Genomic DNA, 72,089 nt, shown 5'->3' on the forward strand with positions numbered 1-72,089 from the left:
CACCATCTATATAAACATGGAAATATCTACACCGCCATCTGTAAACATGGAAATATCTACAATGCCATCTGTAGAAAGATGGAAATACCTACACCGCAATCTGTGTAAAGATGGAAATATCTACAACAATATCTGTAAAAACATGGAAGTATCTACACCGCTATCTGTATAAACATGGAAATATCTACACCGCGATCTGCATAAACATGGAAATATCTACACCGCGATCTGTATAAACATGGAATTATCTACACCACGATCTGTATATACATGGAAATATCTACACAGCTATCTCTATAAACATGGAAATATCTTCACCGCCATCTGTATAAACATGGAAATACCTACAAGTCATCTGTATAAACATGGAAATATCTACACAGCCATCTGTATAAACATGGAAATATCTACACAGCCTTCTGTATATACATGGAAATATCTACACCGCTATCTGTATAAACATGGAAATAACTACACTGCTATTTGTATAAACAAGGAAATATCTACACCGTGATCTGTATAAACATGGAAATATCTACAGTGCTATTTGTATAAACAACGAAATATCTACACCGCTATCTGTATAAACATGGAAATAACTACACTGCTATTTGTATAAACAAGGAAATATCTACAACGTGATCTGTATAAACATGGAAGTATCTACACCGCCATCTCTATAAACATGGAAATATCTACACCCCTATCTGTATATACATGGAAATATCCACACTGCTATCTCTATAAACATGGAAAAATCTACACCGTGATTGGTATAAACGTGGAAATATCTACACCGCTATCTCTATAAACATGGAAATATCTCCACAGCTATCTCTATAAACATGGAAATATCTACACCGCCATATGTATAGACATGGAAATACTTACAACGTTATCGGTATAAACATGGAAATATCTACACTGCCATCTGTATAAACATGGAAATATCTACACGGTCATCTGCGTATAGATGGAGTTATCAACACCGCCATCTGTACAAACATGGAAATATCTGCAACGCTATCTGTATAAACATGGAAATATCTACACCGCGGTCTGTATAAACATGGAAATATCTACACCGCTATCTGTATCAACATGGAAATATATACACCGCTATCTCTATAAACATGGAAATACCTACACCGTGATCTGTATAAACATGGAAATATTTACACCGATATCTGTAAAAACATGGAAATTTCTACACCGTTGTCTGTATAAATATGGACATATCTACACCGCTGTCTCTATAAACATGGAAATATCTATACCGCCATCTGTATAAACATGGAAATACCTAGACAATCATCTGTGTAAACATGGAAATATATACACCACCATCTGTGTAAACATGGAAATATCTTCAATGCCATCTGTATACACATGGAAATACCTACACGGCAATCTGTGTATAGATGGAAACATCAACACCGACATCTGTACAAACATGGAATTATCTACACAGCCATGTGTATATACATGGAAATATCTACACCGCTATCTATTTAAACATGGAAATAACTACACCGTTATCTGTATAAATATGGAAATATCTACACCGCCTTCTACATATCCATGGAAATATCTGCACCGCCATCTGTATAAACATGGAAATATCTACACGGTCATCTGTGTATAGATGGAAATTTCAACACCGCCATCTGTACAACTTGAAAATAACTGCAGCGCTATCTGTATAAACATGGAAATATCTACACCGCTCTCTGTGTAAAAATGGAAATAGCTAAACCGCTATCTGTATAAACATGGAAATATCTACACCGCTATCTGTATAAACATGGAAATATCTACAATGCCATCTCTAAAAACTTGGAAATACCTATACAGTCATCTGTGTAAACATGGAAATATCTACACCACCATCTGCATAAACATGGAAATATCTACAATGCCATCTGTATACACTTAGAAATACCTACATGGCAATCTGTGTAAAGATGGAAACACCAACACCGCCATCTGTACAACATGAAAATATCTACACTGCTATCTCTATAAACATGGAATTATCTACACTGCGGTCTGTATAAACATGGAAGTATCTACACCAGTATCTGTATAAACATGGAAATATCTACACCACGATCTGTATAAACATGGAAATATATACACCGCTATCTGTATAAACATGGAAATATCTGCACCACTATCTCTATAAACATGGAAATATCTACAAAGCCATCTGAATAAACATGGAAATGCCTCCACAGTCATTTGTGGGAACATGGAAATATCTACACTGCCATCTGTATAAACATAGAAATATCTACACAGTCCTCTGTATAAATTTGGAAATATCTGCATAGGAATCTGTATAAACATGGAAATATCTGAACCGCTATCTGTATAAATATGAAATATCAAAACCCCTATCTCTATAAAAATGGAAATATCTACACTGCTATCTGTATAAACATGGAAATATCTACACAGCTATCTCTATAAACATGGAAATATCTTCACCGCCATCTGTATAAACATGGAAATACCTACAAGTCATCTGTAGAAACATGGAAATATCTACACAGCCATCTGTATAAACATGGAAATATCTACACAGCCATCTGTATATACATGGAAATATCTACACCGCTATCTGTATAAACATGGAAATAACTACACTGCTATTTGTATAAACAATGAAATATATACACCGTGATATGTATAAACATGGAAATATCTACAGTGCTATTTGTATAAACAAGGAAATATCTGCACCGCTATCTGTATAAATATGGAAATAACTACACCGCTATTTGTATAAACAAGGAAATAATTACAACGAGATCTGTATAAACATGGAAATATCTACTCCGCCATCTCTATAAACATGGAAATATCTACACCCCTATCTGTATAAACATGGAAATATCCACACCGCTATCTCTATAAACATGGAAAAATCTACATCGCAATCAGTATAAACGTGGAAATATCTACACCGCTATCTCTATAAACATGGAAATATCTCCACTGCTATCTCTATAAACATCGAAATATCTACACCGCCATCAGTATAAACATGGAAATACTTACAAAGTTATCGGTATAAACATGGAAATATCTACACCGCCATCTGTATAAACATGGAAATATCTACACAGCCATGTGTATATACATGGAAATATCTACACCGCTATCTATATAAACATGGAAATAACTACACCGTTATCTGTATAAACAAGGAAATATCTACACCGCCATCTACATATCCATGGAAATATCTGCGCCGCCATCTGTATAAACATGGAAATATCTACACGGTCATCTGTGTATAGATGGAAATATCAACACCGCCATCTGTACAAACATGGAATTATCTGCACCGCTATCTGTATAAACATGGAAATATCTACACCACGATCTGTATAAACATGGAAATATTTACAACGCTATATGTATAAACCTGGAAATATCTACACTGCTATCTCTATAAATATGGAAATATCTACACCGCCATCTGTATAAACATGGAAATAACTACACAGCCACCTGTATAAACATGGAAATATCTACACCGCTATCTGTATAAACATGGAAATATCTACACCGCTATGTGTATTAACGTGGAAATATCTCCATTGGTATCTGTATAAACATGCACATATCTCCACCGCAATTTGTATAAACACGAAAATATCTACACCGCTATCTCTATAAACATGGAAATATCTACACTGCCATCTGTACAAACATGGAAATATCTACACTGCCATCTGTACAAACATGGAAATATCTACACAGTCATCTGTAGAAATATGGAAATATCTACACCACTATCTCTTTAAACATGGAAATAACTTCACCGCTATCTCTATAAACATGGAAATATCTACACTGCTATCTCCATCAACATGGAAATATATACACCGCTATCTATTTAAACATGAAGATATCTACAACGCCATCTACATAAACAACAAAATATCCACATTGCCATCTATATAAACATGGAAATATCTACACCGCCATCTCTATAAACATGGAAATATCAACACGGCCATTTGTAGAAAGATGGAAATATCTACACCGCCATCTGTATAAATGTGGAAATATCTACACCGCTATCTGAATAAACATGGAAATACCTACACCGTGATCTTTATAAACGTGGAAATATTTACACGGCTATCTGTATGAACATGGAAATATCTACACCGTTATCTGTATAAACATGGAAATATCTACACCGCTATCTGTATAAACATGGAAATATCTGCACCGCAATCTGTATAAACATGGAAATATCTACAGCGCTATAAGTATAAATATGAAATATCAAAACCGCTATCTCTTTAAAAATGGAAATATCTACACTGCTATCTGTATAAACATGGTAATATCCTCACTGCTATCTCTAGGAACATGGATATATCTACACCGATATCTCAATGAACATGGAAATATCTACACCGCCATCTCTATAAACATGGAAATATCAACATCGCCATCTGTATAAACATGGCAATATATACACCGCTATCTGTATAAACATGGAAATATCTACACCGCTATCTGAATAAACATGGAAATATCTACACCGCAATCTGTGTAAACATGGAAATATCAACAACAATATCTGTAAAAACATGGAAGTATCTACACCGCCATCTGTTCAAACCTGGAAATATCTACACCGCTATCTCTATAAACATGGAAATATCTACACTGCGGTCTGTAAAAACATGGAAATATCTACACCGGTGTCTGTATAAACATGGAAATATCTACACCACGATCTGTATATACATGGAAATATTTACACCGCCATCTGTACAAACATGGAAATATCTAAACCGCTATCTGTATAAACATAGAAATACCTACACTGCAGTCTGTATAAACATGGAAATATCTACACCGGTATCTGTATAAACATGAAAATATCTACACCACGATCTGTATAAACATGGAAATATTTACATCGCCAACTTTATAAACCTGGAAATATCTACACTGCTATCTCTATAAATATGGAAATATCTACACCGCCATCTGTATAAACATGGAAATAACTACACAGTCATGTGTAGGAACATGGAAATTTCTACACCACCGTTTGTATAAAGATGGAAATATCTACAACGTTATCTGTATAAACATGGATATATCTACACTGCGATCTGTATAAACATGGAAATATCTACACTGCCATCTGTAGAAAGATGGAAATACCTGCACCGCCATCTGTATAAACGTGGAAATATCTACACCGCTATCTGTATAAACATGGAAATATCTGCACCGCAATCTTTATAAACATGGAAATATCTACAGCGCTATCAGTATAAATATGAAATATCAAAACCGCTATCTCTATAAAAATGGAAATATCTACAATGCTATCTGTATAAACATGGTAATATCCTCACTGCTATCTCTAGGAACATGGATATATCTACACCGCTATCTCAATGAACATGGAAATATCTACACCGCCATCTCTATAAACATGGAAATATCAACACCGGCATCTGTATAAAAATGGCAATATCTACACCGCTATCTGTATAAACATGGAAATATCTACACCGCTAACTGTATAAACATGGAAATATCTACACCGCTATCTGTATAAACATGGAAATATCTACACCGCGATCTGTATAAACATGGAAATATCTACACCGCGATCTGTATAAACATGGAAATATCTTCACCACGATCTATATAAACATGGAAATATCTACAAAGCTACCTGTATAAACATGGTAATATCTACACCACCATCTATATAAACATGGAAATATCTACACCGCCATCTGTAAACATGGAAATATCTACAATGCCATCTGTAGAAAGATGGAAATACCTACACCGCAATCTGTGTAAAGATGGAAATATCTACAACAATATCTGTAAAAACATGGAAGTATCTACACCGCTATCTGTATAAACATGGAAATATCTACACCGCGATCTGCATAAACATGGAAATATCTACACCGCGATCTGTATAAACATGGAATTATCTACACCACGATCTGTATATACATGGAAATATCTACACAGCTATCTCTATAAACATGGAAATATCTTCACCGCCATCTGTATAAACATGGAAATACCTACAAGTCATCTGTATAAACATGGAAATATCTACACAGCCATCTGTATAAACATGGAAATATCTACACAGCCTTCTGTATATACATGGAAATATCTACACCGCTATCTGTATAAACATGGAAATAACTACACTGCTATTTGTATAAACAAGGAAATATCTACACCGTGATCTGTATAAACATGGAAATATCTACAGTGCTATTTGTATAAACAACGAAATATCTACACCGCTATCTGTATAAACATGGAAATAACTACACTGCTATTTGTATAAACAAGGAAATATCTACAACGTGATCTGTATAAACATGGAAGTATCTACACCGCCATCTCTATAAACATGGAAATATCTACACCCCTATCTGTATATACATGGAAATATCCACACTGCTATCTCTATAAACATGGAAAAATCTACACCGTGATTGGTATAAACGTGGAAATATCTACACCGCTATCTCTATAAACATGGAAATATCTCCACAGCTATCTCTATAAACATGGAAATATCTACACCGCCATATGTATAGACATGGAAATACTTACAACGTTATCGGTATAAACATGGAAATATCTACACTGCCATCTGTATAAACATGGAAATATCTACACGGTCATCTGCGTATAGATGGAGTTATCAACACCGCCATCTGTACAAACATGGAAATATCTGCAACGCTATCTGTATAAACATGGAAATATCTACACCGCGGTCTGTATAAACATGGAAATATCTACACCGCTATCTGTATCAACATGGAAATATATACACCGCTATCTCTATAAACATGGAAATACCTACACCGTGATCTGTATAAACATGGAAATATTTACACCGATATCTGTAAAAACATGGAAATTTCTACACCGTTGTCTGTATAAATATGGACATATCTACACCGCTGTCTCTATAAACATGGAAATATCTATACCGCCATCTGTATAAACATGGAAATACCTAGACAATCATCTGTGTAAACATGGAAATATATACACCACCATCTGTGTAAACATGGAAATATCTTCAATGCCATCTGTATACACATGGAAATACCTACACGGCAATCTGTGTATAGATGGAAACATCAACACCGACATCTGTACAAACATGGAATTATCTACACAGCCATGTGTATATACATGGAAATATCTACACCGCTATCTATTTAAACATGGAAATAACTACACCGTTATCTGTATAAATATGGAAATATCTACACCGCCTTCTACATATCCATGGAAATATCTGCACCGCCATCTGTATAAACATGGAAATATCTACACGGTCATCTGTGTATAGATGGAAATTTCAACACCGCCATCTGTACAACTTGAAAATAACTGCAGCGCTATCTGTATAAACATGGAAATATCTACACCGCTCTCTGTGTAAAAATGGAAATAGCTAAACCGCTATCTGTATAAACATGGAAATATCTACACCGCTATCTGTATAAACATGGAAATATCTACAATGCCATCTCTAAAAACTTGGAAATACCTATACAGTCATCTGTGTAAACATGGAAATATCTACACCACCATCTGCATAAACATGGAAATATCTACAATGCCATCTGTATACACTTAGAAATACCTACATGGCAATCTGTGTAAAGATGGAAACACCAACACCGCCATCTGTACAACATGAAAATATCTACACTGCTATCTCTATAAACATGGAATTATCTACACTGCGGTCTGTATAAACATGGAAGTATCTACACCAGTATCTGTATAAACATGGAAATATCTACACCACGATCTGTATAAACATGGAAATATATACACCGCTATCTGTATAAACATGGAAATATCTGCACCACTATCTCTATAAACATGGAAATATCTACAAAGCCATCTGAATAAACATGGAAATGCCTCCACAGTCATTTGTGGGAACATGGAAATATCTACACTGCCATCTGTATAAACATAGAAATATCTACACAGTCCTCTGTATAAATTTGGAAATATCTGCATAGGAATCTGTATAAACATGGAAATATCTGAACCGCTATCGGTATAAACATGGAAATTCCTACACCGCTGTCTCTGTAAACATGGAAATATGTACACCGCCATCTCTTTAAACATGGAGATATCTGCAACGCCATCTACATAAACAAGAAAATATCTACATTGCCATCTGTATAAACATGGAAATATCTACACCGCCATCTCTATAAATATGGAAATATCTACACTGCCATTTGTAGAAAGATGGAAATATCTACACCGCCATCTGAATAAACGTGGAAATATCTACACCGCTAACTGTATAAACATGGAAATATCTACACCGCTATCTATTTAAACATGGAAATAACTACACCGTTATCTGTATAAATATGGAAATATCTACACCGCCTTCTACATATCCATGGAAATATCTGCACCGCCATCTGTATAAACATGGAAATATCTACACGGTCATCTGTGTATAGATGGAAATTTCAACACCGCCATCTGTACAACTTGAAAATAACTGCAGCGCTATCTGTATAAACATGGAAATATCTACACCGCTCTCTGTGTAAAAATGGAAATAGCTAAACCGCTATCTGTATAAACATGGAAATATCTACACCGCTATCTGTATAAACATGGAAATATCTACAATGCCATCTCTAAAAACTTGGAAATACCTATACAGTCATCTGTGTAAACATGGAAATATCTACACCACCATCTGCATAAACATGGAAATATCTACAATGCCATCTGTATACACTTAGAAATACCTACATGGCAATCTGTGTAAAGATGGAAACACCAACACCGCCATCTGTACAACATGAAAATATCTACACTGCTATCTCTATAAACATGGAATTATCTACACTGCGGTCTGTATAAACATGGAAGTATCTACACCAGTATCTGTATAAACATGGAAATATCTACACCACGATCTGTATAAACATGGAAATATATACACCGCTATCTGTATAAACATGGAAATATCTGCACCACTATCTCTATAAACATGGAAATATCTACAAAGCCATCTGAATAAACATGGAAATGCCTCCACAGTCATTTGTGGGAACATGGAAATATCTACACTGCCATCTGTATAAACATAGAAATATCTACACAGTCCTCTGTATAAATTTGGAAATATCTGCATAGGAATCTGTATAAACATGGAAATATCTGAACCGCTATCGGTATAAACATGGAAATTCCTACACCGCTGTCTCTGTAAACATGGAAATATGTACACCGCCATCTCTTTAAACATGGAGATATCTGCAACGCCATCTACATAAACAAGAAAATATCTACATTGCCATCTGTATAAACATGGAAATATCTACACCGCCATCTCTATAAATATGGAAATATCTACACTGCCATTTGTAGAAAGATGGAAATATCTACACCGCCATCTGAATAAACGTGGAAATATCTACACCGCTAACTGTATAAACATGGAAATATCTACACCGCAATCTGTATAAACATGGAAATATCTACACCGCTATCTGTATAAATATGAAATATCAAAACCCCTATCTCTATAAAAATGGAAATATCTACACTGCTATCTGTATAAACATGGAAATATCTACACAGCTATCTCTATAAACATGGAAATATCTTCACCGCCATCTGTATAAACATGGAAATACCTACAAGTCATCTGTAGAAACATGGAAATATCTACACAGCCATCTGTATAAACATGGAAATATCTACACAGCCATCTGTATATACATGGAAATATCTACACCGCTATCTGTATAAACATGGAAATAACTACACTGCTATTTGTATAAACAAGGAAATATATACACCGTGATATGTATAAACATGGAAATATCTACAGTGCTATTTGTATAAACAAGGAAATATCTGCACCGCTATCTGTATAAATATGGAAATAACTACACCGCTATTTGTATAAACAAGGAAATAATTACAACGAGATCTGTATAAACATGGAAATATCTACTCCGCCATCTCTATAAACATGGAAATATCTACACCCCTATCTGTATAAACATGGAAATATCCACACCGCTATCTCTATAAACATGGAAAAATCTACATCGCAATCAGTATAAACGTGGAAATATCTACACCGCTATCTCTATAAACATGGAAATATCTCCACTGCTATCTCTATAAACATCGAAATATCTACACCGCCATCAGTATAAACATGGAAATACTTACAAAGTTATCGGTATAAACATGGAAATATCTACACCGCCATCTGTATAAACATGGAAATATCTACACAGCCATGTGTATATACATGGAAATATCTACACCGCTATCTATATAAACATGGAAATAACTACACCGTTATCTGTATAAACAAGGAAATATCTACACCGCCATCTACATATCCATGGAAATATCTGCGCCGCCATCTGTATAAACATGGAAATATCTACACGGTCATCTGTGTATAGATGGAAATATCAACACCGCCATCTGTACAAACATGGAATTATCTGCACCGCTATCTGTATAAACATGGAAATATCTACACCGCGGTCTGTATAAACATGGATATAGCTAAAGCGCTATCTGTATAAACATGGAAATATCTACACCGCTATCTCTATAAACATGGAAATATCTACAATGCCATCTGTAAAAACATCAAAATACCTATACAGTCATCTGTGTAAACATGGAAATATCTACACCACCATCTGAATAAACATGGAAATATCTACTCTGCCATCTGTATGCACATGGAAATACCTACACGGCAATCTGTCTATAGATGGAAACATCAACACCGCCATCTGTACAAACATGGAAATATATAAACCGCTATCTGTATAAACATGGAAATATCTACACTGCGGTCTGTATAAACATGGAAATTTCTACACCGGTATCTGTATAAATATGGAAATATCTACACCACGATCTGTATAAACATGGAAATATCTCCACCGCTATCTGTATAAACATGGAAATATCTACACCGCTATCTCTATAAACATGGAAATATCTACAAAGCCATCTGTATAAACATGGAAATACCAACACAGTCATGTGTAGGAACATGGAAATATCTACACCGCGATTTGTATAAACATGGAAATATCTTCACCGCGATCTGTATAAACATGGAAATATCTACAACGCTATTTGTATAAACATGGAAATATCTACACAGCTATCTTTATAAACATGGAAATATCTACAACGCAATCTGTATAAACATGGAAATACCTACAAAGTCATCTGTATAAACATGGAAATATCTACAAAGCCATCTCTATAAACATGGAAATATCTACACAGCCGTGTGTATATACATGGAAAATCTACACCGCTATCTGTATAAACATGGAAATAAATACACCGCTTTTTTTATAAACAAGGAAATATCTACACCACCATCTGTTTAAACATGGAAATATCTACAGAGACATCTGTTTATACATGGAAATATCTACACCGCTATCTGTATAAACATGCTAATAACTACACCGCTATCTGTATAAATGTGGAAATATTTGCACTGCTATCCCTATAAACATGTTAATATCAACACCGCGATCTGTATAAACATGGAAATATCTACACCATGATCTGTATAAACATGGAAATATCTACACCGCGATCTGTATAAACATAGAAATATCTACACCGTGATCTGTATAAACATGGAAATATCTACACCGCCATCTCTATAAACATGGAAATATCTACACCCCTATCTGTATAAACATGGAAACATCCACACCGCTATCTCTATAAACATGGAAAAATCAACACCGCTATCTCTATGAACATGGAAATATCTACACCACCATCTCTATAAACGTGGAAATATCTACACCGTGATCAGTATAAACATGGAAATATCTACACCGCCATCTGTATAAACATGTGTATACACAGCCATGTGTATATACGTGGAAGTATCTACACCGCTATCTATATAATCATGGAAATAACTACACCGCTATGTGTATAAACATGGAAATATCTCCATTGCTATCTCTATAAACATCGAAATATCTACACCGCCATCTGTATAAACATGGAAATACTTTCAAAATTATCTGTATAAACATGGAAATATCTACACCGCCATCTGTATAAACATGGAAATATCTACACGGTCATCTGTGTATAGATGGAAATATCAACACCGCCATCTGTACAAACATGGAAATATCTGCACCGCTATCTGTATAAACATGGAAATATCTACACCGCGGTCTGTATAAACATGGAAATATCTACACCGCTATCTGTATAAACATGGAAATATCTACAACGCTGTCTCTATAAATATGGAAATATCTACACCGTGATCTGTATAAACATGGATACATTTACACCGATATCTGTATAAACATGGAAATTTCTACACCGTTATCTGTATAAATATGGAAATATCTACACCGCTAAATCTATAAACATGGAAATATGTACAACACCATCTGTATAAACATGGAAATACCTATACAGTCATCTGTGTAAACATGGAAATATCTACACCACCATCTGTATAAACAATGGAAATATCTACAATGCCATCTGTATACACATGGAAATACCTACACGGCAATCTGTGTATAGATGGGAACATCATCACCGCTATCTGTACAAACATGGAAATATCTACATTGCTATCTCTATAAACATGGAAATATCTACACCGCTATCTGTATAAACATGGAAATACCTACACCACTATCTGTATAAACATGGAAATATCTACAACGCTATCTGTGTAAACATGGAAATATCTTCAACGCCATCTGTCTAAACATGGAAATATCTACACAGCTATCTTTGTAAACTTGGAAATATCTACACCACTATCTGTGTAAAGATGGAAATACCTACACCGCAATCTGTGCAAAGATGGAAATATCTACACCGCTATCTCTGTAAACACGGAAATATCAACACCACCATCTGCATAAACATGGAAATATCTACACTGCCCTCTGTATAAACATGGAAATATCTACACAGCCATCTGTGTAAACATGGAAATATCTACACCGCTGTCTGTATTAGCATGGAAATACCTACACCGCTATCTGTATAAACATGAAAATATCAACACTGCTATCCGTATAAACATGGAAATATCTACACCGCCATCTCTATAAACATGGAAATATCTACACCGCCATCTTTAAAAACATGGAAATATCTAGACAGTAATCTGTATAAACATGTAAATAACTACACCAACATGGGTATAAACAAGGAAATATCTACACTGCCATCTGTATACACATGGAAATATCTACACAGCCATCTGTATAAATATGGAAATAACGACACTGCTATCTCTATAAACATGGCAATACCTACACCGGTATGTCTATTAACATGGAAATATCTACACCACTATCTCTGTAAACATGGAAATATCTACAACGCCATCTCTATAAACATGAATGTATCGAGAGTGACATATCCATAAACTTGGAAATAACTACACTGCCATCCATATAAACGTGGAAATATCTTCAGCTCCATCTGTATAAACATGGAAATATCTACACTGCCATCTGTATAAAAATGGAAATATCTACACGGTGAGCTGTATAAACCTGGAAATATCTACACCACGATCTGTATAAACATGCAAATACCAACAAACGCTATCTTTATAAACATGAAACTATCTACACCGCCATCTGTATAAACATGGAAATATCTTCACCACGATCTGTATAAACATGGAAATATCTACACCGTTATCTGTATAAACGTGGAAATATCTACACTGCTATCTTTATTAACATGGAAAATCTACACAGTCATCTGTATAAACATGGAAATATCTGCACTGCCATCTGTATAAACATGGAAACAGCTGCAAAGCCCTCTGTATAAACATGGAAATACCTACACAGCCATCTGTATAAACATGAAAATGTATACATTGCTATCTGTATAAACGTGGAAACACCTAAACCACTATCTGTATAAACATGGAAATACCTACACCAACATCTCTGTAAACATGGTAATATCTACATTGCCATTTCCATGAAGAAGGAAATATCTACACCGCGAGCTGTATAAACATTGAAATATCAACACATCCATCTGTATAAACATGGAAATATCTACACCTCTATCTGTAGAAACATCGAAATATATACAAAACTATCTCTATAAACATGGAAATACCTACACCGTCATCTCTATACACATGGAAATATCTACACCGCTATCTCTATAAACATAGAGATATCTACACCGCCATTTCTATAAACATGGAAATATCTAAAGCACCATCTGTATAAACATGGAAATATCTACACCGCAATCTGTGGAAAGATGGAAATATCTTCAACACCATCTGTATAAACATGGAAATATCTACACCGCTAACTATGTAAACATGCAAATATCTACACCGCTATCTGTATAAATATGGAAATAGCTACACAGTTATCTGTATAAACATGGAAATATCTACACCGCCATCTGTATAAACATGGAAATATCTACACCGTCATCTGTATAAACATGGAAATATCCACACTAACATCTCTGTAAACAAGGACATATCTACACAGCCATCACTATACACATGGAAATATCTACAACGCTATCTGTATAAACATGGAAATATCTACAATGCTATCTGTGTAAACATGAAATATCTACAGAGGTATCAGTGTAAACATGGAAATATCTACACCACTATCTGAATAATCATGGAAATATATGCAACAAAGTCAGTGCAAAGATGGAAATATCTACACCACCATCTTTATAAACATGGAAATACCTACACTGTCATCTGTATAAACATGGCCATATCTACACGGCCATCAGTATACACATGGAAATATCTACACCGCCATCTCTATAAACATGAAAATATCTACACCTCAATCTTTATAAACATATAAATATCTACAGTACTATCTGTATAAATATGGAAATATCTACACTGCCATCTCTACAGACATGGAAATAACTACACCGCTATCTGTATAAACATGGAAATATCTACACCGCTATCTCCATAAACATGGAAATATCTACACTGCAATGTCTATAAATATGGAAATATCTATACATTCATCTGTACAAACATGGAAATATCTACACCACCATCTCTATAAACATGGAAGTATCTACACCACCATCTCTATAAACATGGAAAGATCTACATTGCCATCTGTATACACATAGAAATATCCACACAGCTATCTGTATAAACATGGAAATATCTACACCGCTATCTCTATAAACATGGAAATATCTACACTGCCATCGGCATAAACATGAAAATATCTACACCGCCATCTCCATAAACATGGAAATATCTACACCGCCATCTTTATAAACATGGAAATATCTACACCGCGAGCTGTATATACATGTAAATATCTACACCGCTATCTGTATAAGCATGGAAATACCAACGCCACTATCTGTGTAAACATGGAAATTGCTACACCGCTATTTGTATCAACATGGGAATATCTACACTGCTATCTCTATACACATGGAAATAACTACACTGCCATCTGTATAAACATGGAAATAACTACACATTCATATATATAAACATGGAAATATCTACACCACCATCTGTATAACATTGAAATATCTACACCACCTTCTGTATAAACATGGAAATACCTACACAGCCATCTGTATAAACATGGAAATATCTACAACGCTATCCCTATAAACATGGAAATATCAACACTGCTATCTATACAAACATGGAAATATCTACACCGATATCTCTGTAAACGTGGAAATATGTACCCTGCTATCTGTATAAACATGGAAATATCTTCACCGCCATCTGTATAAACATGGAAATATATACACAGTCATCTGTATAAACCTTTAAATATCTACACCACCATCTCTGTAAAAATGGAACTATCTACACAGCCGTTCGTATAAATATGGAAACATCTTCACCGCTATCTCTATACATATGGAAATACATACACGTCTACCTGTATAAACATTGAAATATCTACACCACTATCTCTATAAGTATGGTAATATCTACACTGCCATCTCCATGAACATGGAACTATCTACACCACCATCTGTGTAAAAATGGAAATATCTACACCGCTATCTGTATAAACATGGAAATATCTACATAGCCATCAGTATAAATATGGAAACATCTGCACCGCTTTCTCTGTACACATGGAAATAACAACACAGCCATCAGTATAAATATGGAAACATCTGCACCGCTATCTCTATACACATGGAAATACCTACACCTCTACCGGTATAAACATGGAAATATCTACACCGCTATCTCTATAAAGATGGAAATATCTACACTGCCATCTCCATAAACATGGTACTATCTACACCACCATCTGTGTAAAAATGGAAATATCTACTCCGCTATCTGTATAAACATGGAAATATCTACACCACCATCTGTGTAAAAATGGAAATATCTACTCCGCTATCTGTATAAACATGGAAATATCTACACCGCTATCTGTATAAAGACGGACATATGTAAAACGCAATCTGTGTAAAAATGGAAATATCTACAGAGCTATCTGTGTAAACATGGAGATAACTACACCACTATCTGTGTGAAGATGGAAATATATACACCGTAATCTGTGCAAAGATGGAAATATCTACACCGCTATCTGTGTAAACATGGAAATATCTACACCGTTATCTGTATAAACATGGAAATATCTACACCACTATCTGTATAAACATGAAAATATCTACACCGCCATCTCTATAACATGGAAATATCTACTCCGCCATCTGCATAAACATGGAATTATCTACACCGCTATCTGTATAAATATGGAAATATCTACACCGCTATCTCTATATACATGGAAATATCTACACCGCTATGTGTACAAACATGGAAATATCTACACCGCTATCTCCATAAACATGAAAATATCTACATCACCATCTGTATAAACATGGAAATATCTACACCGCTATGTCTATAAATATGGAAATATCTACATCGCCACCTCTGTAAACATGAAAATATCTACACCGCCATCTCCATAAACATGGAACTATCTACACCACCATCTGTTTAAAAATCGAAATATCTACACCGCTATCTGTATAAACGTGGAAATATCTACACCGCTATCTGTATAAAAATGGAAAATTCTACAACGCAATCTGTGTAAACATGGAAATATCTACAGAGCTATCTCTGTAAACATGGAAATATCTACACCGCTATCTGGGTAAAGATGGAAGTATCTACACCGCAATCTCTGCGAAGATGGAAATATCTACACCGCTATCTGTATAAACATGGAAATATCTCCACCGCTATTTGTATAAACATGGAAATATCTACATCGCTATCTGTATAAACATGGAAATATCTCCACCGCTATCTGTATAAACATGGAAAATGTACACCACTATCTGTATGAACATGGAAATATCTACAACGCTATCTGTATATACATGGAAATATCTACAACGCTCTCATTGTAAACATGGAAATATCTACACCGCTATCTGTTTAAACATGGAAATATCTACACCACTGTCTGTGTAAATATTAAAATATCTACACCGCAATCCGTGCAACGGTGGAAATATCTACACCGCTATCTGAGTAAAGATGGAAATATCTACAATGCATTCTGTGCAAAGATGCAAATATCTACACCGCTATCTGTGTAAACTTGGTAATATATACACCACTATCTGTATAAAGATGGAAATATCTACACCTTTATGTGTATAAACAAGGAAATATCTACACCGCCATTTGTATAGACATGGAAATAAATACACCGCCATCTGAATAAACATGGAAATATCTACACGGCTCTCTCTATAAATATAGAAATATCTACACCACTATCTGTATAAACATGGAAATACCTACAACCCTATCTGTATAAACATGGAAATATCTCCGCCGCTCTCTATATAAACATGGAGTCATCTACACCGCTACGTGTATAAACATGGAAATTTCTACACTGCTATATGTTTAAAGATGGAAATATCTACAACGCTATCTGTGTAAACATGGAATTATCAACACAGCTATCTGTGTAAACATGGAAATATCTACACAGCTATCTGTGTAAACATGGAAATATCTACACCGCTATCTATTTAAGGATGGAAATATCTACACCGCAATCTGTGCAAAGATGGGAATATCTACATCGCTATCTCCATAAACATGGAAATGTCTGCACCGCTATCTGTATAAATATGAAAATATCTACACCGCTCTCTCTATAAACATGGAAATATCTACACCACCATCTCTGTAAACATGGAAGTATCTACCCTGCCATCTGTATACACATGGAAATATCTACACAGCCATCAGTATAAATATGGAAACATCTGCACCGCTAACTCTATGCACATGGAAATACCTACACCTCTACAGGTGTAAACATGGAAATATGTACACCGCTATCTCTATAAATATGGAAATATCTACACTGCCATCTCCATAAACATGGAACTATCTACACCACCATCTGTGTAAAAATGGAAATATCTACTCCGCTATCTGTATAAACATGGAAATAACTACACCACCATCTGTGTAAAAATGGAAAAATCTACTCCGCTATCTGTATAAACATGGAAATATCTACACCGCTATCTGTATAAAGATGGACATATGTACAACGCAATCTGTGTAAAAATGGAAATATCTACAGAGCTATCTGTGTAAACATGGAAATAACTACACCACTATCTGTGTGAAGATGGAAATATCTACACCGTAATCTGTGCAAAGATGGAAATATCTACACCGCTATCTGTGTAAACATGGAAATATCTACACAGTTATCTGTATAAACATGGAAATATCTACACCACTATCTGTATAAACATGAAAATATCTACACCGCCATCTCTATAACATGCAAATATCTACTCCGCCATCTGCATAAACATGGAAGTATCTACACCGCTATCTGTATTAATATGGAAATGTCTACACCGCTATCTCTATATACATGGAAATATCTACACCGCTATGTGTACAAACATGGAAATATCTACACCGCTATCTCCATAAACATGGAAATATCTACATCACCATCTGTATAAACATGGAAATACCTACACCGCTATCTCTATAAATATGGAAATATCTACATCGCCACCTCTGTAAACATGAAAATATCTACACCGCCATCTCCATAAACATGGAACTATCTTCACCGCCATCTGTTTAAAAATAGAAATATCTACACCATTATCTGTATAAACGTGAAAAATCTGCACCGCTATTTGTATAAAGATGGAAATATCTACAACGCAATCTCTGTAAACATGGAAATATCTACAGAGCTATCTGTGTAAACATGGAAATATCTACACCGCTATCTGGGTAAAGATGGAAGTATCTACACCGCAATCTCTGCGAAGATGGAAATATCTACACCGCTATCTGTATAAACATGGAAATATCTCCACCGCTATTTGTATAAACATGGAAATATCTACATCGCTATCTGTATAAACATGGAAATATCTCCACCGCTATCTGTATAAACATGGAAAATGTACACCACTATCTGTATGAACATGGAAATATCTACAACGCTATCTGTATATACATGGAAATATCTACAACGCTCTCATTGTAAACATGGAAATATCTACACCGCTATCTGTTTAAACATGGAAATATCTACACCACTGTCTGTGTAAATATTAAAATATCTACACCGCAATCCGTGCAACGGTGGAAATATCTACACCGCTATCTGAGTAAAGATGGAAATATCTACAATGCATTCTGTGCAAAGATGCAAATATCTACACCGCTATCTGTGTAAACTTGGTAATATATACACCACTATCTGTATAAAGATGGAAATATCTACACCTTTATGTGTATAAACAAGGAAATATCTACACCGCCATTTGTATAGACATGGAAATAAATACACCGCCATCTGAATAAACATGGAAATATCTACACGGCTCTCTCTATAAATATAGAAATATCTACACCACTATCTGTATAAACATGGAAATACCTACAACCCTATCTGTATAAACATGGAAATATCTCCGCCGCTCTCTATATAAACATGGAGTCATCTACACCGCTACGTGTATAAACATGGAAATTTCTACACTGCTATATGTTTAAAGATGGAAATATCTACAACGCTATCTGTGTAAACATGGAATTATCAACACAGCTATCTGTGTAAACATGGAAATATCTACACAGCTATCTGTGTAAACATGGAAATATCTACACCGCTATCTATTTAAGGATGGAAATATCTACACCGCAATCTGTGCAAAGATGGGAATATCTACATCGCTATCTCCATAAACATGGAAATGTCTGCACCGCTATCTGTATAAATATGAAAATATCTACACCGCTCTCTCTATAAACATGGAAATATCTACACCACCATCTCTGTAAACATGGAAGTATCTACCCTGCCATCTGTATACACATGGAAATATCTACACAGCCATCAGTATAAATATGGAAACATCTGCACCGCTAACTCTATGCACATGGAAATACCTACACCTCTACAGGTGTAAACATGGAAATATGTACACCGCTATCTCTATAAATATGGAAATATCTACACTGCCATCTCCATAAACATGGAACTATCTACACCACCATCTGTGTAAAAATGGAAATATCTACTCCGCTATCTGTATAAACATGGAAATAACTACACCACCATCTGTGTAAAAATGGAAAAATCTACTCCGCTATCTGTATAAACATGGAAATATCTACACCGCTATCTGTATAAAGATGGACATATGTACAACGCAATCTGTGTAAAAATGGAAATATCTACAGAGCTATCTGTGTAAACATGGAAATAACTACACCACTATCTGTGTGAAGATGGAAATATCTACACCGTAATCTGTGCAAAGATGGAAATATCTACACCGCTATCTGTGTAAACATGGAAATATCTACACAGTTATCTGTATAAACATGGAAATATCTACACCACTATCTGTATAAACATGAAAATATCTACACCGCCATCTCTATAACATGCAAATATCTACTCCGCCATCTGCATAAACATGGAAGTATCTACACCGCTATCTGTATTAATATGGAAATGTCTACACCGCTATCTCTATATACATGGAAATATCTACACCGCTATGTGTACAAACATGGAAATATCTACACCGCTATCTCCATAAACATGGAAATATCTACATCACCATCTGTATAAACATGGAAATACCTACACCGCTATCTCTATAAATATGGAAATATCTACATCGCCACCTCTGTAAACATGAAAATATCTACACCGCCATCTCCATAAACATGGAACTATCTTCACCGCCATCTGTTTAAAAATAGAAATATCTACACCATTATCTGTATAAACGTGAAAAATCTGCACCGCTATTTGTATAAAGATGGAAATATCTACAACGCAATCTCTGTAAACATGGAAATATCTACAGAGCTATCTGTGTAATCATGGAAATATCTACACCGCTATCTGTGTAAAGATGGAAATATCTACACCGTAATCTGTGCAAAGATGGAAATATCTACACCGCTGTCTGTGTAAACATGGAAATATCTACACCGCTATCTGTATATGCATGGAAATATCTACACCGCTATCTGTATAAACATGGAAATATCTACACAGCCATCTCTATAAACATTGAAATATCTACACCGCCATGTGTATAAACATGGAATTATCTACACCGCTATCTGTATAAATATGGAAATATCTCCACCGTTATCTCTATATACATGGAAATACCTACACCGCTATATCTACAAACATGGAAATATCTACACCGCTATCTCCATAAACATGGAAATATCTACATCACCATCTGTATAAACATGGAAATATCTACGCCGCTATCTCTATAAATGTGGAAATATCTTCATCGCCATCTCTATAAACATGGAAGTATCTACACCATCTGTGTAAACATGGAAATATCTACACCGCTATCTGTGTAAACGTGGAAGTATCTACACCGCTATCTGTGTTAAGATGGAAATATCTACAACGTAATCTGTGTAAACATGGAAATATCTACAGAGCATTCTGTGTAAACATGGAAAGATCTACACCGCTATCTCCGTAAAGATGGAAGTATCAACAACGCAATCTGTGCAAAGATGGAAATATCTACACCGCTATCTGTATAAACGTGGAAATATCTACACCGCTATCTGTAAATACATAAAAATAGCTACACCGCCATCTCAATAAACATGGAAATATCTACACCTCCATCTTTATAAACATGGAAATATCTACAGCGCAATCTCTATAAATATGGAAATATCTACACCGCCATCTCTACAAACATGGAAATAACTACACTGCTATCTGTATAAACATGGAAATATCTACACCGCTATCTCTATAAACATGGAAATATCTACACCGCAATGTCTATAAATATGGAAATATCTACACATTCTTCAGCATAAACATGGAAATATCTACACCACCATCTCTATAAACATGGAAATATCTACACCACCATCTCTATAAACATGGAAATATCTACACTGCCATCTGTATACACATAGAAATGTCTACTCAGCTATCAGTATAAACATGGAAATATCTACACTGCTATCTCTGTAAACATGGAAATATCTATACTGCCATCTGTATAAACATGAAAATATCTACACCGCCATCTCCATAAACAATGAAATACCTACACTGCCATCTTTATAAACATGGAAATATCTACACAGCGAGCAATATATACATGTAAATATCTACACCGCTATCTGTATAAGCATGGAAATACCAACACTGCTATCTTTATAAACATGGAAATATCTACACCGCTAGTTGAATAATCATGGATATATCTACACGGCTATCTGTTTACACATGGGAATATCTACACTGCCTTCTGTATAAACATGGAAATACCTACACCGTCATCTGTATAAACTTGGAAATATCTACACCACCATGTGTATAAGCATGGAAATATCTACACCACCTTCTGTATAAACATGGAAATATCTACACAGCCATTTGTATAAACATGGAAATATCTACACCGCTATCTGTATAAACATGGAAGTACCTACACCGCTATCTGTATAAACATGGAAATATAAACACCGTTTTCTATATTAAGATGGAAATATCTACACCGCTATCTCTGAAAACATGGAAATATCTATCCCGCTATCTGTATAAACATGGAAATATCTACACCGCCATCTGTATAAATATGAATATATATACACAGTCATCTGTATAAACTTTTAAATATCTACACCACCATCTCTTTAAACATGGAAATATCTACACTGCCATATGTATACACATGGAAATACCTACACATCTATCCGGATAAACATGGTTATATCAACACCACTATCTCTATAAACATGGAAATATCTACACCGCCATCTCTATGAACATGGAACTATCTACAACATCTCCATAAACATGGAACTCTCTACACCGCCATCTGTATAAACATGGAAATACCTACACCGCTATATGTATAACCATGTAAATATCTACAATGCCATCTGTATAAAGATGGAAATATGTACACCGCAATCTGTGCAATGATAGAAATATCTACACCGCTATCTCTGTAAATGTGGAAATATCTACATCGCTATCTGTGTAAACATTGAAATATCTACCCCGCTATCTGTATAAACATGGAAATATCGACACTGTTATCTCTAAACATAGAAATACGTATACCGCCATCTCTATAAACATGGAAATATCTACATCGCCACTTGCATACACATGGAAATGTCTACACCGCCATCTGTATAAACGTGGAAATATCTATACCGCCATCTATATAACCATGGAAATATCTACACTGTCATTTGTAGAAAGATGGAAATATCTACACCGCGATGTGTATAAACATGGAAATTTCTACACCGCTACCTTTATAAACATGGAAATATCTACACCACTATCTGTATAAAAATGGAAATATCTACACCACGATCTGCATAAACATAGAAATATCTACACCACTATCTGTATAAACAAGGAAATATCTACAACGCTATGTGTATAAACATGGAAATATCTACTCCCCTATCTGTATAAGCATTGAAATATCTACACCGCTATCCCTATAATCATGGAAATGTCTACCCTGCTATCTGTATATACATGGCAATATCTAAACCGCTATCTCTGCCAACATGGAAATATCTACAACGCTATCTGTTTAAACATGGAAATATCTACACCGCTATCTCTGTAAAGATGGTAATATCTACACTGCAATCTGTGCAAAAATGTAAATATCTACACAGCTATCTCTGTAAACATGGAAATATCTTCACCGCTATCAGTATATACATGGAAATCTCTACACCGGCATCTGTATAAACATGGAAATATCTACACCGCCATCTCTATAAATATGGAAAATTCTACACCGCCATCTGTATAAACATGGAAATATCTACACCGCTATCTGCATAAATATGGAAATACATACACCGCTATCTCTATAAACATGGTAATAGCTACACCGCCATCTGTATAAACATGCAAATATCTACACAGTCATCTGTATAAGCATGGAAATATCTACACCACCATCTCTATAAACATTGAAATAACTACACTGTCATCTGTATACACATGGAAATACCTACACAGCCATCTGTATAAACATGGAAGTATCTACACCGCTATCTCTATAAACATGGAAATACCTACACCGATATCTCTATAAACATGGAAATATCTATACCGCTATCTGCATAAACATGGAAATATCTACACCGCCATATCTATATACATGGAAATATCTACACTGCCATCTGTATACACATGGAAATATCTACACATCCATCTGTATAATGATGGTTATATCAACACCGCTACCTCTATAAACATGGAAATATCTACACCGCCATCTCTATGAACATGAAAATATCTACCCCATCTCCATAAACATGGAACTATCTACACCACCATCTGTATAAACATGGAAATATCTACACCGCCATCTGTATAAAGATGGAAATATGTACACCGCAATCTGTGCAAAGATAGAAATATCTACATCGCTATCTCTGTATACGTGGAAATATCTACACCGCTATCTGTACAAACGTGGAAATATCTACACCGCTCTCTTTATAAACATGGAAATATCCACACCGCCATCTGTATAAACATGGAAATATCTACACCGCCATCTGTATAAACATGGAAATAACTACACCGCTATCTTTATAAATATGGAAATAACTTCACCGTTATCTCTATAAACATGGAAATATCAACATCGCTATCTCTGTAAACATGGAAATATCTACCCCGCTATCTGTATAAACATGGAAATATCTACACAGCCATCTGCATAAATATGGAAATATCTACAAGGCTATCTCTGTAAATATGGAAATATTTAAACCGCCATCTGTATAAACGTGGAAATATCTACACAGTCATCTGTATAAACATGGAAATATCTACACAGCCATCTCTATAAACATTGAAATATCTACACCGCCATGTGTATAAACATGGAATTATCTACACCGCTATCTGTATAAATATGGAAATATCTCCACCGTTATCTCTATATACATGGAAATACCTACACCGCTATATCTACAAACATGGAAATATCTACACCGCTATCTCCATAAACATGGAAATATCTACATCACCATCTGTATAAACATGGAAATATCTACGCCGCTATCTCTATAAATGTGGAAATATCTTCATCGCCATCTCTATAAACATGGAAGTATCTACACCATCTGTGTAAACATGGAAATATCTACACCGCTATCTGTGTAAACGTGGAAGTATCTACACCGCTATCTGTGTTAAGATGGAAATATCTACAACGTAATCTGTGTAAACATGGAAATATCTACAGAGCATTCTGTGTAAACATGGAAAGATCTACACCGCTATCTCCGTAAAGATGGAAGTATCAACAACGCAATCTGTGCAAAGATGGAAATATCTACACCGCTATCTGTATAAACGTGGAAATATCTACACCGCTATCTGTAAATACATAAAAATAGCTACACCGCCATCTCAATAAACATGGAAATATCTACACCTCCATCTTTATAAACATGGAAATATCTACAGCGCAATCTCTATAAATATGGAAATATCTACACCGCCATCTCTACAAACATGGAAATAACTACACTGCTATCTGTTTAAACATGGAAATATCTACACCGCTATCTCTATAAACATGGAAATATCTACACCGCAATGTCTATAAATATGGAAATATCTACACATTCTTCAGCATAAACATGGAAATATCTACACCACCATCTCTATAAACATGGAAATATCTACACCACCATCTCTATAAACATGGAAATATCTACACTGCCATCTGTATACACATAGAAATGTCTACTCAGCTATCAGTATAAACATGGAAATATCTACACTGCTATCTCTGTAAACATGGAAATATCTATACTGCCATCTGTATAAACATGAAAATATCTACACCGCCATCTCCATAAACAATGAAATACCTACACTGCCATCTTTATAAACATGGAAATATCTACACAGCGAGCAATATATACATGTAAATATCTACACCGCTATCTGTATAAGCAAGGAAATACCAACACTGCTATCTTTATAAACATGGAAATATCTACACCGCTAGTTGAATAATCATGGATATATCTACACGGCTATCTGTTTACACATGGGAATATCTACACTGCCTTCTGTATAAACATGGAAATACCTACACCGTCATCTGTATAAACTTGGAAATATCTACACCACCATGTGTATAAGCATGGAAATATCTACACCACCTTCTGTATAAACATGGAAATATCTACACAGCCATTTGTATAAACATGGAAATATCTACACCGCTATCTGTATAAACATGGAAGTACCTACACCGCTATCTGTATAAACATGGAAATATAAACACCGTTTTCTATATTAAGATGGAAATATCTACACCGCTATCTCTGAAAACATGGAAATATCTATCCCGCTATCTGTATAAACATGGAAATATCTACACCGCCATCTGTATAAATATGAATATATATACACAGTCATCTGTATAAACTTTTAAATATCTACACCACCATCTCTTTAAACATGGAAATATCTACACTGCCATATGTATACACATGGAAATACCTACACATCTATCCGGATAAACATGGTTATATCAACACCACTATCTCTATAAACATGGAAATATCTACACCGCCATCTCTATGAACATGGAAATATCTACAACATCTCCATAAACATGGAACTCTCTACACCGCCATCTGTATAAACATGGAAATACCTACACCGCTATATGTATAACCATGTAAATATCTACAATGCCATCTGTATAAAGATGGAAATATGTACACCGCAATCTGTGCAATGATAGAAATATCTACACCGCTATCTCTGTAAATGTGGAAATATCTACATCGCTATCTGTGTAAACATTGAAATATCTACCCCGCTATCTGTATAAACATGGAAATATCGACACTGTTATCTCTAAACATAGAAATACGTATACCGCCATCTCTATAAACATGGAAATATCTACATCGCCACTTGCATACACATGGAAATGTCTACACCGCCATCTGTATAAACGTGGAAATATCTATACCGCCATCTATATAACCATGGAAATATCTACACTGTCATTTGTAGAAAGATGGAAATATCTACACCGCGATGTGTATAAACATGGAAATTTCTACACCGCTACCTTTATAAACATGGAAATATCTACACCACTATCTGTATAAAAATGGAAATATCTACACCACGATCTGCATAAACATAGAAATATCTACACCACTATCTGTATAAACAAGGAAATATCTACAACGCTATGTGTATAAACATGGAAATATCTACTCCCCTATCTGTATAAGCATTGAAATATCTACACCGCTATCCCTATAATCATGGAAATGTCTACCCTGCTATCTGTATATACATGGCAATATCTAAACCACTATCTCTGCCAACATGGAAATATCTACAACGCTATCTGTTTAAACATGGAAATATCTACACCGCTATCTCTGTAAAGATGGTAATATCTACACTGCAATCTGTGCAAAAATGTAAATATCTACACAGCTATCTCTGTAAACATGGAAATATCTTCACCGCTATCAGTATATACATGGAAATCTCTACACCGGCATCTGTATAAACATGGAAATATCTACACCGCCATCTCTATAAATATGGAAAATTCTACACCGCCATCTGTATAAACATGGAAATATCTACACCGCTATCTGCATAAATATGGAAATACATACACCGCTATCTCTATAAACATGGTAATAGCTACACCGCCATCTGTATAAACATGCAAATATCTACACAGTCATCTGTATAAGCATGGAAATATCTACACCACCATCTCTATAAACATTGAAATAACTACACTGTCATCTGTATACACATGGAAATACCTACACAGCCATCTGTATAAACATGGAAGTATCTACACCGCTATCTCTATAAACATGGAAATACCTACACCGATATCTCTATAAACATGGAAATATCTATACCGCTATCTGCATAAACATGGAAATATCTACACCGCCATATCTATATACATGGAAATATCTACACTGCCATCTGTATACACATGGAAATATCTACACATCCATCTGTATAATGATGGTTATATCAACACCGCTACCTCTATAAACATGGAAATATCTACACCGCCATCTCTATGAACATGAAAATATCTACCCCATCTCCATAAACATGGAACTATCTACACCACCATCTGTATAAACATGGAAATATCTACACCGCCATCTGTATAAAGATGGAAATATGTACACCGCAATCTGTGCAAAGATAGAAATATCTACATCGCTATCTCTGTATACGTGGAAATATCTACACCGCTATCTGTACAAACGTGGAAATATCTACACCGCCATCTGTATAAACATGGAAATATCCACACCGCCATCTGTATAAACATGGAAATATCTACACCGCCATCTGTATAAACATGGAAATAACTACACCGCTATCTTTATAAATATGGAAATAACTTCACCGTTATCTCTATAAACATGGAAATATCAACATCGCTATCTCTGTAAACATGGAAATATCTACCCCGCTATCTGTATAAACATGGAAATATCTACACAGCCATCTGCATAAATATGGAAATATCTACAAGGCTATCTCTGTAAATATGGAAATATTTAAACCGCCATCTGTATAAACGTGGAAATATCTACACAGTCATCTGTATAAACATGGAAATATCTACACCGCAGTCTGTATAAACATGGAAATATCTACACCGCTATCGGTATAAACTTGGAAATATCTACACTGCAATCTGTAAAAACATTGAAATATCTCCACCGTTATCTGCATAAACATGGAAATATCTCCACCGCTATCAGTATAAACATGGAAATAACTACACCACTATCTGTATAAACATGGAAATATCTGCACCGCCATCTGCATAAACATGGAAATGTCTACACCACCATCTGTATAAACATGGAAATATCTACACTGCCATCAGTATAAACATGGAAATATCTACAAAGCCATCTCTGTAAACATGGGAAGAACTACACTGGTATCAGTATGAACTTGGAAATAGCCACACCGCTATCTGTATAAACATGGAAATATCTACAACGCCATCTGCAAAAACATGAAAATGTCTACACAGTCAACTGTATAAATATGGAAATATCTACACCTTCATCTGTATAAACATGGAAATATCTACACCGCCTTCTGTATAAACATGGATATATCTCCACCGCTATCTGTATAAACATGGAAATATCTACACCTCTATATGTATAAACATGGAAATATCTCCACCGCTACCTGTATAAACATGGAAAAATCTACACCGCTATCTCTATAAACATGGAAATATCTACACCACTATCTGTATAAACATGCAAATATCTACAATGCTATCTGTGTAAACATGGAAATATCTACAACACTATCTCTGTAAACCTGGAAATATCTACTCCGCTATCTGTGTAAAGATGGAAATATCTACACCGCAATCTGTGCCAAGATGGCAATATCTACACCGCCATCTGTGTAAACATGGTAATATCTACACCGCTATCTGTATAAACATGGAAATATCTTCACCACTGTCTCTATAAACATGGAAATACCTACACCGCCATCTCTATAAACATGGAATTATCTACACCCCTATCTGTGTAAACATAGAAATATCTACACCACCATCTCTATAAACATGGAAATATCTGCACCGCCATCTGCATAAAAATGGTAATATCTACACGGCTATCTCTATAAATATGGATATATTTAAACCGCCATCTGCATAAACATGGAAATATCTACACAGTCATTTGTATAAACATGGAAATATCTACACCACCAACTGTGTAAACATGGAAATATCTACACCGCCATCTGTATAAACATGGAAATATCTCCACCGCTATGAGTATAAACATGGAAATATCTCCACCGCTATCTGTATAAACATGGAAATGTCTCCACCGCTATCTCTATAAACATCGAAATATCTCCACCGCTATCTGTATAAACATGGAAATATCTCCACCGCTATCTGTATAAACATGGAAACACCTACACCGCTATCTGTATAAACATGGAAATGTCTTCACCGCTATCTGTATTAACATGTACATATCTACAACGCTATCTGTGTAAACTTGGAAATATCTACACTGCTATCTGTGTAAACATGGAAATATCTACACCGCAATCTGTGTAAAGATGGAAATATCTACACCGCAATCTGTGCTAAGATGGAAATATCTACACCGCCATTTGTGTAAACATGGTAATATCTACACCGCTATCTGTATAAATTTGGAAATATCTACACTGCTATCTCTATAAACATGGAAATATCTACACCACTATCTCTATAAACATTATAATATCTACACCGCCATCTGTATAAACATGCAAATATCTACACAGTCATCTGTATAAGCATGGAAATATCTACACCACCATCTCTATAAACATTGAAATAACTACACTGTCATCTGTATACACATGGAAATACCTACACAGCCATCTGTATAAACATGGAAGTATCTACACCGCTATCTCTATAAACATGGAAATACCTACACCGATATCTCTATAAACATGGAAATATCTATACCGCTATCTGCATAAACATGGAAATATCTACACCGCCATCTCTATATACATGGAAATATCTACACTGCCATCTGTATACACATGGAAATATCTACCCATCCATCTGTATAAAGATGGTTATATCAACACCGCTACCTCTATAAACATGGAAATATCTACACCGCCATCTCTATGAACATGTAAATATCTACCCCATCTCCATAAACATAGAACTATCTACACCACCATCTGTATAAACATGGAAATATCTACACCGCCATCTGTATAAAGATGGAAATATGTACACCGCAATCTGTGCAAAGATAGAAAAATCTACATCGCTATATCTGTATACGTGGAAATATCTACACCGCTATCTGTATAAACGTGGAAATATCTACACCGCTCTCTTTATAAACATGGAAATATCCACACCGCCATCTGTATAAACATGAAAATATCTACACCGCCATCTGTATAAACATGGAAATAACTACACCGCTATCTTTATAAATACGGAAATACCTTCACCGTTATCTCTATAAACATGGAAATATCTACATCGCTATCTCTGTAAACATGGAAATATGTACCCCGCTATCTGTATAAACATGGAAATATCTACACAGCCATCTGCATAAATATGGAAATATCTACAAGTCTATCTCTGTAAATATGGAAATATTTAAACCGCCATCTGTATAAACGTGGAAATATCTACACAGTCATCTGTATAAACATGGAAATATCTACACCGCAGTCTGTATAAACATGGAAATGTCTACACCGCTATCTGTCTAAAATTGGAAATATCTACACTGCAATCTGTAAAAACATTGAAATATCTCCACCGCTATCTGTATAAACATGGAAATATCTCCACCGCTATCGGTATAAACATGGAAATAACTACAACACTATCTGTCTAAACATGGAAATATCTGCACCGCCATCTGCATAAACATGGAAATGTCTACACCACCATCTGTATAAACATGGAAATATCTACACTGCCATCAGTATAAACATGGAAATATCTACAAAGCCATCTCTGTAAACATGGGAAGAACTACACTGGTATCAGTATGAACATGGAAATAGCCACACCGCTATCTGTATAAACATGGAAATATCTACAACGCCATCTGCAAAAACATGAAAATATCTACACATTCAACTGTATAAATATGGAAATATCTACACCTTCATCTGTATAAACATGGAAATATCTACACCGCCTTCTGTATAAACATGGATATATCTCCACCGCTATCTGTATAAACATGGAAATATCTACACCTCTATATGTATAAACATGGAAATATCTACACCACGGTCTGAATAAACATGGAAATATCTCCACCGCTACCTGTATAAACATGGAAACATTTACACCGCTATCTGTATAAACATGGAAATATCTCCACCGCTGTCTGTATAAACGTCGAAATATCTACACCTCTATCTGTATAAACATGGAAATATCTCCACCGCTACCTGTATAAACATGGAAACATCTACACCGCTATCTCTATAAACATGGAGATATCTACACCACTATCTGTATAAACATGCAAATATCTACAATGCTATCTGTGTAAACATGGAAATATCTACAACACTATCTCTGTAAACCTGGAAATATCTACTCCGCTATCTGTGTAAAGATGGAAATATCTACACCGCAATCTGTGCCAAGATGGCAATATCTACACCGCCATCTGTGTAAACATGGTAATATCTACACCGCTATCTGTATAAACATGGAAATATCTTCACCACTGTCTCTATAAACATGGAAATACCTACACCGCCATCTCTATAAACATGGAATTATCTACACCCCTATCTCTGTAAACATAGAAATATCTACACCACCATCTCTATAAACATGGAAATAACTGCACCGCCATCTGCATAAAAATGGTAATATCTACACGGCTACCTCTATAAATATGGATATATTTAAACCGCCATCTGCATAAACATGGAAATATCTACACAGTCATTTGTATAAACATGGAAATATCTACACCACCAACTGTGTAAACATGGAAATATCTACACCGCCATCTGTATTAACATGGAAATATCTCCACCGCTATAAGTATAAACATGGAAATATCTCCACCGCTATCTGTATAAACATGGAAATGTCTCCACCACTATCTCTATAAACATCGAAATATCTCCACCGCTATCTGTATAAACATGGAAATATCTCCACCGCTATCTGTATAAACATGGAAACATCTACACCGCTATCTGTATAAACATGGAAATGTCTTCACCGCTGTCTGTATAAACATGTACATATCTACAACGCTATCTGTGTAAACTTGGAAATATCTACACTGCTATCTGTGTAAACATGGAAATATCTACACCGCTATCTGTGTAAAGATGGAAATATCTACACCGCAATCTGTGCCAAGATGGAAATATCTACACCGCCATTTGTGTAAACATGGTAATACCTACACCGCTATCTGTATAAATTTGGAAATATCTACACTGCTATCTCTATAAACATGGAAATATCTACACCACTATCTGTATAAACATGGAAATATCTGCACCGCTATCTGTATAAACTTGGAAATGTCTACATCGCTATCTGTATAAACATGGAAATATCTACACCGCTATCTTTATGAACATGGAAATAACTACACCGCTATCTGTATAAACATGGAAATATCTACACCGATATCTGTATAAACATGGAAATATCTACACCGCCATCTGTATAAAGATGGAAATATCTAAACCGCCATCTCTATAAACATGGAAATATCTGCACCGCCATCTGTATAAACATGGAAATATCAACACCGCCATCTGTATAAACATGGAAGTATCAACAGCGCCATCTGTATAAACATGGGAATATCTACACCACCATCTGTATAAACTTGGAAATATCTACACTGCTATCTGTACAAACATGGAAATAACTACTCCGCTATCTGTGTATATATGGAAATATCTACACCGCAATCTCTATAAACATGGAAATATCTACACCGCTGTCTGTATAAACATGGAAATATCTACACCGCTATCTCTATAAACATGGAAATATCTATTTCGCCATCTTTAAAAACATGGAAATATCTACACACACATCTGTAGAAACATGGAAATATCTACACCACCATCTGTATAAAATTGGAAATATCTACACTGCCAGGAACCCAAGAGCAGCCTGGGCAATACAGCTAGACCTCATCTCTACAAAAAAATAAGAAAAATTAGCTGGCCATGGTGGCGTCCACCTGTAGTCCCAGCTTCTTGGGAGGCTTAGGTGGGAGGTTCCATGGAGCCCAGGAGTTTAAGGCTGCAGTGAGCTTGGATAACATCTGCACTCCAGCCTGGATGACAGAACAAGAACCTGTTTCAAAAAAGAAAAAAGAAAAAACTACCTAAATACTAAAAACTGGATGTAGTTTGCTAATAACTAAACAACAAATTAATTGTAACATGCTTACACATCAACGATGTCTTTCTTCTTTGATCATAAACCTGCTCACTAAGAAGCTGCAGAAGTCCATGGTAGTGACAGGTACATGTCTGCATCCTTGTCCTGACCTGCATCTTCTTTGATTGTCGCCATCTGTGTCTCCGACTGGCACTGCAGAACCCGCTTGCTACCTGATCAATGTTGTACTGAACCGGACTGCTAACTGATCAATTTTGTTGAGCTCACTGCACAAAGCTGTTCTTACAAGGTAGATTTCTGCCTGGAATAGTCATACTTACACTGTTTATATTCCTTACTCCTGACCCATCCAACGCAGCACAAGTTCTATTTATTGCCATAGAAACATAGGTCATTTGGAAACACCTCCTTCATTTCTATGGAATGTTCAAACATTTCTGACATTTTGGACTCTGTTCTAGCCTCTTGTTAAATATATCCAGAAAAGAGACAAAGCTTTATGGGGGAGCTATATGCACAAATATGCTATAGAATAAGCTATCTAAATGTTTAAAAATACTTTCCATCTGGCACCGCACCTTAATAGGTACACAGAAATTAAGTATGTGTATATCTATCTGTATAGATACATATAAATATATATCCCCAAAACAAATCTCATTCTCTTACTTATACATAGGTAGAATATAGGTGAATATACATGTACATTTATAGGTAGAACATAAAACCCCCTCAGCCTCTTTAGGGCCATGTGTTTTCTCTGAGTAATTGTCACAATTAATTAAAATACATGTGTATGCCTTTTTAGATAAATTCCATCTGACCAGTTTCTGTCTGTTTGCAAAATCATAACTCCCTATTTGCTAAGTGCCCCTGCCCCCATACTATGTTCCAGTGAACTAAAGAACTCTGGCAATCATAGATTTACAACTCAGCAAAATTAAACACTTTATTGTTATTTATGACATCCAAGCTGTATCTTCTGTATTATATTCCACATTAGCATCTATCACTTTACATTTGGGATATCCTGTCCAAAAAATGATTATGCCTCCTAACCAAACATTCAGCAGGGCTGCAGGAACAGGCCCCCTGAACAAACATCCTGCCAAAGTACTTTAAAGCACCGTGAGCTCCCACAGCTGTGCATTTTCAGACGACTCAGCAGATTAGCGTGGATTCTCTTAGCCTCTGCTTGGTCTGTTCCTTTCAGTGATCTCTCACATGGCCCAATCCATTCGGTTTGAAAATCCTCATGAAATGAGCAGATTATGATCTGGCTTCAGTAGAGGGCCATGGGGTGGGCATGGAGGGGAGAGGGTTTGCTCTTAACACAGCCTGAGCCTCAGAAAGGTTTCAGATGGAAAAGCATGGCACTGACTCAGCTCATGCTTAACAGGAAATAATGCACAGACCACACCAAAAAAGCCCTTTATGTTGTGTGAAAGTCTATGCCGGAGCAGCTGCTGCCACCTCATGTACTGTGATAGAGTGTGCATGTGTGTGTTTGTGTGTGCATGAGTGTGAGTATGCACACAAATGTGTGCTGGGAGGGGGAGGAGATCACACCTTCCGCAGTCGCCACCTCAGCCTTAGCTAGCAGCGTGGAGAAATGCCAAAAGTCAAGAGGAAGCTGCACCAAAGCAACTGTGATCACCACATCAGCAGGCGCTTTCTGGTTAGTAAAGCTACTGGGACTGAAAAACACACACGATCTCGTCCTTCTTTTATTTTAATCAGAGCAAAATATTTTATAATAATTGTGTTATATGAATAAATAATTCATAATGCTGTAACCCATTATCACATTCAATCCTCCCAACAACCCTAGAAGATATGTAGACAAGTATTATTACTTTCCCTATTTTTATAAATGAGGAAATAAACCCCAGGAGGCTAGGCGACTTCCCCACGGTCATAGAAGTTGCAAACAGTAGTATCATGATTCAAATCCAAAGCTTCTCCTTTTGTCTTTATCATTTTAATTTTGAAGGTAATGCATATGCATGTATGATCTTTTAAATCCAGAGATGTATATGGAATAGATAGGAAAAGGGACTCTCCTTCCCCATTATACACCCCCTCCACCCAAGCTATATACACTATTGACTAGAGTATGTCCTTTCAATCCTATTTTCTATGCCTACATTATATACAGAAAAGCAGGATTACGTTACACACAATATTCCAGTCATTGCTGTTTCTCACCAACAAGCTATCATTCACATCTTTTTCATACTACATATAAATTTATATCCTTTATTTTAGTGTTGTATATTGTGCAGTTGTGTCATAAATTATGTACCTGTTCTCTGTTGAACATATAGATTTTTTCTGAGTTTTTCCTTAGCAAAATGCTGCAGTGAGTACCCTTGTACACAGATGTTTGTACATTTGTTCTAGAAAAATCTACAGTAAAGATTCTTAGATTAAGAGATTCCCAGGTAATTAGAAAACTACTCTATTAACTTAGATATATACTTCCAAATTGCCTGACCAAAAAGTTATGTCAATTTAACTTCTATGAACAGTATACAAACATGACAATTTTCCATCACCTACACCAACTCTGGGTAATTTCATCTTTTTTACAAGTTGATGGATTGTTTTAATTTATATTTCTCTGGTTATTAATAAGGTTGGCCACCTGTTCATGTGTTATTATTGATGATATTTGTATTGAATTGTTTGAATTTTCTTGATTTCAAAAACGTTTTACATGTCATAGATATTAAATATTTGTTGTAAAACTCTCCTTCCAGTATTTTGTATGCGTTTGGTCAAGTAGAATAAACTCTCGTCCTCTGATTTCATATTCCTTTCTCTTTCCATTAGAAATCCCTAAATGTAAAACTACATATTGATAGCTAAAAACCAGGATGTTTACTAGAGAAAAAGAATACAAAGGCAATAATTAAATATTATATTTATACAAAATAGCTACTAGTACAAACTTAAAAAGAGAAAGTAAAAGTCAAATGCTTATACGACTTCAGACTAAGAAAAAGAACTTTTGAGGTTGAATGTTCCTGAAATTTTTCTTTTCATACAACTACGGACATGACTTCAAAAGTTGCTGTGACTAAAAATGTGAGATATGAAAGATATTTGAAGACTCAGAGAAGGTGGATTTTCATTTTAACAAGTCACATATATATTCTAGATATCCTCTTATTCGTAACTAAGAGAGTCAAATCAGATGAAAGAATCTAAAAATTTCCCTTTGACTGTGTTAAGTAGAAGTAGTAGAGGCATATTGGCCAAATCTTGAGTGTTTGCAAATTGACTCTTAAGGCTATAGGCTGGCACAGGTCATTGAAGCCCTAGCTTTTTATCTTTAATTTTAAAATCCCCAAACAATCTATACTAATTTTTCTTGTCCATTATTTCCAAATAATCTTGTTTAAAGGTTATTACAGTGCTTGCTCATGTTACTGTTGTCTAACAGAAGGGTATCCGGGGCCTTAAAACTGAGAGGGTTAGGATTAATGATTCCAATACCTATGCTTGGACATCTCCAAAAGTGGGTTCCAACTTCTTGTCCTCAAGTCTGTATAGAAACTAGCAAACTTCCAGAGTTCACAAAAGGCTCAAAGAGAACAGATGTTTTATAGAAAATTCTTAGAGCAAGTTTCACGCATAATGTTGCTGATGCGTGTCTGCCTTTTCAATAAACATCACTATGCTTTATCACAAGACTTAATAAAGCAGCTTAGTTAAAAATGCCATCTGGGTCTCTGGACACATTAAACAAAGCTTAAAATAACCACCCCAGCATCTGGGAGGACCCAGCTGTTCTCATAATCTGTCCCACTCCTTTTACTTCCCCAGAAAAAGAGTGAATGAAGACCACAGACTAAAAGCATCCAGAAGGAACTGACACAAACAGGGAGATAGATGGAGCCAAGGGCTCCTGTAAGTTTGCTATTGCTCACATAACAGATTTGCTAATTCCACAACCTGCGGATGGTGATTAAGAACTGGAAGCAGAAAGAGGGAAGAGAGAATCATAGAAGGGCTCATTCAAGTTTTCTAATGTATCACAAACCTGTCCTCCCTAATGTCTGGATCATAGCAGCCCATTCCATTCACCTATTCTGTAGTGAACTCCAATAGAAAATACAAAGCCATCACCACCCAGTTCTTTCTCCCTTCTAGAGATGAGATATTAGCCACCCAATCCCAGATTCTCAGATCCATTCCAGGAAAGAAGCCCTAGGTATTGAAGCACAGCTTTCCCTCCCTCCCTTCTTTCTTCCACCCCAAGATTTGTTCCCCAGATAGTTCTAGTAAATGCAAAACCAAGTATATTCTCATTCTTTAGAGCAACCAGCTTTTCATGGCCAACTGGAATCAAATACAACCTGCACAAACATCTATCTGGAGGACACTCCCAAGGCTCCTACTGAGCCAGCCTTCTGCATACCACTGCATTTCAGCTTCCTAGTTCACAAGACACTGAGACATTCTTGAATTCTGCAAGGTGCACTGTGTGTTAATATCTTTGCTGCTCATCATGTGGCCAATAAAGGGCATGACTAGTCAACAAATAAATTTTCTCTTGGCTAAAACTTGCAACAAAACTGTAAGCTGTTTACCAAGGGGCCCACTACAGGTTATATTCAATATATACAGTCAAATCCTAACTATCTGAGATATATTCAGTTGACCATACACCTTTATATTTCAGTAAAAGGTCTTTACATTTCCCAGTGCTATCGATGTTACAAAGTGCTTTCATATGCAGTGCTTCATCTGATTTCCAGGATAATTAAATGATCCTGTCATACCTGATTTTTAGATGAGGAAACAAATGGTTTCTGGGTATTTCAAGAGGCTAACGCATCTGCCCTCCAACTTGTATGTGAAAACCAAAAACAAAATTCCAAGGCCCTTCAACCATCTGAATGGACTTTGACTCTTTTGGTCAATATATGGCAGAGCTAGGAAAAGAAGGTGAGTCTTCCAGCTGCTGATACAGGGTTTTTTCTGCCATACTCCATTACCTCCAAGGCTAAAGTCAAAAGAGGGTGTGGTTATCACATGAAAATATCTGGTTTGGATTTCCCAAATGTGTATGTAGTATTTGGGGATTTACCTTAATTTAACCTACAGTTCTTTTGGGTTGTAACAGTCTGACTCCATTTTTGAAAACAAAACAAAATCGATTTTAAATGCTGAATTATAGATCTTTGCTGTCCAGTATGGTAGCTACTAACCACTTATGGTTATTTGCATTTCTATTTTAATTAATTAAAATTCAGTAAAATGCAAAATTCAGTTCTTCAGTTGCTCTAGCCACATTTCAAGTGTTACAGTAGTCACATATGGCTAGTGGCTGGGACAATGCAGATTATAGAACAGTTCCATCATCAAAGAAACTTCTATTGAACAGTGCTATTATAGAATGTCATCTCCAGAGAAAGAAGACTTTAGAAAAAGTCAGAAACGGCTGGGCGCAGTGGCTCACACGTGTAATCCCAGCACTTTGGGAGGCCAAGGCAGGCAGATCCCTTGAGGTCAGGAGTTCAAGACCAGCCTGGCCGACATGGTGAAACCCCGTCTCTAGTAAAACTACAAAAAATTAGCTAGGCGTGGTGGTGCATGTCTGTAACCCCAGCTACTCAGGAGGCTGAGTTGGGAGAATCACTGGAACCCAGGAGGCAGAAGGTGTAGTGAGCCAAGATTGTGCCACTGCACTCTAGCCTGGGTGACAGAGCAAGACTCCATCTCAAAAAAAAAAAAAAAAGAAAAAGAAAAAGTCAGAAACATCTTGAGGCAGGCATAGTGCTGTCATCTGTCCAATATTGAAGATGATTTAAGAATAAGAAAGAAGAAGAGAACAAAGAAGAGAAAAAGAAGTTGCCTTAGGTGTACCTACCCAGAAAAGGACAAAGGCATTCTTGTAGTCATTGTGTTGTATTTTAGCTCTTAAACTTTTTAAGAGATTAGAATAATTTGACACATAGAAGATCTAAACCACTGAAGAGGCTCTGAAGCAGATAAAAGTAGAAAGAAAATAAAAAACTAATTAGTTAGAAACTAAGCTTAACCAAAATTCGTTTAAACGATACTATTTACTCTTCACATGATTGGTTTTTCTTTTGCTTTATAGTAAGACATAGTTTATATCTTTAAAGGGGAATTAAAATATTTCTGGGAATTTTTAAAAGTAAGTTCACACAGCCACATAAAAACTACAGAAACAGATAAAACTTGTCTTCTCATTTATTCCCTAATCCATTCAAATTAAATATAAAAATCCAAGCAGCCACAGTGATATTCAAAAAAGCAAAAGTGAGACAAAACAAAATTCATTTGTCACCTGTGGAGGTAGTTGGCTCACCTAATCTTCACTCCAAATACCAGTAATTTTTAAAAGACAGAAATAAACATGTTCTGCCTTCCCGGAAGGAACTATGTTTCAGGGTAGCCAAATAACCCAGTTGTGAAGAAAATGGTCTGCTTATAGAAAAATGCCAGCTAAAACATGTAGATAGAATTAGAGAATTAGAAATTCACCATTTTGAAACCCCTAATGAAATAATCAACTCAAGCAAGGATCATTAATAAATGCTAAAACAATCAAGTAACTACCGATACAGAATATAACTGAATATACACATGGTACAAAGTTCACGTCACAGACTACTGGCTTGACCCAAGGGGGAATATAGCAGAGGAGATAGGCAGTGATCATGCTAACCTTGCGATCATCTCACAATCACTAATGATGGGATGTGAATACACATTATTGCCTATGAAATAGTCTTTAAAAAAAGAAGTTGAACCTGAATCTAACTAAACCTTGCAATGGGCTGAACGTGTATGTCTTCCCAAAATTAATATGTTGACATCCTAACCCCAAAGGTGTTGGTATTAAAAGGTGGGGCCTTTAGGGGGTCATTAGATCATAAGGACAGAGGCTTCATGATTGGATTTAGTGCCCTTACAAAAGAGGCCCCAGAGAGCTAGCTAGTCTCTCCCACTATGTGAGGGCTCAGCAAGAAGGCCAATCTATGAACCAGAAAGTTGGTCCTAACCAGATATCAAAACCACATGCTCCTTGATCTTCAACTTGCTAGCCTCTAGAACTGTGAGAAATAAATTTCTGTTCCTTATAAGTCATCCAGTTTTTGGTATTTTGTTATAGCAGGCCTAAAAGCCTTTAGAACTAACTTCCAGTTAACCAGGAAAAAACAGAGTGAAAAGTTAAATGACACCATAAAAAGCAACCAGAAAATTCCAGAAGGGGAAATATTCTACAGGACAACTGACTAGTTTTTCAACAAGTCAATTTCACTAAATAAATACATAAACAAAGAGTATGGGTATTTTCCAGGTTAAAAAAGTCTTGAGCTAAATAATCAAATGCAATGTGTGTCCCTTCATTAGAATAAACTAATTTGAACAAACCAGCCACAAAAGATATTTCAGGGAGAACAAGCTGGAAGGATCACTTGAGGCCAGGAGTTTGAGACCAGCCTGGGCAACGTAGTAAGACCTCCATCTCTACAAAAACAATAAATTAGCTGGGCATGGTGGTGTGCACCTATAGTCCTAGCTACTCAGGAAGCTGAGGCAGGAAGATCACTTGAGCCCAGGAGTTTGAGGCTGCAATGAGCTATGATTGTTTCACTGCACTTCTGGCTGTGTGAAAGAGCAAGACTTTGTCTCAAAAAATAAAAGAACATTTCATAATAACTGAGGAAATCTGAATGTGGACTGGGTAATAAATGATATAAAAAAGCCATTTTTTATTTTGTTTGAAAAGATGATTTTGTAACTATACAGGAAAATGTTCTTATTTTTTTAGAAATCTGTACTAAAGAATTTAGGGGTAAAATATCATTTTCTTTAATATACTTTCAAACACAAGCAAAAATAGTCATGACACAAATATAGCAAAATGTTTACAATCTATGTTCTATGCTTGCCTGTGAGTGCCATTAATCTCATCTCTCTGCTTTTCTGAAAGTTTGAAAATTTCAAAGTTTTATAATAAATTTTTTTACATCCCATAATTTTATAATAATTTTTTTAAAGTTTGAAGCAAATCAACAACTATAGCTTCAAAAATATCCTGACCCACAATAAACATTGAACAGGGTATATTTCTCCAATTTCCTAAAAAAGTTGGCCCAGGAAGGAGCATGAGAGCTGCCATAGCTCTCCCAAGGCTCATTATTCTCCATCACTCCATGGGAAATCCCAAAATAAATTTTTTAAAAAGTTGTTTAAATTTATAATGTTTTTGATTCTATAATAATTTTATAATAAAATAATTGTAAAATGTTTTTGATTTTATATTTTTAATTTATAAAAATTTTTATACATGTTTATGTTTGAAATGTCTATTTCAAACTTTATGAGATATTAAAATATAAGTAATATAGTTCATCATTTTAGAAATGCCATGCTTTTCTTCTCCAGCAATTACATAATCAAAGAGTAACTGTAGTTTTTCCTAGAACATTGCTTTGTAGGCTGGGCATGGTGGTTCATTACACTTTAGGAGGCCAAGGCAGACACATCTCTTGAGATCAGGAGTTTGAGACTAGACTGGGCAACACAGAGAAACCCTATGAATAGTAAAAACACAAAAATCAGCTGTGCGTAGTGGTGTGCACCTATATCCCCAGCTACTCAGCAACCTGAGGTGGGAAGATCACCTGAATCTGGGGGGGTCAAGGCTACAGTGAGCCAAGACTGTACCATTGCACTCCAGCGTGGGCAACAAAGTGAGACCCTGTCTCAAAAAAAATGAAATTTAATTGAAAAAAAGAAAATTGCTTTGTAAAATTAACTTTTTCAATCAAAACCAAGATTTTTCAGATATAGAGAATGCAGCCCACTGGTCAGATTTGTCAGTTCAAAGAGAATAAATTCTAGTTTCCTATTTTTCTAGCCTGCTTATGATTATCCAATAGGATATCAAAAAAGACCAAAGCCTTTGGGATCCATGTTCAGTATTCCTGAGTCTAACTCAGGATGCCAAATCAGGAGACAAGCACATTCTCATCAATTTTCAATCATTCGAGACCAATTTTGCTTATAATTATCCAGTTCTTTTAGACCACCTTTCTCCTGAAGCCAGCCTTATGGCTATTCACTTCACTTTAGCATAAGCCCCCAAGAAGTTGAACAAAATGAGGAAACGATTGGTTAAAGTTGGCGTTTGAAATTCTGAAACATGTCCACCATTCCCTTCACCCATGCCCGCCCCTCTTAGAAGTAGTACTTTCAGATTATTTAAGAGTCGATGCTTCTATGTGGATTTTGTCATCTGTCCTTTATAACAGCTAGTAGGTTTAATTTGACTCTATTTTAAGCATATATTGACCTATGCTAATTATCTGTTAAAATAAATTCCACTCTTAGAATTAATAAAGTGTGTTTGTCATGGAAGACCCATTGAAGTAAGAAGCTGAGGAGCCCTTATGGTAAAGTGGGACAAGAAATAATAAGACATAATAATTTTCCCATGCAAATCAACAACCGTAGCTTCAAAAATATCCTGACCCACAACAAGTATTGGACAGGCCATGTTTCTCTCACTCCCTAAAAAATTGGCTCGAGAAGGAGTATGAGAGCTCCCATAGCTCTCCCAAGGCTCATTATTCTCCATCACTCCACAGGAACAGCCTGTCAGAGAAGAGTGAAAGACCATTTGTCAACCTCTCTTCAACTCCCTGATTCTAGCCAAACTTCATCAATCTCAAGTGAGGAGCCAGAGAGAAATCAAACCCCATATATCCAGCATCATTGTCTACTGGAGTCAAAAATCACAATTCTACTACCCACCCCAACACCACTGGCCCTGTTTCTCCCAATTGCTTTTTATTGTGTTTTTTAAAAAATCCTCTTTCCCCATCCCTGCAACACCGAGAAGGAGGAATTATAGTAGATAAATATGAAGCATGGAGATCCTTTAAAAATGTTTTTAATAATAAATGAGAAAATGAAAAGGAGAGGGTTGGGAAGGAAGGAGGGAATTCAAATGCCAGGAAAATGTTCAGTTTCGCCTTTAAAGATGTTAACACTCATTTATACATCTGCAAGACACTCCCCTTAAAGAAAAGTTCTATGAGTGTGGGTCTGGTTTCATGAATAAGGATAAAATTACTTTTTTAGACGATGTTTCCCACATATCATTCAGAGACCCCTGAAGTTAGGTATCCCTCTTGTAGATGTCCTTGAGATGCTGCTGGACCTGGGAAAGAGGAAACTGGGATACGGGTCTATGCCAAAACTATGTCTAGTTATAGGACAGAGAGGAAAGGGGCAGAGGGAGAAAAACCCGAAGTCTGAGAATCTGGATTGCAGAAGACTACCGAGGTCGTGGGAGAAGGGAGAGAAAACAAGGATGAAAAGCGAAAGGGGAAGAGGCATGAAATGTTATCAAATGTCAAAAGGCATTTGGAGAGAAGTTGGGAATTGCATTAAGAAAACCACTGCAAATCTCGTTTCAGACCATTTAGAGATATGCCCCCTGGGAACTGCGAGCTCAGGCTGTTTAGCATCAAACAAATGGATCCACTCCATCCCTACCCTAATTAAATAAATCATTCAGTAATTCCACTGGGTTAAAGAACCAAAATATTAAAAACCTTCAGGGCCTACTCTTGCCAAATATGTCAGGGATCGTGTTTGTGTGTGTGTCTGTGTGTGTGTGTGTGTGTGTGTTCTGAGACACCACTACTGTTAAATAGGCAGAGCTAAGACTTAGGGGACTGGCAGATTATTGCAAAAAGGGAACGGGGAAGAGGGACTATGTTGTGAGCCTGGGAAAGAAGTTTGTGTGGGGACTGTGGGCAGTGAACGCGTTGGGAACAATACGGAAAACTGGGAGCTGCCTTGGAATCTACAGGGCCGGGTAGGAGAATGTCGGAAAGAAAAATGAGCAGGTGTGGGATGTGTGCAGAGTCGGAGAAGAGTCCAGGGCGCCCAGAGTGGCTCCAGGAACGACGGACACCCCTCAAGGCTTTTGGGGGTTGTGGGTACTAATAGAACCCAGTGTCCGGGGTTTGCCGGGGAGGCTGCGAGCATGGCGGGAGTGGGGCGCTGGAGGGTGAGGACGCGGGAGTGAGGAAGCAAAGCCGGGGCCGGGCAGGGGCCTACCAGCTGGGCCCGGAGGCAGCAGGGGGACAAGGGCTAGGAGAGGGCATGACGGCGGCGCGGCAGGAAGCGAGGGGCATCCGGACACTCACCCCGTTGGCCGCGGCCATCTGCACCATGATCTCGATGGCCGTCCTGCTAAAGTACCTGCCGTCGCTTCCCACCACCGTGGTGCAGCCCCGACGGTCGCGCAGGTCGATGGACGACAGCACGCTCTGGATGATGTTGGGCAGGTAGTTGCGCTGGCCCTCGAAGAGGCCGGTAGGTCGCCGCAGACCCCCGCCGCCAGCCGGCCGCCGGTCCTCGTAGGGCGCGGTGGGCACTGTCAGCACCGGGATGGGGCTCCCCTCCGTGGCGCCTCCTGGCCGGTCCTGCTGTGGCTCCCGGGGCCGGAGGGAATCTGCAGCCTACCGGGGGCCTCCGTCAGCCTGGCCACGCGCTGGGACTCCGCCTCAAGTCTGGGCCCCCTCTCCGGCAGGTCGGCACCCTGCGCCCTGTGCCCGCCCGCCTGGGGACCGCCCGCGCCTCCTCTCCGTGCGGCCGCTCGCTGACTCCCTCGGCGGAGATTGCTTCTGCCTTCCTGTAAACTTTTCTCCCGCCCACCTTCTCCTCTGCCAGACCGCCCGAGTTGCCCTCAGTTTCTCCCCAAGTTGGACTCACTTTCGGGGTGTCCCAAAAGCCTGATTCCAGGGCCTGCTAGCCCGACCCCGGTGACGCCTGCACCCGCGCCTGGCTCCTGCCTTCACGCGCGATCGCCGCCCTCCGGGGCACACCCTCCGTCAGAAAACAGCCGGCGGGCGGCGAGACTTTGGGCAGAGTCCGGGTTCCACTCCGGCGCCAGGCCCGTCTCCCTGTCTCCCTGGGAGTGCGCAGCCTACACGCACCAGTTTCTCTTTAGAACAAGCACGGGGAGGGATTTGGGAGGGGGCTGAAACCTTTTGCCATCAGCGAACAGCCTCAGCCAAATATAACCCTGGAAAGGCGAGCTAAGAATGGTTATCTCCTGCCAGCGCTGAAATCGGAGGCTGGGCGCTGCGTGTGGGGTGTGTGTGTGTGTGTGTGTGTGAGTGTGTGTACCCTCCCACCGCAACCATTTGTTGAAGGGAATCACCACTGTCAGACTTCAATCCAACAGGACCCACTCGAGCCATCCACACTTTCCCCAGCCTCCTCCAAAACAGCACACTTGCCGGTATGGACAATTCTTTTTTTTTTTTTTTCACTTGTTTGTTTGTTGTGGTGGTTGCAACAGCAGCAACACAGACGACACATATTTCCCTACTCTTCTCGCCCTTCTCACCCTCCCTACCCAGCTCCTGCTTTAGAAACAGGCTTGGCCTACACTGTATCTGTCCACACTGCCTGAACTCTTCCCTGAATTAATCGTTTTCAATAGGAGGGGGCTAAATCCCTTATTAATGCCCTACCAGGAGTGAATGAATAAAGCCAAGTTAAAGGGGAACTGGGTACCACATACTGTGCAAGGTTCCTTTGCATGTATCCTTTCATTCTGCTGCAGCTAAAGATGTTCTGTCTCCTCTCCATAAAACGCACCCAAACTCCAAAACCAGGAAATTCTCCATAGAAAATAGGAGTGAAGAGAGAAAAGACTAACAGGATAAACCCCAAAGCAGGAAGAAAGTTTTGTCTCCCACTTCGCTCAAGGAATTTTTGGACCCACCAAGGCTACTGTCCTGAAAGACCCTGCTGCTTCTCCTTCCCCAAATATTGTCCACTTCCTGAGAGTAAGGCTGACTTGCCGCAGGCTTATAAAGTGTTTGGTCACAGTAAGACAACTGTGAGTAATAACACACATTGTATACTGTTTTGCAATTGATAAAAGGCTTTGCATCTGTTTTTTCTTTGGAGGCTGAAGAAAAGAAGAATGGTATTCACGCAGTTCCCATTTTACAGATGAAAACAAGAGGACTTTTTCTGTGAAGTCAGGAAAGCGGTTACAATGGTACTTTCCGCCTGTCCGAATTATGTATTGCCCCTCCCCTTTCTATTAATAACATTGAAGTGTGATGGGACAACCACTGAAGCCGTCAGTTGAAACCCGCTGGGACTTTTTAGCCATTCTCTTCAACATAAAGAATGGGTGTTTTAGGAGGGGGTGAGAGGAATGGGGAAATGTTGTCAAAGAGTACAATGTTTTAGTTGAGACAGGAAGAATACATTTTGTTGAGATCTACAGCACAGCATGGTGACTGTAGTTAACAATGAAGTATTGTGTATTTCAAAATTGCTAAGACAATAAATTTCAAATGTTCTCACCACAAAAAGATAGGTTTTGAGGTGATGAATCTATTAATTCTCTGGATTTAATTATTCCACAATGTATACATATATCATAACATCACATTATACCTCCGTAAATACATACAATTTTAATTTGTCAATTAACATTTTTTTAAAAGAATAGTGAGGCCAATTGGGGAGGTTTTTTTTTTTTTTTCCTCTTGTCTCTACATGGAAATATCTAGATCGCTATCTGTATAAACATGGGAATATCTCCACCGCTATCTGTATGAACATGGAAATATCTTCACCGCTATCTGTATAAACATGGAAATATATACATGGCTATCTGTATAAACATGCAAATATATACAGCGCTACCTGTGTAAACATGGAAATATCTGCACTACAATCTGTATAAACATGGAAATAACCACACCGCTATCTGTATAAAAATGGAAATATCCACACAGAAATCTGTATAAACATGGAAATATCTACACCGCTACCTGTACAAACATGGAAATATCTACACCGCTATTTGTATAAACATGGAAATATCTTCACCGCTATGTGTATAAACATGGAAATATCTCCATCACTATCTGTATAAACATGGAAATATCTCCACCGCTATCAGTATTAACGTGGAAACATCTACACCGCTATCTGTATAAACATGGAAATATCTACACCACTATCTGTATAAACATGGAAATATCTACACCGCTATCTGTATAAACATGGAAATAGTCAGACCGCTATCTGTATAAACATGGAAATATCTACACCGCTACCTGCACAAACATGGAAATATCTACACTGCTATTTGTATAAACATGGAAATATCTTCACCGCTATCTGTATAAATATGGAAATATGTACACCGCTATCTCTATAAACATGGAAATGTCTACACCGCTTTCTCTATAAACATGGAAATAGCTATAAGGCTATCTCTATAAACATGGAAATAACTACACTGCTATCTGTATAAACATGGAAATATCTACACTGCTATCTGTGTAAACATGGAAATATCTACACTGCCGTCTCTCTAAGCATGGAAACACCTACTCCGCCATCTCTATAAACATGGAAATATCTACACCGCTATCTGTATAAACATGGAAATATATACACCGCTATCTGTTTAAAGATGGAAATATCTACACCGCCATCTGCATAAACATGGAAATATATACACCGCTATCTGTATAAACATGGAAACATCTACACCGCTATCTGTATAAACATGGAAATAGCTACACGGCTATCTGTATAAACGTGCAAATATATACAACGCTAGCAGTGTAAACATGGAAATATCTACACTACGATCTTTATAAACATGGAAATATCCACACCGCTATCTGTATAAACATGGAAATATCTACACAGAAATCTGTATAAACATGGAAATATCTACACCGCTACTTATACAAACATGGAAATATCTAAACCGCTATTTGTATAAACATGGAAATATCTTCACCGCTATCTGTATAAACATGGAAATATCTGCATCGCTATCTGTATAAACATGGAAATATCTCCACCGCTATCTCTATTAACGTGGAAATATCTAAACCGCTACCTGTATAAATATGGAAATATGTACACTGCAATTTCAATAAACATGGAAATGTCTACACTGCTGTCTCTATAAACATGGAAATAACTATAAGGCTATCTCTATAAACATGGAAATATCTAAACTGCTATCTGTATAAACATGGAAATATCTACACTGCAATCTGTGTAAATATGGAAATATCTACACTGCCATCTGTCTAAACATGGAAATACCTACACCGCCATCTGTATAAACACGGAAATATCTACACCGCTTTATGTATAAACATGGAAATATCTACACCGCTATCTGTATAAACATGGATATATCTACACCGCTATCTGTATAAACATGGAAATATGTACAGCGAAATCTGTAAAAACATGGAAATATCTACACCACTACCTGTATAAACATGGAAATACCTACACCGAGATCTGTATGAACATGGAAATATCTTCACCGCTATCTGTATAAACATGGAAACATCCTCACCGCTATCAGTATAAACATGGAAATATCTACTCCACTATCTGTATAAACATGCAAATATATACAACACTACCTGTGTAAACATGGAAATATCTACACCACGATCTGTATAAACATGGAAATATCCACGCCGCTATCTGCATAAACATGGAAATATATACACCGCTATCTATATTAACATGGAAATATCTAAACCGCTATCTGTATAAACATGGAAATAGCCACACCGCTATCAGTATAAACATGGAAATAGCTACACCGTCATCTGGAAAAACATGGAAATATCTTCACCGTCATCTGTATAAACATGGAAATATCTACACCTCCATCTGTATAAACATGGAAATATCTACACTGCCATCTCTATACACATGGAAATATCTACAACGCTATCTGTATAAACATGGAAATATCTACATCGCTATCTGTATAAACATGGAAATATCTCCACCGCTATCTTTATGAACATGGAAATATATATACCACTATCTGTATAAACATGGAAATATCTACAACGATATCTGTATAAACATGGAAATATCTACACCCCTATCTGTATAAACAAGGAAATATCTACACTGCTATCTGTATAAATATGGAAATAGCCACACCGGTATCTGTAGAAACATGGAAATAGCTACACCGTCATCTGTAATAACATGGAAATATCCACACCTCCATCTGTATAAACTTTTAAATATCTACACTGCCATCTGTATACACATGGAAATATCTGCACCGCTCTTTGTATAAACATGGAAATAACTCCTCCGTGATCTGTATGAACATGGAAATATCTACACCGCTATCTGTATAAATATGGAAATATCTACACCGCTATCTCTATAAACATGGAAATGTCTACACTGCTATCTCTATAAACATGGAAATATCTACACTGCCATCTGTTTACACATGGAAATATCTACACCGCTATCTGTACAAACATGGAAATATCTACATCGCTATCTGTATAAACATGGAAATATCTCCACCGCTATCTTTATGAACATGGAAATATATATACCACTATCTGTATAAACATGGAAATATCTACACCGCTATCTGTTTAAAGATGGAAATATCTACACCGACATCTGTATAAACATGGAAATATCTACACCGCTATCTGTATAAACATGGAAATATCAACACCACTATCTGTATAAACATGGATAAATCTACACCCCTATTTGTATAAACATGGAAATATCTTCACTGCTATCTGTATAAACATGGAAATATCTACACTGCTATCTGCATATACATGGAAATAGCCACACCGCTATCTGTATAAAGATGGAAATAGCTACACCGTCATCTATAAAAACATGGAAATAGCTACACCGTCATCTGTATAAACATGGAAATATCTACACCTCCATCTGTATAAACATGGAAATATCTACACTGCCATCTGTATACACATGGAAATATCTACACCGCTATCTGTATAAAAATGGAAATATGTACATCGCTATCTGTATGAACATGGGAATATCTCCACCGCTATCTGTAAGAACATGGAAATATCTTCACCGCTATCTGTATAAACATGGAAATATCTCCACCGCTATCTGTATAAACATGGAAACATCTACACCGCTATCTGTATAAACATGGACATATCTACACCGCTATCTGTATAAATAAGGAAATATGTACACCTCAATCTCTATAAACATGGAAATGTCAACACCGCTGTCTCTATAAACATGGAAATACCTATAAGGCTATCTCTATAAACATGGAAATATCTACATCACGATCTGTATAAACATGGAACTATCTACACCGCTATCAGTATAAACATGGAAATATCTACTCCACGATCTGTATAAACATGGAACTATCTACACCGCTATAAGTATAAACATGGAAATATCTACATCGCTATCTGTATAAACATGGGAATATCTCCACCGCTATCTCTATGAACATGGAAATATCTACACCGCTATCTGTATAAACATGGACATATCTACACCGCTATCTGTATAAATAAGGAAATATGTACACCTCAATCTCTATAAACATGGAAATGTCAACACTGCTGTCTCTATAAACATGGAAATACCTATAAGGCTATCTCTATAAACATGGAAATATCTACACCACGATCTGTATAAACATGGAACTATCTACACCGCTATCAGTATAAACATGGAAATATCTACTCCACGATCTGTATAAACATGGAACTATCTACAGCGCTATAAGTATAAACATGGAAATATCTACATCGCTATCTGTATAAACATGGGAATATCTCCACCGCTATCTGTATGAACATGGAAATATCTACACCGCAATCTGTATAAATATGGAAATATCTACACCGGTATCTTTATCAACATGGAAATGTCTACACCGCTATCTCTATAAACATGGAAATACCTATAAGGCTATCTCTATAAACATTTAAATATCTACACTGCTATCTGTATAAACTTGGAAATATCTACACCGGTATCTTTGTAAAGATGGAAATATCTACATCGCCATCTGTCTAAACATGGAAATACCTACACCGCCATCTGTCTAAACATAGAAATAGCTACACCGCTATCTGTATAAACATGGAAATATATACACCGCTACCTGTATAAACATGGAAATATCTCCACCGCTATATGTATAAACATGGAAATATATACACCACTTTCTGTATAAACATGGAAATATCTACACCGCTATCTGTTTAAAGATGGAAATATTTACAGCGCCATCTTTATAAACATGGAAATACCTACACTGCCATCTGTATAAACATGGAAATATCTAAACCGCTATCTGTATAAAGATGGAAATATCTTCACCGAAATCTGTAGAAACATGGAAATATCTACACCGCTGTCTGTATAAACATGGAAATATCTACACCGCTATCTGCATAAACATGGATAAATCTACACCGCTGTTTGTATAAACATGGAAATATCTTCACCGCTATCTCTATAAACATGGAAATATCTACACCGCTATCTGTATATACATGGAAATAGCCACACCGCTATCTGTATAAAAATGGAAATAGCTACATCGTCATCTATAAAAATATGGAAATATCTACACCGTCATCTGTATAAACATGGAAATATCTACACCTCCATCTGTATAAACCTGGAAATATCTACACTGCCATGTGTATACACAAGGAAATATCTACACCGCTATCTGTATAAACATGGAAATATCTACATCGCTATCTGTATAAACATGGGAATATCTCCACCGCTATATGTATGAACATGGAAATATATTCACCGCTATCTGCATAAACCTGGAAATATCTCCATCGCTATATGTATAAACATGGAAATACCTCCACCGCTATCTGTATAAACATGGAAACATCTACACTGCTATCTGTATAAACATGGAAATATCCACACCGCTATCTGTATAAACATGGAAATATCTACACCGAAATCTGTATAAACATGGAAATATCTACACCGCTACCTGTACAAACATAGTAATTTCTACACTGCTATTTGTATAAACATGGAAATACCTTCACCGCTATCTGTATAAACAGGGAAATATCTCCATCACAATCTGTATAAACATGGAAATGTCTCCACCGCTATCTGTATTAACGTGGAAACATCTACACCGCTATCTGTATAAACATGGAAATATCTACAACGCTATCTGTATAAATATGGAAATATGTACACCGCTATCTCTATAAACATGGAAATGTCTACACCGCTGTCTCCATAAACATGAAAATACCTATAAGGCTATCTCTATAAACATGGGAATATCCACACTGCTATCTCTATAAACATGGAAATATCTACACTGCTATCTGTGTAAACATGGAAATTTCCACACTGCAATCTGTCTAAACATGGAAATACCTACACCGCCATCACTATAAACATGGAAATATCTACACCGCTCTCTGTATAAACATGGAAATATCTACACCGCTATCTGTATAAACATGGAAATGTCTACACCGCTATCTCTATCAACATGGAAATGTCTACACCGCTATCTCTATAAACATGGAAATATCTACACCGCTATCTGTATAAACATGGAAATATATACACCGCTATCTGTTTAAAGATGGAAATATTTACAGCGCCATCTTTATAAACATGGAAATACCTACACTGCCATCTGTATAAACATGGAAATATCTAAACCGCTATCTGTATAAAGATGGAAATATCTTCACCGAAATCTGTATAAACATGGAAATATCTACACCGCTGTCTGTATAAACATGGAAATATCTACACCGCTATCTGCATAAACATGGATAAATCTACACCGCTATTTGTATAAACATGGAAATATCTTCACCGCTATCTCTATAAACATGGAAATATCTACACCGCTATCTGTATATACATGGAAATAGCCACACCGCTATCTGTATAAAAATGGAAATAGCTACATCGTCATCTACAAAAATATGGAAATATCTACACCGTCATCTGTATAAACATGGAAATATCTACACCTCCATCTGTATAAACCTGGAAATATCTACACTGCCAAGTGTATACACAAGGAAATATCTACACCGCTTTCTGTATAAACATGGAATTATCTACATCGCTATCTGTATAAACATGGGAATATCTCCACCGCTATATGTATGAACATGGAAATATATTCACCGCTATCTGCATAAACCTGGAAATATCTCCATCGCTATATGTATAAACATGGAAATACCTCCACCGCTATCTGTATAAACATGGAAACATCTACACTGCTATCTGTATAAACATGGAAATATCCACACCGCTATCTGTATAAACATGGAAATATCTACACCGAAATCTGTATAAACATGGAAATATCTACACCGCTACCTGTACAAACATGGTAATTTCTACACTGCTATTTGTATAAACATGGAAATACCTTCACCGCTATCTGTATAAACAGGGAAATATCTCCATCACAATCTGTATAAACATGGAAATGTCTCCACCGCTATCTGTATTAACGTGGAAACATCTACACCGCTATCTGTATAAACATGGAAATATCTACAACGCTATCTGTATAAATATGGAAATATGTACACCGCTATCTCTATAAACATGGAAATGTCTACACCGCTGTCTCCATAAACATGAAAATACCTATAAGGCTATCTCTATAAACATGGGAATATCCACACTGCTATCTCTATAAACATGGAAATATCTACACTGCTATCTGTGTAAACATGGAAATTTCCACACTGCAATCTGTCTAAACATGGAAATACCTACACCGCCATCACTATAAACATGGAAATATCTACACCGCTCTCTGTATAAACATGGAAATATCTACACCGCAATCTGTATAAACATGGAAATGTCTACACCGCTATCTCTATCAACATGGAAATGTCTACACCGCTATCTCTATAAACATGGAAATATCTACACCGCTATCTGTATAAACATGGAAATATCTACACCGCTATCTGTATAAATATGGAAATGTGTACACCGCTATTTCTATAAACATGGAAATGTCTACACCGCTATCTCTATAAACACGGAAATACCTACAAGGCTATCTCTATAAACATGGAAATATCCACACTGCTATCTGTATAAACATGGAAATATCTACACCGATATCTGTGTAAAGATGGAAATATCTACACCGCAATCTGTCTAAAAATCGAAATACCTACACCGCCATGTGTCTAAATATAGAAACACCTACAACGCCATCTCTATAAACGTGGAAATATCTACACCGCTATCTGTATAAACATGGAAATATCTACACCGAAATCTGTATAAACATGGAAATATCTACACCGCTACCTGTATAAACATGGAAATACCTACACCGAAATCTGTATGAACATGGAAATATCTTCACCGCTATCTGTATAAACATGGAAATATCTCAATCGCTATCTGTATAAACATGGAAATATCTACACCGCTTTCTGTTTAAAGCTGGAAATATCTACACCGCCGTCTGTATAAACATGGAAATACCTACACTGCCATCTGTATAAACATGGAAATATCTACACCGCTATCAGTATAAACATGGAAATAACTTCACCGAAATCTGCAGAAACATGGAAATACCTACACAGCTATCTGAAAAAACATGGAAATATCTACACCGCTATCTGTATAAACATAGAAATATCTACAACGCTATCTGTATAAACATGGAAACATCTACACCGCTATCTGAATAAACGTGGAAATATCTACACCGCTATCTGTATAAACATGCAAATATATACAACGCTATCTGTGTAAACATGGAATATCAACACCGCTATCTGTGTAAACATGGAAAAATCTACACCACCATCTGTGTAAAGATGGAAATATCTACACCGCAATCTATGCAAGGATGGAAATATCTACACCGCTATATGTGTAAAGGTGACATATGTACAACGCTATCTGTGTAAAGATGGAAATAACTACACCCCTATCTGGGCAAATATGGAAATATCTGCACCGCTATCTCCACAAACATGGAAATATCTACACCGCTATCTGTATAAACATGGAAACATCTACACCGCTATCTCTATAAACATGGACATATCTCCACTGCTATATGTATAAACATGGAAATATATACACAACTTTCTGTATAAACATGGAAATATCTACACCGCTATCTGTTTAAAGATGGAAATAATTACAGCGCCATCTTTATAAACATGGAAATACCTACACTGCCATCTGTATAAACATGGAAATATCTACAACACTATCTGTATAAAGATGGAAATATGTTCACCGAAATCTGTATAAACATGGAAATATCTACACCGCTATCTGTATAAACAAGGAAATATCTACCCCGCTATCTGTATAAACATGGATAAATCTACACCGCTATTTGTATAAACATGGAAATATCTTCACCGAAATATGTATAAACATGGAAATATCTACACCGCTATCTGTATAAACAAGGAAATATCTACCCCGCTATCTGTATAAACATGGATAAATCTACACCGCTATTTGTATAAACATGGAAATAACTTCACCGCTATCTGTATAAACATGGAAATATCTACACCGCTATCTACATATGCAAGGAAATAGCCACAACGCTATCTGTATAAACATGGAAATAGCTACACCGTCATCTATAAAAAGATGGAAATAGCTACACCGTCATCTGTATACACATGGAAATATCTACATCGCTATCTGTATAAACATGGAAAATCTACATCGCTATCTGTATGAACATGGGAATATCTCCACCGCTATCTGTATGAACATCGAAATATCTTCACCGCTATCTGTATAAACATGGAAATATCTCCACCGCTATCTGTATAAACATGGAAACATCTACACCGCTATCTGTATAAACATGGACATATCTACACCGCTATCTGTATAAATAAGGAAATATGTACACCTCAATCTCTATAAACATGGAAATGTCAACACCGCTGTCTCTATAAACATGGAAATACCTATAAGGCTATCTCTATAAACATGGAAATATCTACACCACGATCTGTATAAACATGGAACTATCTACACCGCTATCAGTATAAACATGGAAATATCTACTCCACGATCTGTATAAACATGGAACTATCTACACCGCTATAAGTATAAACATGGAAATATCTACATCGCTATCTGTATAAACATGGGAATATCTCCACCGCTATCTGTATGAACATGGAAATATCTACACCGCAATCTGTATAAATATGGAAATATATACACCGGTATCTTTATCAACATGGAAATGTCTACACCGCTATCTCTATAAACATGGAAATACCTATAAGGCTATCTCTATAAACATTTAAATATCTACACTGCTATCTGTATAAACTTGGAAATATCTACACCGCTATCTTTGTAAAGATGGAAATATCTACATCGCCATCTGTCTAAACATGGAAATACCTACACCGCCATCTGTCTAAACATAGAAATACCTACACCACTATCTGTATAAACATGGAAATATCTACACCGCTACCTGTATAAACATGGAAATATCTCCACCGCTATATGTATAAACATGGAAATATATACACCACTTTCTGTATAAACATGGAAATATCTACACCGCTATCTGTTTAAAGATGGAAATATTTACAGCGCCATCTTTATAAACATGGAAATACCTACACTGCCATCTGTATAAACATGGAAATATCTAAACCGCTATCTGTATAAAGATGGAAATATCTTCACCGAAATCTGTATAAACATGGAAATATCTACACCGCTGTCTGTATAAACATGGAAATATCTACACCGCTATCTGCATAAACATGGATAAATCTACACCGCTATTTGTATAAACATGGAAATATCTTCACCGCTATCTCTATAAAGATGGAAATATCTAAACCGCTATCTGTATATACATGGAAATAGCCACACCGCTATCTGTATAAAAATGGAAATAGCTACATCGTCATCTATAAAAATATGGAAATATCTACACCGTCATCTGTATAAACATGGAAATATCTACACCTCCATCTGTATAAACCTGGAAATATCTACACTGCCATGTGTATACACAAGGAAATATCTACACCGCTATCTGTATAAACATGGAAATATCTACATCGCTATCTGTATAAACATGGGAATATCTCCACCGCTATATGTATGAACATGGAAATATCTTCACCGCTATCTGTATAAATATGGAAATATGTACACCGCTATCTCTATAAACATGGAAATGTCTACTCCGCTGTCTCCATAAACATGAAAATACCTATAAGGCTATCTCTATAAACATGGGAATATCCACACTGCTATCTCTATAAACATGGAAATATCTACACTGCTATCTGTGTAAACATGGAAATTTCCACACTGCAATCTGTCTAAACATGGAAATACCTACACCGCCATCACTATAAACATGGAAATATCTACACCGCTCTCTGTATAAACATGGAAATATCTACATGGCTATCTCTATAAACATGGAAATATCTACACCGCCATCTTTATAAACGTGGATAAATCTTTATAAACATGGATAAATCTCCACCGCTATTTGTATAAACATGGAAATATCTTCACCGAAATCTGTATAAACATGGAAATATCTACACCGCTATCTGTATAAACATGGATAAATCTCCACCGCTATTTGTATAAACATGGAAATATCTACACCACTATCTGTATAAACATGGATAAATCTCCACCGCTATCTGTATAAACATGGAAATATCTACACCGCTATCTGCATATACATGGAAATAGCCACACAGCTATCTGTATAAACATGGAAATAGCTACACCGTCATCTATAAATACATGGAAATAGCTACACCGTCATCTGTATAAACATGGAAATATCTACACCTACATCTTTATAAACATGGAAATATCTACACTGCCATCTGTATACACATGGAAATATCTACACCGCTATCTGTATAAACATGGAAATATCCTCATCGCTATCTGTATAAACATGGGAATGTCTCGACCGCTATCTGTATAAACATGGAAATATCTACACCGCTATCTACATATACATGGAAATAGCCACAACACTATCTGTATAAACATGGAAATAGCTACACCGTCATCTATAAAAACATGGAAATAGCTACACCGTCATCTGTATAAACATGGAAATATCGACACCTCCATCTATATAAAGATGGAAATATCTACTCTGCCATCTTTATACACATGGAAATATCCATACCGCTATCTGTATAAACATGGAAATATATACATCGCTATCTGTATAAACTTGGGAATATCTCCACCGCTATCTGTATAAACATGGAAATATCTGCATCGCTATCTGTATAAACATGGAAATATCTACTCCTCCATCTGTATTCACATGGAAATATCTACACCGCCATCTACATAAACATGGAAATATCTACAACGCCATCTGTATAAACATGGAAATATCTACAACGCTATCTCTATAAACATGGAAATATCTACAACGCTATCTCTATAAACTTCGAAATATCTACACTGCTATCTGTATAAACATGGAAATATCTACACCACCATCTGTATAAACATGGAAATATCTACACCGTTATCTGTATAAATATCTAAATATCTACACCTCTATCTCTATAAACATGGAAATTTCTACACCGCTATCTCTATAAACATGGAAATACCTACACCGCTATCTGTAAAAACATGGAAATATCTACACTGCTCTCTGTAAACACATGGAAATATCTACACCGCTATCTGTAAAAACATGGAAATAGCCACACCGCTATTTGTATAAACATGGAAATTGCTACACCGTCATCTATAAAAACAAGGATATATCCACACCGTCATCTCTATAAACATGGAAATAGCTACACCTCCATCTGTATTAACATGGAAATATCTACACGGCCATCTGTATAAACATGGAAATATCTACACCGCTATCTGTATAAACATGGAAATATCTACATCGCTATCTGTATAAACATGGGAATATCTCCACCACTATCTCTATGAAAATGGAAATATGTTCACAACTATCTGTATAAATATGGAAATATCTACACCGCTACCTCTATAAACATGGAAATGACTACACTGCTCTCTCTATAAACATGGAAATAGCTATACTGCTATCTCTATAAACATGGAATTATCTACACTGCTATCTGTATAAACATGGAAATATCTTCACCGCTCTCTGTATAAACATGGAAATATCTACACCGCTATCTGTTTAAACTTGGAAATATCTACAAGGCCATCTGTACAAAAATGGAAATACCTACACCGCCATCTGTATAAACATGGAAATATCTACACCGCTGTCTGTATGAACATGGAAATATCTACACCGCTATCTGTATAAATATGGAAATATCTAAACCGCTATCTCTACAAACATGGAAATGTCTACACCGCTACCTCTTTAAACATGGTAATATCTACACCGCTATCTGTATAAACATGGAAATATCTACACCGCTATCCGTATAATATGGAAATATGTATACCGCTATCTCTATAAACATGGAAATGTCTACACCGCTGTCTCTATAAACATGGAAATACCAATAAGGCAATCGCTATAAACATGGAAATATCTACACTGCTATCTGTATAAACATGGAAATATCTACAACGCTATCTGTGTAAACATGGAAATATCTACACTGCCATCTGTCTAAACATGGAAATACCTACACCGCCATCTGTCTAAACATGGAAATACCTGCACTGCCATCTCCTTAATCATGGAAATATCTACACTGCTATCTGCATAAACATGGAAATATCTACACTGCTATCTGTATAAACATGGAAATATCTACACCACTTTCTGTATAAACATGGAAATATCTACACCGAAATCTGTATAAACATGGAAATATATACACCGCTTCCTGTATAAACATGGAAATACCTACACCGAAATCTGTATGAACATGGAAATATCTTCACGGCTCTCTGTATAAACATGGAAATATCTCCATCGCTATCTGTATAAACATTGAAATATATACACCGCTATCTGTTTAAAGGTGGAAATATCTCCACCTCCATCTGTATTAACATGGAAATACCTACAATGCCATCTGTATAAACATGGAAATATCAACACCGCTATCTGCATAAACATGGAAATATCTACACCGCTATCTGTATAAACATGGAAATAACTACACCGCTATCTGTATAAACATGGAAATATCTACAATGCTATCTGTATAAACATGGAAATATCTCCATCGCTATCTGTATAAACATGGAAATATCTACAACGCTATCTGTATAAACATGGAAATACCTCCATCGCTATCTGTAAAACCATGGAAATATTTCCACCGCTATCTGTATAAACATGGAAAGATCTACACCGTTATCTGTATAAACATGGAAATATCTACACCGCTATCTGTATAATCATGGAAACATCTACACCGCTATTTCTATAAACATGGAAATATCTACGCAGTCAACTGTATAAACATGGAAATAACTACACCACCATCTCTTGAAACATGGAAGTGCCTACACTGCCATCTGCATACACATGGAAATATCTACACAGCCATCCTTATAAATATGGAAATATCTGCACCGCTATCTCTATAAACATGGAAATATCTACACCTCCATCTCTATAAACATGAAAATATCTTCACCGCCATCTCCATAAACATGGAAATATCTACAACGCCAACTGTATAAACATGGAAATATGTACACCGCTATCTGCATAAACATGGAAATATCTACATTGTCATCTGTAAAAAGATGGAAATATCTACAACACGAGCTGTATAGACATGGAAATATCTACACAGATATCTGTAAAAACATGGAAATAGCAACACCGCTATGTGTATAAACATGGAAACATCTACACCGCTATCTGTATAAACATGGAAATATCTACAGCGCTATCTCTATAAACTTCGAAATATCTACAGTGCTATCTGTATAAACATGGAAATATCTACACCACGATCTGTATAAACATGGAAATATCTACACCATTATCTGTATAAATATCTAAATATCTACACCGCAATCTCTATAAACATGGAAATATCTACACCGCTATCTCTATAAACATGGAAATACCTACACCGCTATCTCTATAAACATGGAAATATGTACACTGCTATCTGTAAAAACATGGAAATAGCCACACCGCTATCTGTATAAACATGGAAATAGCTACACCGTCATCTATAAAATCATGGAAATATCCACACCGTCATCTCTATAAACATGGAAATAGCTACACCTCCATCTGTATTAACATGGAAATATCTACACTGCCATCTGTATACACATGGAAATATCTACACCCCTATCTGTATAAACATGGAAATATCTACATCGCTATCTGTATAAACATGGGAATCTCTCCACCGATATCTGTATGAAAATGGAAATATGTTCACCACTATCTGTATAAATATGGAAATATCTACACCGCTACCTGTGTAAACATGGAAGTGTCTACACTGCTATCTCTATAAACATGGAAATAGCTATACTGTTATCTCTATAAATATGGAAATATCTACACTGCTATCTGTATAAACATGGAAATATCTACACCGCTATCTGTTTAAACATGGAAATATCTACAAAGCCATCTGTATAAACATGGAAATACCTACACCGCCATCTGTTTAAACATGGAAATATCTACACTGCTATATACATAAACATGGAAATATCTACACCGCTGTCTGTATAAATATGGAAATATCTACACCGCCATCTGTATAAACCTGGAAATATCTACAAAGAAATCCGTGTAAATGTGGAAATATCTACACCGCTACCTGTACAAACATGGAAATATCTACACCGCTATTTCTATAAACATGGAAATATCTACATCGCTATCTGTATAAACATGGAAATATATCCACCGCTATCTTTATGAACATGGAAATATATACACCACTATCTGTATAAACATGGAAATATCTACACCGATATCTGTTTAAAGATGGAAATATCTACACCGCCATCTGTATAAACATGGAAATAACTACACCGCTAACTGTAGAAACATGCAAATATATACAATGCTATCTGTGTAAACATGGAAATATCTACATCGCTATCTGTATAAACATGGAAATATCTACAATGCTAACTGTATAAAGATGGAAATAGCCACACAGCTATCTGTATAAACATGGAAATAGCTACACCGTCATCTATAAAAAAATGGAAATATCCACACCGTCATCTCTATAAACATGGAAATATCTACACCTCCATCTGTATTAACATGGAAATATCTACACTGCCATCTGTGTACACATGGAAATATTTACACCACTCTGTATAAACATGGAAATATCTCCTCCGCTATCTGTATGAACATGGAAATAGCTATACCGCTATCTGTATAAATATGGAAATATCTACACCGCTATGTCTATAAACATGGAAATGTCTACACCGCTATCTCTGTAAACATGGAAGTACTTACAACGCTATCTCCATAAACATGGAAATATCTACACTGCTATCTGTATAAACATGGAAATATCTAGACCACGATCTGTATAAACATGGAAATATCTACGCTGATATCTGTATAAACATGGAAATATCTACACCGCTATCTGTGTAAACATGGAAATATCTACACAGCTATCTGTATAAACATGGAAATATGTAAAACGCTACCAGTGTAAACATGGAAATATCTACACTACGGTCTGTATAAACATGGAAATATCTTCACTGCTATCTGTCTAAACATGGAAATATCTACATCGCTATCTGTATAAACATGGAAATATATCCACCGCTATCTTTATGAACATGGAAATATATACACCACTATCTGTATAAACATGGAAATATCTACACCGATATCTGTTTAAAGATGGAAATATCTACACCGCCATCTGTATAAACATGGAAATAACTACACCGCTAACTGTAGAAACATGCAAATATATACAATGCTATCTGTGTAAACATGGAAATATCTACATCGCTATCTGTATAAACATGGAAATATCTACAATGCTAACTGTATAAAGATGGAAATAGCCACACCGCTATCTGTATAAACATGGAAATAGCTACACCGTCATCTATAAAAAAATGGAAATATCCACACCGTCATCTCTATAAACATGGAAATATCTACACCTCCATCTGTATTAACATGGAAATATCTACACTGCCATCTGTGTACACATGGAAATATTTACACCACTCTGTATAAACATGGAAATATCTCCTCCGCTATCTGTATGAACATGGAAATAGCTATACCGCTATCTGTATAAATATGGAAAAATCTCCACCGCTATCTGTTTTAACATGGAAACATCTACACCGCTATCTGTATAAACATGGAAATATCTACACTGCTATCTGTATAAATATGGAAATATGTACACCGCTATCTCTATAAACATGGAATTGTCTACACCGCTGTCTCTATAAACATGGAAATACCTATAAGGCTATCTTTATAAACATGGAAATATCTACACTGCTATCTGTATAAACATGGAAATATCTACACTGCTATCTGTGTAAACATGGAAATATCTACACTGCCATCTGTCTAAACATGGAAATACCTACACCGCCATCTCTATAAACATGGAAATATGTACACCGCTATCTGTATAAACATGGAAATATCTACACCGCTATCCATATAAACATGGAAATACCTACACCGCTATCTGTATAAACATGGAAATATCTACACCGGAATCTCTATAAACATGGAAATATCTACACTGCTATCTGTATAAACATGGAAATATCTTCACCGCTATCTGTATAAACATGGAAATATCTACACCGCTATCTGTTTAAACATGGAAATATCTACAAGGCCATCTGTATAAACATGGAAATACCTACACCGCCATCTGTATAAACATGGAAATATCTACACCGCTGTCTGTATGAACATGGAAATATCTACACCGCTATCTGTATAAATATGGAAATATCTAAACCGCTATCTCTACAAACATGGAAATGTCTACACCGCTACCTCTTTAAACATGGTAATATCTACACCGCTATCTGTATAAACATGGAAATATCTACACCGCTATCCGTATAATATGGAAATATGTATACCGCTATCTCTATAAACATAGAAATGTCTACACCGCTGTCTCTATAAACATGGAAATACCAATAAGGCAATCGCTATAAACATGGAAATATCTACACTGCTATCTGTATAAACATGGAAATATCTACACCGCTATCTGTGTAAACATGGAAATATCTACACTGCCATCTGTCTAAACATGGAAATACCTACACCGCCATCTGTCTAAACATGGAAATACCTGCACTGCCATCTCCTTAATCATGGAAATATCTACACTGCTATCTGTATAAACATGGAAATATCTACACTGCTATCTGTATAAACATGGAAATATCTACACCGCTTTCTGTATAAACATGGAAATATCTACACCGAAATCTGTATAAACATGGAAATATATACACCGCTTCCTGTATAAACATGGAAATACCTACACCGAAATCTGTATGAACATGGAAATATCTTCACGGCTATCTGTATAAACATGGAAATATCTCCATCGCTATCTGTATAAACTGAAATATATACACCGCTATCTGTCTAAGGTGGAAATATCTCCACCTCTATCTGTATTAACATGGAAATACCTACAATGCCATCTGTATAAACATGGAAATATCAACACCGCTATCTGTATAAACATGGAAATATCTACACCGCTATCTGTATAAACATGGAAATAACTACACCGCTATCTGTATAAACATGGAAATATCTACAACGCTATCTGTATAAACATGGAAATATCTCCATCGCTATCTGTATAAACATGGAAATATCTACAACGCTATCTGTATAAACATGGAAATACCTCCATCGCTATCTGTAAAACCATGGAAATATTTCCACCGCTATCTGTATAAACATGGAAAGATCTACACCGTTATCTGTATAAACATGGAAATATCTACACCGCTATCTGTATAAACATGGAAGCATCTACACCGCTATTTCTATAAACATGGAAATATCTACGCAGTCATCTGTATAAACATGGAAATAACTACACCACCATCTCTTGAAACATGGAAGTGCCTACACTGCTATCTGCATACACATGGAAATATCTACACAGCCATCCTTATAAATATGGAAATATCTGCACCGCTATCTCTATAAACATGGAAATATCTACACCTCCATCTCTATAAACATGAAAATATCTTCACCGCCATCTCCATAAACATGGAAATATCTACAACGCCAACTGTATAAACATGGAAATATGTACACCGCTATCTGCATAAACATGGAAATATCTACATTGTCATCTGTAAAAAGATGGAAATATCTACAACACGAGCTGTATAGACATGGAAATATCTACACAGATATCTGTAAAAACATGGAAATAGCAACAGCGCTATGTGTATAAACATGGAAACATCTACACCGCTATCTGTATAAACATGGAAATATCTACACCGCTATCTCTATAAACTTCGAAATATCTACAGTGCTATCTGTATAAACATGGAAATATCTACACCACGATCTGTATAAACATGGAAATATCTACACCATTATCTGTATAAATATCTATATATCTACACAGCAATCTCTATAAACATGGAAATAGCTACACCGCTATCTCTATAAACATGGAAATACCTACACCGCTATCTCTATAAACATGGAAATATGTACACTGCTATCTGTAAAAACATGGAAATAGCCACACCGCTATCTGTATAAACATGGAAATAGCTACACCGTCATCTATAAAATCATGGAAATATCCACACCGTCATCTCTATAAACATGGAAATAGCTACACCTCCATCTGTATACACATGGAAATATCTACACTGCCATCTGTATACACATGGAAATATCTACACCCCTATCTGTATAAACATGGAAATATCTACATCGCTATCTGTATAAACATGGGAATCTCTCCACCGATATCTGTATGAAAATGGAAATATGTTCACCACTATCTGTATAAATATGGAAATATCTACACCGCTACCTGTGTAAACATGGAAGTGTCTACACTGCTATCTCTATAAACATGGAAATAGCTATACTGTTATCTCTATAAATATGGAAATATCTACACTGCTATCTGTATAAACATGGAAATATCTACACCGCTATCTGTTTAAACATGGAAATATCTACAAAGCCATCTGTATAAACATGGAAATACCTACACCGCCATCTGTTTAAACATGGAAATATCTACACTGCTATATACATAAACATGGAAATATCTACACCGCTGTCTGTATAAATATGGAAATATCTACACCGCCATCTGTATAAACCTGGAAATATCTACAAAGAAATCCGTGTAAATGTGGAAATATCTACACCGCTACCTGTACAAACATGGAAATATCTACACCGCTATTTCTATAAACATGGAAATATCTACATCGCTATCTGTATAAACATGGAAATATATCCACCGCTATCTTTATGAACATGGAAATATATACACCACTATCTGTATAAACATGGAAATATCTACACCGATATCTGTTTAAAGATGGAAATATCTACACCGCCATCTGTATAAACATGGAAATAACTACACCGCTAACTGTAGAAACATGCAAATATATACAATGCTATCTGTGTAAACATGGAAATATCTACATCGCTATCTGTATAAACATGGAAATATCTACAATGCTAACTGTATAAAGATGGAAATAGCCACACCGCTATCTGTATAAACATGGAAATAGCTACACCGTCATCTATAAAAAAATGGAAATATCCACACCGTCATCTCTATAAACATGGAAATATCTACACCTCCATCTGTATTAACATGGAAATATCTACACTGCCATCTGTGTACACATGGAAATATTTACACCACTCTGTATAAACATGGAAATATCTCCTCCGCTATCTGTATGAACATGGAAATAGCTATACCGCTATCTGTATAAATATGGAAATATCTACACCGCTATGTCTATAAACATGGAAATGTCTACACCGCTATCTCTGTAAACATGGAAATACTTACAACGCTATCTCTATAAACATGGAAATATCTACACTGCTATCTGTATAAACATGGAAATATCTAGACCACGATCTGTATAAACATGGAAATATCTACGCTGATATCTGTATAAACATGGAAATATCTACACCGCTATCTGTGTAAACATGGAAATATCTACACAGATATCTGTATAAACATGGAAATATGTACAACGCTACCAGTGTAAACATGGAAATATCTACACTACGGTCTGTATAAACATGGAAATATCTTCACTGCTATCTGTCTAAACATGGAAATATCTCCATCGCTATCTGTATAAACATGGAAATATCTCCACCGCTATCTGTTTTAACATGGAAACATCTACACCGCTATCTGTATAAACATGGAAATATCTACACTGCTATCTGTATAAATATGGAAATATGTACACCGCTATCTCTATAAACATGGAAATGTCTACACCGCTGTCTCTATAAACATGGAAATACCTATAAGGCTATCTTTATAAACATGGAAATATCTACACTGCTATCTGTATAAACATGGAAATATCTACACTGCTATCTGGGTAAACATGGAAATATCTACACTGCCATCTGTCTAAACATGGAAATACCTACACCGCCATCTCTATAAACATAGAAATATGTACACCGCTGTCTGTATAAACATGGAAATATCTACACCGCTATCCATATAAACATGGAAATACCTACACCGCTGTCTGTATAAACATGGAAATATCTACACCGGAATCTGTATAAACATGGAAATATCTACAGTGCCATCTGTCTAAACATGGAAATAACTACACCGCCATCTCTATAAACATGGAAATTTTGTACACCGCTATCTGTATAAACATAGAAATATCTACACCGCTATCCGTATAAACATGGAAATACATACACCGCTATCTGTATAAACATGGAAATATCTACACCTGAATCTGTATAAATGTGGAAATATCTACAATGCCATCTGTCTAAACATGGAAATAACTACACCGCCATCTCTATAAACATGGAAATATCAACACCGCAATCTGTATAAACTTGGAAATATCTACACCGCTATCTGTATAAACATGGAAATATCTACACCGGAATCTGTATAAACTTGGAAATATCTACACCGCTACCTGTATAAACATGGAAATACCTACACCAAAATCTGTATGAACATGGAAATATCTTCAACGCTATCTGTAAAAACATGGAAATATCTAAACCGCTATCTGTTTAAAGATGGAAATATCTACACCTCCATCTGTATAAACATGGCAATACCTACACTGCCATCTGTATAAACATTTAAATATCTACACCGCTATCTTTATAAACATGTAAATATCTTTACCGAAATCTGTATAAACATGGAAATAACTACTCCGCTATCTGTATAAACATGGAAATAGCCACACCATTATCTGTATAAACATGGAAATAGCTACACCGTCATCTATAAAAACAGGGAAATATCCACACCGTCATCTCTATAAACATGGAAATATCTACACTTCCATCTGTATTAACATGGAAATATCCACAATGCCATCTGTATACACATGGAAATATCTACACTGCTATCTGCATAAACATGGAAATATCTACACCGCTGTCTATACACATGGAAATATCCACACCGCTATCTGTATAAACATGGAAATAACTACACCGCTATCTGTATAAACATGGAAATATGTACACCGCTATCTGTATAAACATGGAAATAGACACACCGCTATCTGTATACACATGGAAATAGATACACCGTCATCTGGAGAAAACTGGAAATAACTTCACCATCATCTGTATAAACATGGAAATACCTACACCTCCATCTGTATGAATATGGAAATATCTACACTGCCATCTCTATTCACATGGAAATATCTACACCGCTATCTGTATAAACATGGAAATATCTACGTCACTATCTGTATAAACATGGAAATATCTCCACCGCTATCTTTATGAACATGGAAAAATATACACCACTATCTGTATAAACATGGAAATATCTACACCGCTATCTGTTTAAAGATGGAAATATCTACACCGCCATCTGTATAAACATGGAAGAATCTACACCGCTATCTGTATAAACATGCAAATATATACAATGCTATCTGTGTAAACATGGAAATATCTACACCACGATCTCTATAAACATGCAAATATCTTCACCGCTGTCTGTATAAACATGCAAATATCTACACCGCTATCTGTATAAACATGGAAATATCTACACCAGAATCTGTATAAACATGGAATATGTACACTGCCATCTGTCTAAACATGGAAATAACTACAACGCCATCTCTATAAATATGGAAATATCTACACTGCTATCTGTATAAACATGGAAATATCTACACCGCTATCTGTATAATCATGGAAATATCTACACCAGAATCTGTACAAACATGGAAATATCTACACCGCTACCTGTATAAACATGGAAATACTTACACCGAAATCTGTATGAACATGGAAATACATTCACCGCTATCTGTAAAAACATGGAAATATCTACACCGCTATCTGTTTAAAATTGGAAATATCTACACCTCCATCTGTATAAACATGGAAATACCTACACTGCCATCTGTATAAACATTTAAATATCTACACCGCTATCTGTATGAACATGGAAATATCTTTACCGAAATCTGTATAAACATGGAAATATCTACACCGCTATCTGTATAAACATGGAAACAACTACACCGCTAACTGTATAAACATGGAAATAACTACACCGCTATCTGTATATACATGGAAATATCTACTACGATATCTGTATAATCATGGAAATATCTCCATCGCTATCTGTAAAAACTTGGAAACATCTCCACTGATATCTGTAAACATGTAAATATCTACACCACGATCTATATAAACATGCAAATATATACAACGCTATCTGTGTAAACATGGAAATATCTACACCGCTATCTGTGTAAACATGGAAATATCTACACCATCATCTGTGTAAAAATGGAAATATCTACACCGCAATGTGTGCAAGGATGGAAATATCTACACCGCTATGTGTGTAAAGATGGACATATATACAACACTATCTGTGTAAAGATGGAAATATCTACACCACAGTCAGGGCAAATATGGAAATATATACACCGCTATCTCCGCAAACATGGAAATACCTACAGAGCTATCTGTATAAACATGGAAATATCTACACCGCTATCTGTATAAAAAAGGAAATATCTACATTGCTATCTGTATAAATATGGAAAGAGCCACACCGGTATCTGTATAAACATGGAAATAGCTACAACGTCATCTGTAATAACATGGAAATATCTACACCGTCATCTGTATAAACATAGAAATATCCACACCTCCATCTGTATAAACTTTTAAATATCTACACTGCCATCTGTATACACATCGGAATATCTACACCGCTCTCTGT

This window comes from Pan paniscus, chromosome 12 (genome assembly GCF_029289425.2).
Source record: "Pan paniscus chromosome 12, NHGRI_mPanPan1-v2.0_pri, whole genome shotgun sequence".
NCBI classification, from domain to species: domain Eukaryota; kingdom Metazoa; phylum Chordata; class Mammalia; order Primates; family Hominidae; genus Pan; species Pan paniscus.